Source organism: Gavia stellata, chromosome 1, assembly GCF_030936135.1.
Source record: "Gavia stellata isolate bGavSte3 chromosome 1, bGavSte3.hap2, whole genome shotgun sequence".
Lineage (NCBI taxonomy): Eukaryota > Metazoa > Chordata > Aves > Gaviiformes > Gaviidae > Gavia > Gavia stellata.
In genome coordinates, this window is record NC_082594.1 from 70,480,365 (window position 1) to 70,552,453 (window position 72,089).

Sequence of the window (72,089 nt, forward strand, 5' to 3'; positions counted from 1 at the left end):
TCCTTTTCCTTTGGGTCTAATAGGAAATTTTCTGTTTGGCAAGGAAGGCTCTACAGTAGTTAGCTACACTGTCCAGATACCTTCAATCTAACCGGCCTTCCTTTGATGTGTAAGTAACAGATGTTTAAGTGATAAGAAATTAGATAGATTGTGCTTACTGAGAAACAACTTAATTTCAATTCATTACTTGATGTTCTTATTCACTTGTTCTGAAAATGGCAGTAGTTAGTAGGGTTGTTGGTTTTTTTAATTGACATTTTTTACGTTTTAACAATCAACTTAAACTTAACCTATGCACACCTCTAATTTTGAAACACATCATTTGCAAGGTAATATGTCACTTTTTCGACATAAGTTGGAATTATTTCCAAAATGGCTTCACTTTAATTATGTGTGTGTACTACTTAGCTAGCTTGTTTTCTTGTAGGCTATGGGAAGAGGTAAGGAGAAAGCAGGAAACAACAGCTTTGCTTCTCCCCCTATCCCAGAAAGAAATCCATTGCCTCCCAGTTTTCTAAAAGAGAGGTATTTCAAATGAGCTAGAGGAAGGGCTTGGCAGGGGAGACATTTGATTTGGGTATTTCTAGTGGGAAGGAATAGGAATGATTAAGAAACTATCTTGGATAGCTCATTAGCTTTCAAATATTGCATGTGTTTGGTTGATAAAGGTAATAATGTTCACACAAGTACTGTAAGGCATTTGACTTCGTACCTCACAAAATTTTGATTAAGAAAGTAAACTGATAATAAACTCAACATGGCGTACGTTGAATAGCTTAAAAAGTACAATTCTTTCTTGTAATTGCAAACAGGGAATTCTCACAGAAATTATGTTTTCCTAGTCAGGTCCTCAGGGATCAGTTTTTAATGACATGCTGTGAAATATTTGTATCAGTGCAGAGGAAAAGACTTAGAATAGGTGTTTGGAAGGACTTTCTGAAATATAGTACAGTTAGCGATACAAAGAGGATACCTAGGAAAGCTGCAGTTTCTCAGTGAATGTTTTTATGAATTGATTAAATAATATGTTGGGGCTGTGTAAGTTCACTTGCATCTGATTCCTAGTGGGGATATGGTCTAGATGACCGTTTGAGACCCCTCCAGAACTGCATCTGCGTGATTCAAAGACAAAGTGATCACTGACAAAATTTGAGGGTGGTTAGGAAACTGGAGCAGTGATAAATAAAAAAGAGTGTGGGCACAATGCCAGCTGGATCAATCTCCTCATAACTCTGGTATAAGCAAGCAACACAGTATTGTAGCATAGCCATAGCAGGAGGGCAGTGGGGAGAGAAGAAGGAGAGAAGAGGGAGCATAAAACTTACGAGCCCATAGCCGTACATTAACACCGTACATCACAGAGCCTCTGTCACTAATTCTGATCTTCCCAGTCCAGAGAAAAGCCATCAGAATGGCTGCAGTCCTTTATAATTCACCCTTGCAATAACCAACCCCAACAAATTATGCCTGTATAGTTCATAAGTCAGGCAACGCTTGCAGGAAGAACATTATTTTTTATGTCTAATTGATATCACTGGAAAAAACAGATGAGCTCTTAGGTACACAAGCCCTAAATCTCCTGGTTTTTTCCCAACTGTATCAATCTGTCTTGTAAGAAATACTACTGGTCCTTATGAAGTCTGCTTTGTTTATACCCTCTGGCCATCATGACTATAACAACCCTACTGTAGTCAGAAATTGAAATAACAGGTGACTTGATCAAGTCTAGGAGAAGAAACACGGAGGAGAAAGGCATAGTCCCTTCATTCTGGCACACAGACTGTGACCCACTCCGGTGACTGGAAGGTCAGTTAGGACAAATTCAGAGTGGAAACTAGGTTTGCTTTCTATCAGTGACAGCAATTAAGTCCCAAACAAAGTATTAATACATTTGATAGATTCTCCATTGGAAAAAAATATTAAAACAAGTCTAGATATTTTTAGTAAAATATGTAGCTCCAGGAGGAGCTGAGATTTGGAGCTAAACCAAGGTGTTTAACAGGCTTTTGGTCTTTGTTAAATGGGAGATATAAAAAAATGGATGAACCCAGTTGTCCTCTTTGGTTTCATAGTCTATGAATCTACAGCTCTGTAATTTAATTCCAAGAGCTGAATTTAAAAATAGTGAGCAGAACAGCTCTAAACCCACTCTCATTTCTGGCTTATTGTTCTAAATTTGAGGCTGCTACATCTCTCAATTGTTGTTCTGTGTTCATCTTGTGAAAAGAAACAGGCTAAGGCTCCACAGGATGAGAGTCAGGCCAGGCCAACATAGCCAGGCTTTTAAGCAATCTCCTCAAGCACCACAAATCTGTGTCCAAACCTCACAGTTTATCATGTGTTAAGCCTATCCAGATGGTAGGTGATATTCTGGTATTAACAATCCACATCCATTTCCACTTCCACCTCTGTAGAAAATTGCCAGCAAGTCTCCCTGGTGGTCTTTTAAAAGTAAAGGAACCTGCGTATACATGAATGTACACCACATATATTACAATATCTTGTTCTGAACTAAAAAACGAGCTCTTAGTAATTTAGAATCTGAAATATGTAGCAGAACATGGCTTCAAACGGTATGAAATTGTGCTATTTGCAAGTACTTTCCCTAACTGCCTGTGACAGTCCCACGCTCTTGAGGACAGGACTTGGAAAAAGAGAAGGAGAGTCTGATCTGCAAGTGGTTTATCTGCCTGCCTGAGAGAGCTGGAGCAATGGGGCTTTGGGTGAACAAAGATGGGACTCTTCTCTGGTTGGACTTGATGGTCTTACAGGTCTTTTCCAACCTTAGTGATTCTGTGATTCTGTGATTCTCTCAGCACAGCATAACAGGCGCCGCTACAGCTCCAGTCCGGAGTGCTATCAGCTGCATGCCCAGAACTAACGCATCAGATTTATGGACTGGGAAACTTGGAGATTTCTAGTAAACATACCAGGCAGCAGAAATAAGTGTGGAGTTATGAAGCAGACTAAACTGGCATGGATATGTAGTCACAGTTAGTTGTCCAGTGGTTATAGCAAAATGTGTATCTAGAGAAATTCCAGCCTTGCAGGAACCAGGAAAAAATTTCTTTCTCTTATTTTTCTCCTTGGGAAAACTGTGCATTTCCACCTTTAAAGATTACTTGCAGATCATTAGGGCTGCCTTTCACTTTCTCCAGCGGTTACCTGGCTTTCAATAGGTCCCAGCAGAAAGCATCTCAGCTCTCTGCTTTCCTGCTGCATTGTTCCCCCACAAACACCTTCCCCTGCCCTGTCCTTCCCCTGTGAACACCTGCCTGCCTGTGGGGGTAAGGCCTGGGACCACAGCCTCTGTCCCAGGAGAGGAAGACCAAGATGTGAGGCAACAGACATTCAGGACGCACTGCACTGCTGTGCAGTTTAGACGGGGTGGAAATAATAGGGTCTCAGAGCAGGAGCTAGCAGAGCTGTGGGAAACTGAGCAGGTGTCAGGAACACACAAGTCTCCAGGCTTTTGCTTCATCCTTCTTTGGCACTCTGTGGATGCACATCACTGACAGTAAGGCAAAAACTGAAACCCAACCTCCTTGTTTAACCCCTGGACGTGTTACCAAAGTCTTGCCAAGCTATTTCCTTTTCAAAACCTCTTTTTTTCTGTTTTAATCACCTATTTCCACCCAGCAGTTTCCTCTTCTTTATTACAGTGGGTAAACCAGCTGGCCCTTTAAAGTCCTCCAGATGTCCTACCCAACCACATGTCATCTAGAACCCCGAAAACCTCTGGTTTGTTTCAAGTCACCTCTTCCTCAGGCCTATCTCCTCTTCTACAACACAAGCAGGCCACCCTTGCTGGCATCAGTCTGAACATCCAGCAGGAGGGGACATCCAAGATGGGCTGATAGGTAGCTTGAGGCACCTCACTTAGACATCTAACTTGAGAAGGATAGGATAATTAAGTATCTGAGTTAGGAGCATTCCCGTCCTTTTTATTTAGCCAGAGAGAGAAGCAGATCCCTGCAGAGAGTGATCCAGGGCACCTAGCTCACTTCCTTGCAGAACCTATTTCTCTTCACTGAAATACGGAAACTGAGGGAAGTTTGCAGTTCTAAAAGTGTGTATTAAGTCCCTGCAGCTAAGCAGTATGAATATCCCGCCTGCCTCCTTCCACAGTTCATACATCCCATACAAGTTCAGGCACCCATAAACATTGGCGGATATAACAAGGGATTTTCTTGCATAGCTACTGCCTTCACTGGTGCCTTTTTCTCTCTGAGCTGAAAGCGTGCCGCGGCATTCAGAGCTCATTACAGGGTGCAATGTGTTGTTACCCCATCCTAGCAACCCAGAGGTACAGATTTTTGTAACACTCTCTTTTTTTATACACGCTTATCCTCTGGGGACAATTTTCACTGCATCTGCTACCGGCAGCATCTTGGTGGTTCTGCTCCCCTTACGAGGTGCAGACAGTGCAGAAACGGGGTGAGTGGTCAGCAGCTTAAGTGGCATGGAAAGTTTTTCAGCTGCCCGTTGCTGGAGGCTCAGCAGCCCTCGCAGGGTTAACCCAGAAGTGGGCTCCTGCCCTGTCTTGACACAATTCGGAAGTTTGCCAAAGAGCATTAATTAAATTTCATGCTTTTCATCAGACTTATTAAAGGTACTCATCCTTACCAGCTCCCATACTGACATGGCTATTATTATTATTATTATTATTATTATTATTATTACTACTACTTTACAATTAGTGTGTTGTTCCCTAACCACCGTTAAATATGACTGGAGAGTGTTTCTGAGTAATACTTTAAGACCAGTCTAAACTATACAAAGCACTGAGAATTGTAGAAGAGACATTTATTTTAGGTGCCAAAGTACTTTTTCTAGTTAAAATTTTTACGCAAATGCTTCCTCCGAGCTCTGTCCTAATTTTTTCTAGACTCAAGGAATGCCTTGATCTGAGATGTGTCTGAATTTTGGAAAGGTGAGGTATATTTGGTGGGGGGAAGAAAAGGGAATGATTACTACAGGAAGTGTGGTAAAATATGTCTGAAGTGCTTACAGGAAAGCAAACTGTTGAAAATACACAAATTTACCCAATTCTTGCCTTAGATTTATATGATTTTTTTTACAGTTGTTATTTAAACCCTATGCTATTCATTCAGTGCAGCAATGTGAACCAGTTAGGATCTGCTGCCATGTGTTGTTTAGCCTGATGATGTATCTCGGAGACTATGACTGTAAATAGGATCATGCACTTGTTCAGCACTTTGCAGTGCAACCTGTGATAGCATCCTCATGGTGGATGATATAAGTTGCTGAGAGAGATCACACAACTGGTCAAAGCAGTATGCTGAGATCAAGTAAATGCTATTCAAATCCCTACCTCCCATCACAGGGAACTGTATTGGAGAGAATATACTAAACTGTCTGGTATTTATAGACTATAGTAATATGCAGTGTTCATTAAAGACTGCCTGCTTTAGGACTTTTACCTTGTGCTACATTCAAGCTCAGTGTGGAGAACTGTCCTACTTTTCTTTTGTTGGGTTGTGCAAAAATCAGCTTGCGTTTTGTTTTGCCTTGGGAAAGAGGCTCAATTTGTATTTGCTTAGCCCTAAGACTTGTGCAGGGAAAGCAAGTTTGTCATGTATCTGTCATGACATTATCTAGATAATTCCTTTTGATAAGCAGTATCATTTTTCTGGAGCAGTATTGAAGAGGACTTTACCCTGGAGTGAATTGAGAGCAGCCGATACGGTTGGATAAATACTTAAGCTCTGCCTGGTATCAGGTATATGCCTTCCATATGAGAGACGGTCTATGTTCTTCGATCGTAAAAAATGTCTCGGGTTACCCTAAAAATGATTCTCCAGACCTAATATTTTAAAGTTAACTCTATTCCAAATCTGGCCATTAATACACTCAGAAAAAGAAGGCATTCCTGTTAAGACACAGTATTGTACAGAAGGAGCTTAGAAACAAGCTCGTTTCTTTCACAACAGTTACACCACTACTTCCAAGCTGGTTGGTTGGATTGATGTTTGGCCCCCAGCATTGCAAATGAAAAAGCATCGGTGGACTGCAAAGGCCAAACAAAGACCCCACACTGGTGGGGAACTGGCAGGAAAAAACTCATTGGTTGCAACCCACAGCTTCTTTCCTAATGAAATATTCTGCCATTGTCAAACAACAAATCCTACAAAAGGAGTATTTTTTCTGAATGCTTTCATCATCATAAATTTTTTTCTGTAATAATGCCCAGCAGCAACAACTGTAGAATACATCTAGAATACAGGGCATCTAACCCCGGGATTTCTCTGTGCCAGTATTTGTATTATCATTGCTGCTACTTGCTTGAGCACTGGTAGGAGATTAACTTCCAAAAATGCGAGTATGGACAAAGCGACAGAAAGTACTTGTTGTTGAACCTGTCTGCACACCTCAGGGTGCCCCAAGAAGGCTAAGGTGAGAGCCTTTCTATTCTCCTTTCTGCTCTTGAACGATTGCTCCCTGCCATAGCTTTTGCTCTTCCCTGCATGCACACTCACAACCTGATACATCTGCAGAACGGGTGGTACACGAGGGTGGAGGAGCGCACCATTGATACGCTCAGTGAGTTGGGGGGCTCGTGACATACCAAGGTTAGGGAGCAACAACAGCCCACACATTTATCCGTCACCTCTGACCCATGCACAAAGGCCACGGCTTTAAGAGCAGTTGTCAAAGGAAAGTGAGCAACTGGGGAAGCAGTCTTCCCAGCTCCCAGAGTTTTATTCTGCATCTTGTGTTTTTCTTAAACTGCAACCCCTGGAGGCAAACTACACAACCTGAAGATTTCACATGTCATCAAAAGTACATGCATACGCATTCACGCACACACACATTCTCAGGTGTTATGTTAGTGGAGCAGAGCTTGAGAATATGGCAAAAAAACACCCAACCCTGAGGACAAAGGAAAAGAAAACAGTATTTTTTAATTATTTAAACATTGTGAGCCAGCCTCATAATTTCTCAGCATTTAGAGCTGGCAATAATTTATATTGCGAGGTCCATGCCTTAACACAGGTGGGACTTGTTTGCTTGAGAATCTGAAGGCAATGTCTTTTATGGTTACAAAGCGGACGGCCAAGTTGTGCTTTTGTTCCTGCTCCCATTTCTTTCCATCTCTCCGATTCTTTTTTTCCTGGTCATTTTCTTTCCTCAGTGCTCCCCCCAGTCATCCACCCTCCATCTCACAAAGAAGAGGGAGGCTTGTGAATTTGTTATACTTGGTGTTGATGCACAGGCAAACTCTGGAGGGATCAGGCGAGCTCGTTTTCATCTTTTGTAAACAGCATCTCCCTCTCTGTGCTGCAGCCTGTGGTGACACTGACCTCTGGTGATCACATAAGTAATACTCACACTGAAGTGACACAGCTGCAATTTTGAACTAGGGTGGGTTTTTTTACCCGAACAGTGACTCCCCTTTAATGAGACTATATTTTCCAGTCTGTTTTGCACCATAAAGGATGGACACGGGTACATCTCCCAAAGCTTGCTCCTGCTCTGGTTTTACACGTGGGAGTTACCACAGCCCTTCTGTTACTCTAATAAGTTTTGTCCAACATTCCTCAAAATACATATTGCGCATGATAGACAAGTTTATCGTCTGCCACTCTATTTCTTGAAAAATGACTTACGTATTATGTTTCACGGGGACCTTAATTACTAAAACGAATTCGGAATAGGGCTGTGGCCCGTGCAGAAGTGAAACTGTGCAGCTTCTCGCAACACTCTGCCATCCCCGGGATTTCTCCCTGCGCTTGTCAAACGTGGCATTAACTCCACTGAAGTGAACGGAAACCAGATCTCCACCCAGGCTAGTTTTTGTCCATCTAGCCAAGAAAAGCAAATAAATCCAGGGCTAAGGCTTCACGTTTTCAATTGCTCATTTTAAATGTGCTCTATTACGATACTGGAATGATCTTAGCACACTGATGTTACAGAATCAACTATGTGCTGCAGACCTTGGCAGAAGTGAGCATTGAGTTAATGAAAAGAATTTTGGCTTGACGTTTGCTGTATTTTGTAACCTTAACTCTACTTCAATTTATTCTTTGGAAATTTTAGAGCTCGATCCCACACAGATGGAGTGAGAGAAAATGTTGTGTTGCTTATTAATCATTAGCAAATCTCCAAGACGTGGCAATAGGGTAATGACACAGGTATTGGAAAGCACACTTTGAATGAACTTTAATTAAAAATGTAAGGACTGATGATACCCTCAGTATATAAGCAATGCTTTTTGAACATCATCTGGTACTGCTGTAGCCCCCAGTAGGTATGAACAGTCCTTGATCTCCTTAGGATAGCTTAAAATGCAAGGAAAAGAGGGAAGGATTAATTAAAAGCAGGCTGTTTAAGTAAATAGAAAATTGTTTTCCACAAAAAAACACATGGCAAGGTGTCAGGTTAGATGAAAGATATAGACAGCTGGATAATAATCCCCTTGACTGTGTGTTTAACTTTTCTTCTATTGATAGGTTTGCCTGAGTAGTATTAAAACATTTCATGAATCTGTTTAAAACACTACTTTACTGTAGCAGAATGAAAATGAATGCTTAGTAGTCTGCCATATGCTTTTAACAAACAGATTTCATTTACTCCTTGAGCCAAGCAAAATTAGAAGGACCTAAGGGTCTCTGATCATTTGCCCAAAATTAATGATCAGTTATTGAATAATTAACTGTAATTGATATCACATTTCTAAACAAATCAATGGACCCATTTAAGTGTTTGTGTAATGATAGTAATACAATCCTTCCTCATACGAACTACAAGTGAATAGACCAAAGCGAAAAAGCACATTCTCCACCCGAAGTAATTATGAGATCTACTTAAAAATCATTTGCCTCAGCAGAAATATAAAGTATTTTTCTGCATAATTTACCTCCAAAATTGTGCATTTGGCTTCCACTTTAAGAAATGAAACCTGTGTGAGTAGAGGTAGTGCTCCAGTATCCTTGAAATGTGAGAGCAGGGGTGTAGATGATGTTTATAAGAGCGTGGCGAAGCACCCACAGCCACGGTGTCCAAAGGACCTGCAGAGGAGGGCATCAATCGCCCCTCAGTCCGGCACTCGCAAGGGGCATCACGCGACTCATGCGAACTGGCTTGCGAGAGATGGGGCTAGGGAGGGAACGTAAAAAGCAGAGCTCGCTGTGGTTTGTTAATCTCTTCCTCCTGATTGTGCATTGCTTTCCTTCCCACCACCCAGCCCTGCTCTTGAAGGCAGCCAAACACAGTCCCCTAATTTAGGATTTAAGTCAAGAGGACTATCTTTTTTATAATACCATAATGTGTTTGTAGTGCGTGAACAAAATTGCTGCCACCAATGAGGATAGCTTTATAGATGACTCCATCCCTGTATTTTTGAAAATACTCTAGAGTGTCAAATATAACACTTAACGTTGATTATCTTAATAAACAGCAGTGGCATGCAAGCACTTCAGCTTGGGTGCGGAGGGGAGGGGAGTGTTGTTTATTTCAAGGCACAAGTACAAAAAACTATAAAACTATTCAGACCAGGAATTAATTTTAAAATGTAATGTAGTTCACTCGGAACATCGTGGACTTACCCATTGCTAACTCTTCAGCTGGCAGGACAATGAATGCTTGAAGCAGAATTATTTATTAGTATTAGGGAGAGATGGCATTTTGAGCATTTAGTAAGAGGTCTGTGAACATAACAAATGCCACAATTGGAAACAGAAACATTTGCCTTATTATTTCAAAGAATGTTTGAACAATGGCAACAACAATAACTCAAAGCAGCGAAAATCGAAAATATGGGACTGAAAATCTTAGTGCTCAGCTATATTTAAAAAGAAAATAATTATATGGGTAAACTAATCCCAACATCTGGTTATTTTTGCTGTCACTCATTCACTCCCACCCTTTGGCAACAAACACATCGGATTTGCCTTCATGGTTCTATTAACTATTGCTTAAAGAGTTCCACTCCCACTCTTCTGGAACAGCAGTATCTGAATATTTCCTGAGAAAGCTGAGGTATGTTCTTCTCCTTAGCTGTCCAGTTTTAATAAGTCACCAAATTTTGCCTCAGTTTGGTCTTTGTGATTCTTCTAAGAGAACAGGCAGAGTCAGGAAGGGCTTAGAGAGGGCACAGATTTCTCTCCTGTCCCAGCACAGCATCTGCATTCTCTCTCAGTTTTGATGAAGGTTTATGTGCTGGAATATGTCTGTCCCCTCCTATTCTGCTGAATTTACCAGCTGACATGTAACAAGAGTGTATTTTAAAATGGTTGTGAGCCTCTTTTTCAGTGAAAAATCTGTAGGTCTTTCCCAGCCTTCCCAAATGTGAATATATCTGAGACATATGCCAGCATACTGGGATTTTTTTCTGTTGCAGAAATTAGACCAAAAGCAATATGCAGTTATGTCTGATTCCACTTCTGAGTGTGGAGTAAGCTGGGGGGGGGGAGGTGGCCGTTGTTAAAACTTGGGGAAGGGGCGGGCAGCTGGGATTTTGTTTTTGCAGGTAGCTGGGATTTTGTTTTTGCAGGTGACCCTGCTACAGAGCTCCATTTGTGAGTGTTCCATGTTAAGAAAATTCAGAATCAAAAGAGTTTGTATCTGAGTAATATATTCATTACAAAAAATTAGTATTTCATAGCAGAAATATAAACATATTTCTAAACAGATACAATACAGAATTAGGTGTATTTACATGTAGAATGAGTTTGTAGGATAAACATGCACTGACCCAGAGAAGGAGAGGACTTAACAGCTTAGCTTTAGCCAATCACATTTTCAGTGGATGCACAGGCATCACAGCGTATTGCAGCAAGCTCCCACCCCAACCTTACAAATGCTGTCATGCTTCGAGCCACTGTGTATGTTCCTATCCCACCTGAAATGTTAGCAGTTGAAAATGAGATGTGTGTTCAGCTGACACATTCACGATGTACAGAGCATTGAAAGAAATTAAAGATGCAAAAGAAATGTTAAAACAACCCACTTTTTTTCCCTTTCAGCTGTTTGAACAGCAAGCTTCTTATTTCTTTCCTGTGAATCTACACTGATAATAAAAGGGAATTTTTAAGGAGAAGTGGTGACGTTTCCTAGCTGAAAGTGTGTATAAAATACCTACTTATCTCAAAATGATAATGATGAGAACAGCTAAGAAGCAATTACTATTTGCTTGAATATGCTGCCAGTGATCTTGTTCCATGATTTTATTTATTATTTTAGTTTCGCAGTATTTGACAGAAATTGAATCATCTTTATTTTATATTATCTGTACGTCAAGCGTTTTGTGGTTGGCAGTCACAGTCACCTCCAAGGTCTGCTTGGAACTATACCAGACAACATTTTCAGTGCCTATTGCAAGAAGAAATATTATTTAGAACAGGTTTAATTGTAAAAGTGCTGGGTTTATAGCCATGTTTATGGATCACCTGATAAAGGTATTTATTTGTCAGCCTGTTGTCTTAAATAAATAAGGGTACTTTCACTTCAATAAATGGTGTATGTGTGTGACAAGTACCAGCCTAAATAAAGCATATGATGAACATTTATTTTCAAAGCCATAATCCAGTTCTTTAATTTGAATATAAACAAGTCTGAGTTAGAATTAAAGGGATACTCTGCACTGAGATTTGCCTCCTTACTTTGTTTTGCATTTTATTTTTCCCTATTCTTCCGTTCTTATCTTGTGTTCTTCGATTTTACAGCAATGAAGGCCAGCAAAAATGTTTCTCTGCCTCAGAATCTTTAACTGCATATATTTTATAAACATGTTGTATGTTATTGTAACTGAACAGCTGTTTTTGAAGTAATTCCCCTTGGAATATTTACAGTTCAACAGTAGTATCAGAGAGACCATAAAGTGAAGCTCACCATACACAAAAGTAAACCAGGCATAATTTCAAAGTTTAAGGCATTAGGAAAACATAAACAAGCAGGAAGACTAATGAAAAATAAACTAAGTTTCCTTTAGTTCTAATTCTGGAAGGTGCTATTAGTAACTTGTATAAAGGAAAGCCATAATTTCTAATATCATTTTTTTAAAATTGAGTGTTCCTTTTTTTTTGGTTAAAGATGTTATTCTATGGCTTCCTCTTGACAGTCAAGGTTTTCTTTAGCAAATCTGAAATAGATATCTTGCATTCTGCCCGAGTTCTGGCTTTGAAACATAAAGGTAACTTGGTTTTGATTGTCATCTGATACTATCCCTTTTGGGGAGGGGGGGTGGTAAGAGATGCTGAATTAAAGCAAATTTATTCCAGCATTTGTTGAATTTAAACTCCGAACATATGCTTACCTGAAATGACAATTCAAAAGAATTTGGGGAGGGCAAACAACTATTTTCTCTCCAGTTCAAGAATGATGGATGCTGTCACCCAGCTGACCAAGTTAACAACCAATTTCAAGTTTAACTACTAAAGGAAAGGGTAAAGGCTTTTTTTTTTCTTTTCACTCTACTGTTACTGCTGCAGTAGATTTATAGGAAATGCAACAGAGAATGAAATCAAAACACTGATTAAAAAATGCATAACATTAATGTCACAACAGTGTTTTTATCATCTAATGATAAATTCAGAACACCTCCCTTAGTTTACAAGAGCTAAAGGCAGCGCTAGACTTTTATACATTTAGGAAACACATTATTATAGTTTTCAAAATCATTACTTTTTGCAAGCAAAATTTATTTTGTTTACTCAAATCAGATAAATGTTACGGGTATTTTATTCATCATTTTTCTACTTATGTATATTGACATTTTTCACCAGATTCTTCCAGCGCTCCAAGTTGGGATGTCAAAAACTGTGCTTGCAGAAATGAAAGTATCCTCATTATGCAAATTTAGGTTCCACTGATAGGCATGTTCTGTTTTATAAATTACATCCTCTTGTCAGAAGTCAAATTGTATTTGAATAACTTCACGGAAATTGTCACCAAGATTTTAAATTGTGTGCCTTGTATGCCATTGTTGATTTAGTCAGTGAGTAAAAAATGGACATATGTTGATTTTTAAATATGTGCATGATCGTTTTGTCATAAATGTTATTTAAATGAAACCTAGATGCATATGTAATTTTTCATGTATATTTTTGTAAAGTTTTGCATTATATAAATAATCTTAATGTTTATATTTAATAAAATATGTTAAACAGTGTTAGATGCTGTATATTTTAGTCTTAACAAGTTTGTTTCCTATAAATATTCTTGAAAAAATTTCCTGTAGGGTAAAATAAATATACATGTTCAGATAAAAATATTAAAGCATAAAAGTTAAAATGAAAAGTGAACTTGAATTATGAAAATTGTTTTTATCTGCTATAAAAAGACTGCCTTTCTTATTTACATTTTTCATGAAATTTACAAAAAACAAACACAAGTATGTTTCACTCATATTGTTGAGAGTATTTAGTAATACTCAAATATAAGTTCATTTCTTATTGTAAGCTAAGAAATTTAATTAAAAATACATTTAAACTCATTACAAAGAATAAACTGAATTCAGAAAAGAATATATTTAAATAATTTAGAGAGCACTGAGATGCTCATTTTGATTTAGAAAATAATGTATTACTCTCTTATTAAAAAAAAATTATGAGAGATATGTTACCAGCAAAAATATGTCCTTTACAGAAGCTCGTAGTTCGGTTGATCTTAGTTTTCAGAATGACCATTATTGCAGCTGGTGTAATCTTTGATGTTAAGAAAAGTGGAAAAATCAAAGTGAAGTGGTAAATCTGTTCATTTTTCAAACATATTAATCTTGTCAAGATAATACATAAAATCAATCTTTGCATTTTTTTCAGAGCCTTTTATTCCCTTTTATCCAAAATATGAAAGCACTTAGGAGGATAAAGAAATGTGGATGACTTTGGAAAAATGATCTGAAAATGTATTTTGTCTGTTGGTATTAAACAGTGACACAAGTAATGTGAACTGTGCGTGGTCAAAACATGAATTACTTGTTCAACTATTGGTATTCATCATATTTGTTCTGCTTATAATATGAATATACAGCAAATTTCTGGTACAGCTTTCTTAACAATTCAACTGAATTTCAAACCCTGACAGTAACAAATACAAATTGCACCAGCCCAAAAAAATTGTTGGGGCTAATTTTAATATTAATGAATTCTTTACAACCTCAGTTCAGCAGTTTCGATTAAGCTTTAATTAGTAGCCAGAGGGGAATCCAAAACAAAAATAAGGAGTTGAATTGCTAATTAAGTTAGTTTGATGAGGTAGAGTTTTAGTAAAAGGCTGGTTGTTGTTGGCTGTGCAGGTTCTGACAGGCTAAAAATACGGAAGATTATCATTATTGTAACTAACATCCTACATTACCACCAGATTTCTGCAAGGAGCAGACAGTTCATTAGACTACAACACTTTTGTGTGTCAGTACGAGAATTAAAGTCTTGTTAATAAGATAGCAGTGCATGGGAACCATAGACCAAGACAAGGAAACGTGGTTTTAAATTTGACTGGTGATAAATTATCTAGTTATTTGATACTCCGGTATGCATCTGAATCTCATGTGCATTTATTTGTTAGGAACTGCTTGTCAGTCAATTCAGTTCCCAAACGGAATTTTGTTTATTAGGCTACCAGGCTTAGTGATTTTTCTTTTGACACGTCCATCACAGTCACATTTTTCTTAATTTACATGCTTTAGATGATATGATGTTCACCAAAAATTGTATTTAATAGTGCATGTGTAGATGCAAGTAGGTGTGGTGTTAGATGCTCTGCCTCCAAAACCTACATCTCAAAGAACGTAATTTAAGAAAAATTTATAAAAAGACTTAGCTGAAGAAGCAGCATGTAGTAAAATTATATAGCTATGGTTTTTTTTCTAATGATACCTTTGATAACAGGTTAGAATCTTAGCCAGCTTAAATCATTATCAAATGAATTTTTACATTGCCAAATTAACTATTGCATTCAATTAAATACATTTGACATTATAAGTGTGCTACCGTAGCTCCCAAAAGATTCCTCATTATAACCACTAAAGCTTTACAGTGATAGCAATTCGACCAAACTGCACATAAGAAATATGTTAGGTATCTCTGTAAGGATCATATGGAATGTCATTTGATTTCGCTGTACTTTGATGTTTTCTATAATTTATATTTTGTCCTTTTGCTTAAGGTTTCAAAGCCTACAAACCCAATAACGAAGGGATAAGGGAAGACAGAAAAATAAATGATATTGTTTCTGTGGCATTAAATGTAAGCCTGCTATCAGAGCTACATAGCACTAGCGAATTGTAATCAGGTACTTTGACTTAACACTGTTTTGTTTTATAATAAGAGTGGTTGCCATATGTTGGAAGTCCTATCTGTCTGTGTCTTAGGGGTTTCATACCTCTGTAACAAATCCAAAAACTCATTTTATAATACCTTAAATCTACCCATTGTAATGTAGCTCCACTAGTGTAAATCCACATCAAACTTTCCTCATGAATGTTGCTAGAAGATTACTTATATTATCACTGAAAGCAAGGGGAAGCATTGAATTAGGATGCAGAAGATAGAGGAAAAATAACTTTCACTAAATCTTCTTTTAATGCATAGTTTACAATTTTCTTTCACTCAGCGTGAAACTGATTAAAAGCACATGGATGCCCCTCATAAAGAATGCTTTGCCCAAATAGATGCATTGTTTAATATATTTACATCCCTGAATATTTGGAATTTGAACTGTAATATGGCAATGTAGCAGTTGTGGGAAAGGAGCATGTGGTATCCACTATACATCTATTTGAATATACAGTACATTCCTCTGCTGTCTCACTCTCTCCCAGTTGCATCCAGGGATTCCCACTGGAAGACCAGAGCCTGTTACAGTAAACAGATCGCATTGCTGATATAAGCTGTCAGGGGCACCGTTTCTACCAGGTGTCACACCAGCAAGAAAATAGGATCATATGCCCATCCCTAAGAGTAGATGTATAGTGCACACAAACTGTCCGCTCACCGTTTTATTTAATTGAAAAGGAAAGCACAATTTAAATCTTTTAAAGGAGCCATGACGGATCTGCTTTTTGTTGTTTGGATTACTTTCTTCAGTGCACATTTAACACAGGTCAAGGCCATTTTTTATTTCTTAGTTCACTATATTTCAAATACCAGACTGACATTTTCCCATATGGTTACTTACTGTGTCAAAATTAAAAGAAAGATATAATTAACAGATTAAATACAGCTCCCTGAATCAAACTGACGTTCAGTGAACAGACCAAGCAAAGATTTCTAGATTAGTGAAATAAAATGCAAGATCACTAAAAAACTTCAAAATTCCCCAAAAGCAGCTAGAAAGTATAACCGAATGTTACATTTTAAAGTTTTCTGTTCCCAATGTTAGTCTTCTTACACCAGTTTTAATCCTGGTCTCTTTGCTGACCTTAGTGCAGTTACTCCTGACTGACAATTGTGGAAATGACGGAAGAATCAGAGTTTTTACATGATGGAAAAGGTCTGCAAAAGTTGTATCACTGAAGGGCATTCAATTACTGCCCATTAATAAATATTGTTCCCTTTCAGATTTTGTTTTGATTTATTTCAGAATCAAATGCAGACTATTCTAGTGCACAACACTTGCAGTATGAGCATCTTTTAATACACTGAAAAATCAAAATCTTTACAGCCACAGTATGTTAACTAGATGGTCAGTTTCATTAATGGAGTTAATGTAAAGCTAGTCATCATTTCAGCCTTTAAATACTCAGGACAATAAAAATAGCAATACTATTCACAGAATAGATTATTTGTTTTGATATGGAATGTTAAAATAAAATTTGTGGAACAGGTTAAGTCAAAATGAAATGAGTTTGTGCTTTGGGGGCTTCTTATAAGCATGTATGTGTATGTGTTTGCATGTGTATATGTATGTCTGTGCACAGATATATAAAAATATAAATATATATGTGTTTATAATGCCTCTGAAATAATCTCCTGTTTCCCCACTTGCCAAAACTATAATTTGTTCAGTAGAGTCCCAGTCCTAGCTTGGTAAGAGTTTGTGTGCCTGTGTGTGTGCCTCTGTGTGTGTGTCCATTCCCTGTGAGGGCACAGAGATGGGGGAGGGGGCTGCCTTTATATTATTTTGTTTAAAAAAATATCTTTTAATTGGTTTGTACGTGCAAGATGGTTTTATAATGGCAAATTTAGTTTAGGAATAATTGAATTGCACCTAGCAGAAATAAAATTAAGGCTGAATATAAAGAATAGTAATCAGAAAACTTGCAATATTCTGTTTGGCTGTAGCATATTCTCCTACAAAAATGAAGAGAAAATTAAAAATAAGGTTATGTGAGACTTTTCCAGAACACGTGAGAATCTTAAAGTGGACAATATTAAGATTGTTGTGTGATACACCAAGTATTGATCCCTTGTTTTGTGTAAATTGCCTACAAATATATCGCTCACAGAACTGTATGAAATACACCTGAAGCAATATTTTTAGATAGAAAAGATATCTGAAGCCTTTGGAGGAAGATATCTTCCAAAAACACTTCAATGGTTCTCATAGAAAATAAGCACTGTTAAGGAGGGCCAAAAGTGTTGATGAGAAATCCAAACTGCAGTTGTCATGAGTTAATAAGACAATCCTGGAAGGAGAAGGTCCTCAGCTTTTTTTGCACATGAAAACAAATAACTCTGTTTCAGTACAATGGGATATTTGTGTTTCGAGTAATCCAGTGATTTTGACTGCATTTGTGCATATGCTGAGGTATTTTACCATACGTACTACAGCACAACTGCTCAGCCCTGTGTCCAGTGGAGACTGAAAAATTAGAGTGAAAAACACAAATTAGAAGGCAATAAGCTTTTAAGAGTGCCATTGCTTAGTGGAAGATGCCTTAATATTGTCCACTTTAAGACTCTCACGTGTTCTGGAAAAGTCTCACATAACCTTGTTTTTAATTTTCTTTTCATTTTTGTAGGAGAATATGCTACAGCCAAGGCTGGGCTTTGAAGACAGTACAAAAATGTCTACCAGCCCTCAGCTGAGCAGAAACCTACAATGCTTTCATGAATTAACTGCACATATTTTTTTTTAGCATTAGTTTCTTTTAACTCAAAGTTTGAATGAATAGCAGGCATTTCTAACTAGCATAAATCTATTCCCGCATTGCACATAAAACAGAAATCAGCTTTCCTTTAACCTGGTTTAATCAGGGTTTTCAGATCTCCACTTCACAGTGCCCAGATCACTGCTGAACTTGCCATGAGATTTTGCCAAACATGTACAAAAGAATCAAATTTCTGCTCAGATTCGTGTTCCCGGTGATTTGGTGGGAGTTTGGGAATGTGTTGTAACAGTGTCCACCACAAAATCAATGTCTCTTCCCATATCGTTAGGCAGATGGACAGGCTGGCAGAGAGGGCTAGCCTAGTTTGAGGGCAGGAACAAAAATAACACGATCATATTTCAACTCATTGTTCAAGTTTAATGAGTTCTGCCATAGCTCCAGCACTAGAAGGTTATTGTGAGGGAAAAACAAAGGGACCCTTCTTTTGTCTTTCTTCACAAACTATCAGGCCCCATTACTGAAAATTAAGGTTCAATAAAATTCTTATTCAGAGATAATTAGCCGACAGCTTTGTGGTGTGGCGGATAATATGACCAAAGTGCTGGTTCACAGCAGTGTGTGCTGAAGTGTGAAAGAGCCAGTTCTCCGTTGCTGCTTCTGAGGTCATACCCCCTCATCCTGCATACAATGTGGCAGTCAAAATGCAGCATTCTTACCTGCTGTGATAAAAAATACACCAAAGCAAATAAATTATTTCAAGCCCCCTCCCCCTTGCAGCTTTTTTTTTTAAAACAAAGCTAGATCATTAGTAATAAACTATGACTTCATTAGAATGTTCCACATAACAGGATTACAGAGGAATGTGTCAATAATTGGCAAAGGTTTGTCTTTCATTAATTAACACCTTTGTACGAATACAAACTTGTTATCCTCACTTTTTATAGGTGAAATATTACCATTAAAATTAGACCTTTGGTTTTACAAAAAATTCTTGATGGTGTTAATTTGTACAACCGAACATTTTCCAAATATTATTTAGATTGGAAAAGAAACCAAATTTGAAAACAGGCCGCATTTCAGGAAGGCTGCTTTTCTCTGCACTAAGGGAAAGGAGAGTTTCAGAGTTCTACTCTTTTATATACACATCTATAAAAGTGTATGCATACATTCTCTATATATAGGAGAATATTTAAGGCAGTAACTAATTAAATTATTTGTTCGGGTTTTGTTGCTTAACAGAAATCCACATTAACTACTTTAGCTTTGCTTTTCCCATCTGTCACTGAGGAAACAGCTCATAAGCTTAGGGGCAGTCTGTAATACTGGACTGTTTATCCTGATGTACAAATGCCTATGTGGACAGACAGCAAAGAGCAAATAGCAAATTCCACCTAAAAAAAGAGTAGAGTATTTTTCTGAGTTAGAAACACAGTCATTTATATTTTTACCAGTTTCAGCTCATGGCTTATAAAAGTAACTTTTAGCATTCATAAAGATGGTGAGTGAGGTATTCATATGTGTAGTGGGATCCTGGCTTGAGCTAAGTTCTTAGATACATGATGTTGTTTCACTGACGACACATTCATTTTGATCACTAAATGATTTACAAGATGGATCCCATTAGCTGAAGACTCTGACCCAGGATGTGCAAGCACTTAAAATCTCACCATCCCTATTGAATGTGGTGGGGTGATCAAAACTTCTAAAATCATCTTTTCTTTTTGAGGGTCATAATATCTTCCATTTTGGAAGCTTTGGACCAGAGTCCTATGTGCTCTGACATGGGGTCTTCTCATAGAATCAGCCCAAAAAGGTATTAAATACTTATGTAAAACAAGACCTCAGTAAACCGGCATTTTCTAACTCCTTGCCCAGGCTTTGCTGGAAAGGTGGATAGGAACATATTTAATGTGAGTTGTTCTCCAGGAGTAACTGTATATTCCCATGTCCTGATGGGATTTTTGTTTTCCTAAACTCCTTATTATTTCACAATTCACTGCACAATAAGCATATTCTCAAAAAACAGTAACAAATGGGAAATGGGAGCACATTTCCTTTTTGTCTAGTTCAGTGAAAGGCAGTATGTGGTGTTACTTTAAAAGTCTGTATGGAAATATCCAAAACCAATATTGGATTTGTCATCCATATCACAGAGCCTTTCTATGAGCTTAAATTTGAAAAATGGCTTCAGATATTAGCGAATTCAACTCATTAAAAACAGGTCAATTTTTTTTCCCCAAAAAAATCCATTCTCTGATTGGTGGGGAAAAGTAGGTCTCCACTTCATCATTGTTTTTCAGCAGGTGGCTCTTTGAAATTGCATGGACTTCAAAATCTTTCAGACTCTTGGGATTTTTTTGAAAAATAACAGCTTGCTGCAGGAAAATCTCGGCAGCCTGCAAATACAAGGCTGAACTCTCACTGATTATAGTGGAACCAGGTTTATTAACATTACGTAAGGAAGTGCTTTCATCTGCATTTCAGTGTGTGGTGAACTTAGTATGTGATTAGAAAAGGAGGATTAATGCTGTGTCTACATTAGCAAATAATTCAGTATGATAAGTGTGAATCAGTAGATCAAAGCAGGCGATGCTGAAGCCCTACATCTTGCTTTGTGGTTAAAAGTTTTTGCTTCAGACCAGGTTTAGTATGATCTCCTGATCTGAATGTCCTCGTCGCACATATGGTTCAGACTCACCCACTCAATGTCCAAATGCTTGTGGCTGTATTAGGGAATGTACTGAATGAACATAGGGAATGATACTTTGCATATGTGTATGCTAAAATTTTTGTACATGGATAATTTAACAACTGAAGATGAAAAACATAATCTGAGAAGGATTGTGATTGATATAGAAAGAGGACTCCAAAGAAAATTAATCCGTCAGTTTTAAAATTCATTGTATACTCAATTACGTATAAAGACCTAAGTAATAAAGTTGTCTTGGGCTTGTACAGCACAGTGCTATTCAGTTGTGGGTATATATCTTTGGTCTTGCTGCCATATCCAGTATCTTTTAATTTAAGAATTTTTCCATCTTGGGTTAAGATGCACAGATGCACCTCTGAAGTGGAGATCATCGTTTAGTTTTCTCTGAAATCCAGTTTGTGGGCACCTGGTTTGCACGCACCAAGCCATACTGTGCAACAAAACAAAGCACAGTAACATGAGGAAACTGAGGGGCTATAAACCAAAATGTTAGTATGATGCAACCTGAAAGTGCCTCCTAGCTAGGTGAACACAGGGTATCATAATTCTTGGAATTTAAGTGACTCTGACCCCTGTGCAACCCCCTCAGTGGTGTAGTATTCAGCAATTAACTTTCTGGAAATGAAGTCCTGCAGCTCCCCCTGCTCCAGACCAAGGCATCAGGCTGAAAACCCTCCTCTAGTGCACTGTGGACACTTCAGTAATTCCAGCACTTGCAGTTCAGCTCCTTGAGAAACATCCTAGGGAAAATACATCGTAATACAGATTAAAGTCTGCAGGTGTGTTAATCCTACCGGGGATTATGTCTTGGATACAAGCAGGTCAATTAGAGATGTTGGCAATATTCTGCCGCTTTACAGTAGCATTTTAGGAGAGAATTCCAACGCAGTGAGGACCTTTCATCAGTCCCTGCGGCACGAAGCCATGCAGCCTCTGCACAGCGTGATGCTGGGGGCAGTCTCACTGAGTTATCGCAGCCCTGTGACAAGCTGATAAGCCCTGTCAAGGAGTTCATAAATCAGCAGTGATTATTAGCTCAGGCCTGGTGCCTCTCAAATGTAGATATACTGCTTCTAGACCTGAGCCAGTTCACCAGTAGTCATCTTGGCTGTCTTGGCCTCTGTGGTGAAGATGTATCTACAGCCTCCTGTCAGTGCTTGAACTGCATCTTCTCCAAATCCTTAGGCCAATGGTATTACCCTGTTCTCTGCTCTTATGTTGGAGGTCTCCTCCAAGCAATTCAAGCCAGAATATGTAGTTGCTCATTGTAACAGAGTGAAGCAGTTTTCTAACTACATGAGGATTGGCATTAGCTATGTTTGAATTGCAGTTCAGCTCCTACAGGATTTATTTTTTGTCGATTCCTTTCCAACAACACAACCCCCTATAATACTTAATTATGTCAATGCGGTGGCTTTTAAATTTTCCAAGATCTGGTAGGATCTGACATATTTTGATGTTTCCATAATCCCAAGGTCTCACATCTGTCACTTGGTATGGGCAACTAGTTTGTGTGATGAAAACAATTACAATAAAGCATGTGTAAATCAGAGGTGCGCACCTCCTTGCAGTCTTCTTCTGTTTGCTTTAACATTGATTACTTAAGAATGAAATTTAAAAGTCGAGTCTTACTGTGATAGAAGTATTACCTAAATAAAACTATATCATTCTGCATATCTTTTAAGGTTGAAGTGGGATTGGCAGGTATTTTGTCCAGCTGCTGCACTTAGTAATAAACTAGTCCACATTTTCTCAGTTGCTCATTCATTTGATGCCAGTCAATTTTCACAAGCGGAAAACAGAATGAAGAGAATAAAATCAGGGTTCAAACCAAACTCTGAATACAATCAACTTTGTTTTCAGTAAATTTGGATCAAGCCTCAGCTTTAAAATGAAATAAATTGCATTTAAAATGAATGCTGAAAAAGTCCTGTTGTTATAAATTAATTTTTTTAAAAAGGATGAAGAGGATTTTATATATATATTTTTAAACCTAGTGCCCTGTATACTTGAAATCTATCTGAAGGTCTGTCAGTGGAGGAGGGTTGATAAATTCCACACAGAAACCCCAAGGTCTCTTGCAGCTGTGTGAGTGAAAGCTTTTGCTATCACACCTCTCACAGGTGCACATTGGTTGTGGAACCTGGGGCTGCTTACCACAACCCTGTCCCAAAGTTATGCTGTGCAGGACCAGATGCACTCTGGATCCGTTTTTCGCCCCTCTGTTTCTTGCTTAACTGCAGAAAGCTAACTTAAAGCATACAGACTGGACTGGAGCCAAAGCAAAGTTAAGCTTCTAACTGATAATCACAACAGGGCACCAACATAATCCAGAGCTCAACCTATTACGTCAGCCAAGACTCCCCCAAAACTTTACAGGGTGTATTGGGTCTGGCTGAGATGGAGTTCATTTTCCCCATAGCAGCCCTCATAGTGCTGTGCTTTGTATTGGTAGCTAGAGAAGTGTTGATAACATGCCAGTGCTTTGGCTACCGCTGAGCAGTGCTCACACTGCATCAAGGCTGTCTCTCCAACATGCCCTCCCCACCAGTACGCTGGGGGTGGGCAAGATCTTGGGAGGGGACATAGCCAGGACAACTGACCCAAAATGACCAAGGGGGTATTCCATACCATATGATGTCTGCTCAGCAATAAAATCTAAGAGAAAGGAGGACAAAGAGGAGCATTTGTTATTATGACGTTTGTCTTCCAGAGCAACCACTATGGGTACTGAAGCCCTGCTTCCCGGGAAGTGGCTGGACAGTGCCTGCTGATGGCAGATAAATCTTTTGTTTTCCTTTGCTTCAGTGCGAGTCCTTTGTTTTTGCTTTATTAAACTGCCTTTATCTCGACCCACAAGTTTTTTGCCATCTTGTTTTCTTCCCCCCGTGTTGTCCTGATGAGGGGAGTGATAGAGTGGCTTGGTGGGCTCCTGGCATCCAGTCAAGGTCAACCCACCACACAGGGGAACCGGGGGCAGATGAGGCTGGAACTTCCTAAATATTTAATGTGCTGTAATGTAATGAAGTGTCGCTTCTTTAGCCACTGAAAACAGCTCTGAGGCAACTGTTCTGCTAGATACCTTCAGTTTAGGAAGGCCCATCCTTTATTTTCTGTCTTATGGCAAGAGTTTGGAGAAAATACTGCAAATAAGTCAGTGGCTGGTTGGACATTGAAGTCTGCACTTGAAGGAGCCAGGAATGATCATGGTGAGCCAGGGTGAGGCTCTGACTGTCACAAGGTGTCCTCCTCCCTGCTGTGCTGGTGTGACCTTGACACAGGGCAAGCTAAAGGCACAGAAACATGAACACCTCCCTTCACTGCCCCTCGGGGAGGGAAGGACAACTCACCTGTCCCACCATGCTGTCCCTGTATGCTGCACAGCTCCCTGCATTTTGGGGGGCTGGCAGAGAGGCAGCATTCAATGCTCTCTTCCACATTATCCAAGCTGCTACATTGTCCCTGTATGTTACGGAGCAGGTCTCCACCAGAGGAGCACCTGATATATGAAAGATACGTCCAACCACCCGACACTTCAAGAATGTCAGTATGCACTCAAACTACTTCTGGCAAGCTGCTGAGGGCAAACCTGGATTCCAAACCTGTGGAAGGCTCTGCCATTGCCACTGATCAGGTTTTCCCTCCTGATATGTGAAGATATAGTCCTAAAACTTATGTTTTCAAGTGGGAAATGCTCTTTTTCCACTCATGGGTCTACGGGATGAACTGGCAAGTCTTTCCTACAGCATCATTTCTTCCCAGTGCATGTGGAGTTTCCCTTATTTAGAAGCAGACCCTGATACAACAGGCACGAAACCATTGCAACTCCAAAGGGTACAGCTAAACTCTGATGTGAACAACACTTTAAGTAGTGCATAAAATCAATTCCTATTGATTAATATTAATTTAATAATCCAGCAATCAGTTGCTATTAAAGAAAGAAGAAAGCTAATGCCCTGTTTCTGAGTAAATTATACACTGTAAACAGATCCTGAGAGAGGCAAATATTGGCTGGCTTCACTTTTCTTCAGCAGAAGATTTGAATGGTAAGTGTGTCAACCTTATGGTATTAAAAGTTTTCAATATGAAGGTAGGTAATGAAAGAATAATGCCTATTCCCTGTGATTACAGCCCACCTGCCACCACAGTGTGTAGGTGGCAGGTATCCCTTGCTGGCATGTCCCTCGCTCTCGGGAGTTTGAGGCACCCAACTTCAGGGAGGGTAGGAGATAACACAGTCATTGCCAAACAGGTCTCTTCAGTAGCAGCTTGGGGAATTTGGTTACATGAAACTGTAACAAAATTACCCTGTGAAGTCCTGAAAAAAGGTAAGGAAGAAATAGCTAGAGAAATGCCTTGAGTTACTAAAAATTTTAATTTACTGTACATTAATTATTGGTTAATTAAGTTCAGTATCTCTGTCAAAGTTTTCTGGCATTCAGATCTTTGGTGGTTTTGATTACTTTCATTCACTGACAGGATAGGGGTGTTTTGGAAGATAAAGGGCAACACCACTCTCTGAACCATAGATTCTTTGTAGGTATAATGTAAAAAGTAACTCCCACTGGAATTTTCATTCATTTAGTGGAAACTTAAAGTTTGTTAGGAGATTTATTCTGTGATTAGTGATTCATTCTTTAAATTTTTGATGGAATATCTGTAAATAGTTTATATCTCTTTCTGTTTGTTTGGTTTTATATTTCTATTTAGTGAGCACAAAGAGTATGCCAAGGCCACAATAGCACCTAGTGCTAGAAAATCCACTGACTTTCTGATTGCCTGATCAGATCCTAAGGAATAACCCTTTCTCCTCAGAACCAGAGATGCAGAAAATGTAGGTAAAAGGTAGTGTTTATAGTTAGAAATAAAATCAGCTGAAGAAAAATGAATAACAGTTCACAGAACTATGATTATGTCTCATCTTGTCTGAGATGACAGACATCATGCAGCTCCTAAGGTGGCATCAGGTCTCACATCATGTATCCATTGATTTCATGAAGGCTGCCTACAGATCCCATCCTTCCTTTCACCACCCAACATGAGTTGTGTTCATGAAGAATGCTGGACCACTTTATGTGCTTGCTTCAGGTATTTTTCTGCAAGGGCACAGAGACCTATAGATGCAGCGTCAGGCAGATGGGGAAAGTTTTCCTTCAGTGCATGCTGAGTCTCAGGATGCACCTCAGAGATGTGCAGAGATCCCTGCGTCAGATCTGCTGGATCACCCCATGACTTGACCCAATATATGTAAGAGTTAGGAACGACTGGGGAATTTGGCTTCAGGCTTCATACCATTCCTGCACTGCAGTATAGATATAGCCTCTGCAACTGAACGTTTCTAGAACTGAAAGAAGACATACTTACACATGGGGAAGGGAAATACGTGGATCTTTCTTTGCAAGGAGAAGTCTGGTTTGTGTTCACTGTTTAACCTTGAAAAATAAATGTCAAAGGAAAACCTGTCTTGCAAACAGTCATTGTAATCATGTAGATAATTCATAGTTAAGGTTTACAGTTCATAGCTTAAGTTTTTAAATTATGTGAAAATCTGGGAAAAAAAGCCCACAGAGTAAGGAATTAATTGGACAGTAACAAAATGGAGATGACCTCTTATAATCCCACATTTTTATGTTGGGCTTTTTTTTCTCTTTTCTATATTTTTACAAGCTTCAAAAGCAGTCTTGGTATGCTATTTAGGTGTTAGTTTAGAAAATACATAGGAAGCAAATACAGGATAGAATTTTTCATTTTTTAAAATCTCTGTTTTAAAGAGATATACATAAAGACTGTAAAATATATACAGGCAGTATGGTATATAGAGGATATAGGCATCCTTTAAGTGAAATCAGCATTAATGTTCTGTACTAAAAATCTAGCTGTGATTGTCAGATAGGATTTTTTAGTGTTGCTCAGTAGGTTATCAACCATTAAGCAACCTAAAGCCACCTAACAGGTGTCTACACTAGGTCCCACTAGTCCTAATAAAATTAGTTAAGATGAGAACCCACATTAATTAAAAAGAAGAATAGCAAGTACTCTGATGCGTTCTGATTGCTTTCTTGTAGATACAAAAGTATAAATACCAGCACTCACTGTTGCAAGTTTTAAACTAACTCCATCATATTTCACAGTCACGAATATAACTGCTGGTAAGCCTCAGAATGAGGACAATTCTCTTATGGATTTACACAGCTGCTCTGACAGCCTGGTGTAAGTGGCCAGTGAATATTCCCTTTTTACTACCATGTAAAAATAAGTAAGGAAAAAAGTTCCTTAGGTGGGTTCAGTACCCTTGATGATCTTCATTCATCAATAGAAAAAGCTTAAAAATACAGCAGCTGAAAAGTCAACGGTATAAGGTTGACTTATTACACCCATTTAGGGATTAAGGTGTCTAATTAAAAAAAAACACAATCAGAATCTTAAATTAGTGAAATTAAGCAATTAGTTAGCATGTGATGCAGTGTAGAGTATCATTCCAGTTCAGAATATGCTATTTCTTGTGCAGCAGTTATTTGAAGTAAACATGACAGTGCCAAGTTTCAATGTACTAAGCCCTACACTGTGTTGTTTTCTGTTCCGTAACATTAGAGAAATGTTCACAAAACAGTACTCTGAAGTCTTTAACTTGCCTGCCTGCATTTAAAGTTTACCATGGGTCAATAGCTGGTCCAGATAACACGTTCTATAACAGACTCTTCAGAAAACATTTGGAGAGCTGAGTTCCTCTCTGTGTGCTGCTGCATGGGTCTGTAGCATTTTTAAGGCCTATTTTTGTATTGTTTATAGATCTATGGGAATACATGAAGAGTAATAATGATACCGCAAACTCTGAGCAATGTGGCTGTTCTCGGTTTGAAACTATGACACGCTGTAATATTAAAAAGAGGGTAGCTCCAGTCTTTCCAAACTTGTGAAAAATTGCACAAAAACAAAGACAGCTGGTAAGAAAGGTGGAACTACAAAAAACCCTACAACAGGTAGACTCTGAAATCTGAGCTCATGGGCTTCCTTCAAGGTACGAATAAAAAGTCCTACAGCCAGTTACAAAAACTCAGTTCTAATTTAGTGGCTACTGAAAACAAGCAAACTTTTCCGATCAAAATTTTTAACTATCTAAGAAGCTTCTCTGTGAGGTGTCTGCATGATATGGGCTTAGCATTTTTTTTTTCTAAGTCTTCTCTTCACTGGGCAAAACAGAGAATTTGCTGTTTCCACATAAAGGTCATTAGTAGCCTGAAGGTCTATGCAAATCTTTCACACCAAACACTACTAATATTAGAATGGAGTGAGTGATACAAGAATTAAAGAAATGAAGATTAGAAACTACTCTAAGTAAAAAGGGGTGGGGGCTAGCAACTTATCAATACAATGCTTTCTCTGTGGATGGTCATAACTTGTGTGCTTTTATAGCCAAGTTCACAGCTGTCCCTAAGACCTGCAAGATCCTTCAAGGTGATCATCAGAGAAGTTCAGTTTGGATTTTACAATGTTCCTTTCCTGGTATGCTCCTGTGTCATTCTTTTCTGAAGACATTGACCATATGATGATATTCAAATGGCCAAGCGTTTACAATTTCCAGATCTGCCAAATAGCGAATCAACCTTTATAATTAAAGGTGACAAGCTGACAAGAAAAATGAATGTAAAATTGTATACGTATATGAATTTTTATGTCAGATTGCCGTCTGTGCACTTGTTTTCTCTTTGTCAATAGCCGAAGGCTCATTTCTCTGTACTAGAAGCGCATTTTATATCGAGGCCTTCAGACAGCTCCCCTTCGCCCTAGTGAATTTGCTGATTAATTTTGGATGCTCCTCTTAATTAACACCCCAAAGGAAGTCTAGATTTTCTAGCCTATATTCCATGTAAAACAAGTGAATCTGAAGAACAATGACCTAAGGAGACAGGCGCGCTCTGTCCGAATGACATTACAAGAACATTGAATATCTCACAAGTCAGGACCTGGTCAGGCAATGCCTAGGGAAAATGTAGGCCTTTAATCAGGGCAGAAATGAGATTCATATTAGTCCAATTTCATTTTCTTTATTGCTGACAAAGAGAGGCTGGGATGGATGCCACCTGACAGTTGAAACATGGTACCCCTATGCAGGAGCGGGTGCCTCTGGCCTTGATTAATAATTGGTACCATTTGACTTGCGGGCAGATAAGTTGATGATGGATGAGAGAAAAAGAGTGAAGTGGTTTATTATAAAATTAGGATAAAATAACGAACTGGCTAATTGCACACAAGCCTCATAAAGTGTAGCTGTGGAGTCAGAAGTGCAATGCCAGGCAACAATAATTTCCACCTCAGTTTTCACAATGAGATCTTAAAGCAAAGAAAGATAGAGACAACTCTAACTTATGCAGCTGCTTAATGCAGAAAAAGCCTTGTCCATTCTTCTACTTCAAGCAAATAAAATACTGAGACTCGTATTTCAGGTTTTTTTATTACTGTCGCACAAGAAAAGGCAACAGTAGAACTAAACAGGCCACATTAAACCAACTGTTGCTTCTCTGTTAAAGCTAATAAACCCTTATAATTCTTGCATTTCTTTGCATACTTTAGCAGGGTAAAAGATCTAAAGTTATGAAACCGAGATGCATATGCGTTTAAATCAAGATTCAACATAAAAATTGACTTGTAACCCCTGTTGGAACCTGTAAAAGTGTACAGCCCTCTGTGCAAAAGGTATCGCTTTTCTAGTTCACTTTTTGATGCTTTGAACCTCCAAATCTGTGCTCTGATAGCTATTTTAAAAGCTGAATCTCTACTGCTTGCTATTTTATGCTGCATATGTTCAGCAGAGTACAATTACAGATTAAAAAAGCATATGTTGTAATATCTATTTGCTGCCTGGTAAAAACATTTATTTTGTTGTTATGAATCTGTGTCTTTTTTCTTTACAAGGCAAATGCTTCGTCACTTTCTCTTGGAAATGTTAAAAGTCTAACCTGTTAAAATTCCTTGAAATGATTTGCTACTAGCAGTGCCAACCAACATCCAACTGTTTTTTTCTACAAGTTCAACTATTAAACCAGCTGAAATTACTGAATTAAATAAAACTGCCAACAATGTTGTCTGAATGAGATGGGTTCAGTCAAAAACTGCAAATGAAGGCAGCATGGGGAGCTAAAATTTAATTTTCATGTGATCAATTCCTATTCTACTGCTAAGGTAAAAATGTGTTGATTACCCCTTATATTCTACAAATTTCTAGAAACTGAATCTTCCATGCAGATTAGGAAACAGGATTTTCAAATAATAATATTCAAACACTTCATTATGGTTCAAAAGCAACAGTCATTGCTTAACAGTATTAAACTTCTCCTATGTTCCTAAAGAGAAATAAAAATGGCATCCATTGTTATATCCCTTAGACAAATATTAGAATGTTTCATATATGATCCAGTCTTAACTGCATACCATGAGTAGTAATTTATTTTTGTGGGGAGATTTGAGAAAAGTTAACCTGAATTCACTTTTAAAGTGTGTTACTTAAAGTACATCAATTCCACAGGAAATTTTGTTTCAAAATTTTAAGGTGTCTTTAACATGACATAGCTTCATGAATTAGTGTAAACTGAATTAAGACTGTTTCTGAATAAGAGTATCCACAACTTACTGCAGCTTAACTTTAAATTCTTTTTAAACTCATGTCACTCTTTTATCTGGACTAACTTCTTCAAGAATCCCCTATTTAAAAACCTTTTCACATTGATTCGTTTATGGTTTATTTGGAGGAAAAAAAAAAAAACAGGTGAAAGATTATTTAAGAGAAAAATTACAGATGAACCATCCTTTTTTGTCTGATTCCAAACCTGTAAAATTTACCATCATCTCTGTCAAAATCTCAAGGCTACACCCTATCATGACAATGGGACCATAGGCTTGAGAAAAATACATATTGCTGTGAAATAGGAGATTAGACAGTAACAGTGTCTGTGCTGTCCTTGCAAATTGCATGAATGTTTTCTCACCATCGATACCTATGTTCTTTCAATATCTCAGAGGTTTTGGGTTTCAGCGTAAAAGGAAATAATTTTAATTAACTGCAGTGCCTTTAAGTCCAAGGAGTAAATAACGCTGCAAGGAACAACTGTGCTCTGAGCCCCACCAGCTCTATACTCAAGAGGAAACAGCATGTCTGGCTATGAAAAGGACACTTTTCTATCATCCACCTTGTAAGAAGTGTTCAGGGCATCATGTCCCTTGTCTGTATGAGGTTGGTGACAGGCATGAGCTAACTCCACATCTTTGCTACCTTCCCTCTGCTACATTTGCTACCCCTGGGAACCCTGTGCCTGACAGAGGCGAGGATGGCCATTTCTCCGTACTGCAAACATGACAGCACGGGGGTAGCATCAGTAATGTCTGGGAGTCTTGTGGCTGAAACGATAACATAACATCAAAGGTTAGGACAGCTGAACGCTTACTCCCAGATTATTCAAAGGCCTCTGAGACCAGCTTTAAGATAAGGAGGGAAATTGAAGTCTATTTACCATTTCCTTGAGACTTGGTTTCAGGGTTCACAAACTGAGGAATGTCTCTCACGGAATTAGTGCCTGCCCACCAGCTTTGCCACAGGTAGCTAGAAAAGCAAAAGGAGACCAAATCTCTCTGGGCTTGGAAGGAGGTGGAAACAATCAAAGAAATGTGGTTTCTCCACACTACTACTTTCAAGAGCTGTCTGTAAGGAATCTAAGTGGTGGCCCTCAAGCGGGATTTGGACTTCGGGTAATCTGAGTGAAGAACTAGAAATTAAGTTGTGGCTTAGATAGGTTTTATTCAAGCAGCTTTTGCACTTGTATTAGCTCTGTGTTTTTGTCCCTCCCCAGGCCCCCCTATCCTTCTTACATTAGTTTGCAGAAACGGTTCCCAGCCTTTGGTATCCTTTCTGAAGGGAAAACTCAAGGAAGCCTCTCCATTCCTTTGGGGCAAGGTACCTCTTTCTTTAAGACATCCCTTTGAGAAAGCTAGTGAAAGAAGGGTAAGATTTAGTGCTGGTCTCTCTCACTCAACATAGGTTAGGTGGTGTATCACAAAGAAAAAACTGAACTGTGACACACGCCTACCTCACAAAAATACCTATCGTGTAGGTTTGAACAGGTTTGAACAACTACTGCTGTTTTGTTCAAAACTGTAGCTAATCACAAACTGGGGAGGGTTACTGATCGAAATGCATAAGTGTTTACCTATTTTGCAATGCATGGCAGTTTTGGAGAACAGTTTAATTCCTTATGGCTTTTAGTACAACTCTAGTTTTCCTGCCTAGCTGTGCTTCATACATTTCATTTTTGCAGTCACTGGTTTAAACATGTCTGCCAATTGTGGTGCGCCTGCCAGCACCACTGTCTGCTCTTAGCAGGCAGAAGGGTGTACCATAAAATGCTGTGAATAAAGTTGAGGAAGGGGAAGGCTTTCTCTGCTCTTAGTTATCTTGCAAAGGAATGAATGATAATAGCTAGGGGGAATGTCTGTACCCACGCATTTTTAACAATGCAAACAAAGTGTCATCTCATTTCACCAAGTGTAATGACCACATAGTGATCTAGTCATGTTAAAAAAATGGATGAATTATTATTTCTGAATTATTATGGCTGCTGTTTATTGCTGTATTTATTTCCTCCACATACCTGTCTCCATGCCATCTCACATTTTCCTCTTTTTTTTCCTTAAACTTTTCTGTAAACTTTTTATTCATGGTTTTCATAATTTTTCTTCTGCATTTCCTGTTTGGGCATTTTCCTTTGGATTTCTTTTTTCCCTTCTTTGTTCCCTCCATCCAGTCATTTTTATTTTCTCTGGTTTAATTTTGGCTCACTTTTATGAATTATGACTCAGCTCTCTTTTCACTAGTCTCTCTTCTCTGTCTTTCATTCTGAGTGACCAGTGGGACTACATGAATCCCTTAATATATGTATCTTTCTGTGCTGATTCACATTGCACCACTTATATAGCCTTTCCTTTATCAAATCGCTCATCTCACACTTCAGTTTTCTTTATTCCTTCTCCATGGATATTATCTTTTTGCCTTATATTTCCAATGCAAGTTTCTGTTGAGGAATCCCATCTTTTTCCACTGCTGCAGTTTCTTCTCACAGGTTCTTGCTTTCTGCTATATGTTTTCCTGCCCTGCATTTTCCCCCTTTCTCTCTTTCTCTAGCCACCTTGTCCCCCATCAGTCTTGTTCCACTTCTCCAGCAGTACCCATGTTGCCTCAAGATTCCAGGCTGCTCAATTGCTCTCATATATTCCACGTCAGTCCTCTCCCCCAACTCTTTTTCTCTTCCTGCCACTCTTACCAATGACAATAAATTTGGTTTCTGAGACCTCCCTCCACAGTTCTCCAAGATCAGTAGAGGTAGGGTTGAACGTAAGATTACTGTTCAGAAGTAGTCTTATTTCATCCTCTCGGTCTTCCTGAAGCCCCAAAAGGACAAAATTTTGGAACTTGCTTTGTGAAACAGATGTTTTGGGGTCTCCAGAAAGCTGGATAAACATGTGGGAGCAGAAGAGCCTTCATAATTTTATCTGTCTCTGCTGGGGTGGACCAATTAGGTACAGCCACAGAAGTAGTCAAAATGTGAACAACAGAGGAAAGAAAGCTATTGTTTTGGAAGTATGCTTTTGTAGTTATTTTGTATGACAGAAGATGAGGTTGGGTTTCGATATCCAGCACTTCAGCACTGGTTTCTCTTTGGGCTCCATTAGTATTTAAGAGGCATGCACAACAGTAGCTAGAAACACATCTGAATATTTGTACTACTCTTTCAGTGTGGAGAATTTGTCTCCCTCTTTTTATGCTCCGTAGTCTTTACATGGGGCTTCATATAGGACAGTAATTCCAATGAAAGCAAATTAAATCCTATTAATGTTACCCATTCCTAAATAACTGAATTTGTCCCCCTGAGAAGGCTCCCAGCTGTTCTCCTTCATGATGCTCCTGTTCCCATCATGACACTGCAGCAGATCTGGGATGTGAGTGTCAAGTTGTCAGCATAGTAGGCCTTTAGATCAACATAAAATTAATCTTACTGAAAAATTCTTTGACTATGTCAGGCCTGGCACTGCATCTGGCTCTGTCTCTCTCAGAAGAGTATAACTTACTCTCTTAGCAGTAGCATCTGAACTGTGTTTTGTGTGAATGTGGGATAAAGAAACAAGAGGCCTGCATGTAATTTGGATTTTTCAAAGTATCTCATTTCAATCTAATGTACTGTTGTGTAATTAAGCCAGTAAATCTATATGACCAGCCCATTTCAGGACTTGGTCTGCTATCTTTAGTCAGTGACAAATTCTGGTTTCCATTGCTTGTTCAGAGATGATAACAGTGTGATTTACAGGTATAAGTAACAAATGAGATCAATTAAAAAGACTAAGAGTGGCACCTGTCTAAGAGTAGGGTTGCACTAAATGATTCCCACATCTTTGTTTCCTGTACAACCGACCCTGCATTTGTAGCCTCTCCTCGGGAAGGTTAACAATGGGAGAGTTGTTTCTAAATGCTCATGAACCAAGAAAGCAGGCCTTATCCTGCGGCCCAGGGATATGATCATTATCTCTGAGTGAAAACAACAGCCGTATTTTTCAGCTCCATGTGTACAAATGATCTCTGTGTTTCATATAGTTCTTGACTACAGCATCTTGGATTGCCCAATTTGTTACAAGTCTGTACTGTGAGCTGCCTTTGTATAGTTGAGCTGAACTCACAGTCAGGTACATGTCCCTCTTTCTTTGTGTACAATTCTCAACATTTTGTATTCTTAAAGAAATCTCTAAAATATTAGAAGTTATTGCAATCTTAAGAAATTTTCAAATAATCTGAATTTTTTTTTAATAGTGGCAGAGAAAGTACACAATTTTAAAATTAATGGAACCAGTTTTGTGGTATTTCCATTCCTTCTATCTCTATTATTGTCTAATGAAACTTAACGATCATTTTATGACAGGTCATATTAATGCAGAAACTCCTTAAAGACTGTGCTTAACATGAATGATGAAATCTCTATTTTTATTATTCCAGTTAAAAGCTTAAAGGTACATCTGCAGTTTATTAGAGTATGTACTTCTCTGGACACTGGAACCTTAATCTAGTTGACTAGTAACTATTTGTTATGCAACACCCTGCCAAGGGAAAATCATTGTTGGAAGCCAAGAAAACAGGCTTTTTATGACAGTCCAGGAAGAGATATCAGGGCATCCAAAAGGTCCAAGAGCTGAAAGGGATGCGGGCTACTCAGTTTCCTTGCACCCTATTGCTTTTTTCAACAGCAATCCCCTTCATTTCTTGGCCTTGGAGTTCAAGGGAAAGGATTAATAGTGTTTCTCCTCTCAATACATATATTCAAGGTCTCGGGGGCTAGTGCTTCTTTGTACAGTCTTCCGCCCAAGTCAGAAGTATTCAGTTCAGACTCTTTCTCCTCTACCTTCCAGATATGTCTGGCTCCTCTGAGTCATGGTCAGAAGGGTTTGTGCTGTTGGGTTACTATTTAGATTTAAAGTGGTGAGTACTATCTGTGCCCCTAGAGCTCTTCAATCTAGGTCACCAGTTAAATTTAGGCTGGATTGGTGAGTACTGAAGCATATTTAAGCTAACACTGTTTAGATTACTATCTTAAATGAAATGCACTCTGAGTTAATACTGGTGGATTAATATTCCTGTCATATCCCTCCTGAGAACCATCCTCCAAAAAAAAAAACAAAACATGTCACCCACTTTGAACAGCTTGAATTAAATCCAAGCACTAAGTGATGTGAATTACCTTTATATTCCTATAGCTGTTCCCCATAAGTAATGGTGATCACATACATTGGCAAAGCAGCCCAGGGGAAATGGCTGTACTGATGCCCATAGTGTGCCTGTACAGGGAATAGAGAAGCTTTTTAGTAAAGGTCTGTCAGTCTATTCATGCTGATGAGTTTTTATAATCATTTGCTCACTATATTTTGCACCAGTTTCTGTATGCCATTTGCACTGCAGTTGTAATCCCATGCTTAGTCGCACTCTGCAGACTCACGTGCAAACCCATGTGCAGTATTACTATGAAACAGGCCTGATTCATGAAAAACATTACAAATGCATGATGAGAAGCAAAATGGGAAAAAGCATTTAGATGTAATATGGTCAAATATTAGTGTCTTCTGTTCTTCTTCAAAGGGTTCAATATATAGTCACTGTTTTTCTGAGAGTGCTGGAAATATCCTCTCCTGGAGGATAAAATTCTGGAGAGGAGTGCAAAGCATTATCCATTGCCATACCGTCTTCCAAATTTCCAGAAAGATACCTAACATGTCCCTGAGTTTTTAATGATACAGACACCTCCTGGGAACTAGGTCTGAAGGTTAATAGCTCATTTGCCATCCTGTGCTGAGGAAACATTTTATATCACTCAGTTAGGACTGGATATTAACAAGAAACCTAGATGTGAAATTCCCCAAACCCCATTAATAATACTTTGTGGTGTCCCAGCACCTAGGTTTCAAACTTTTTGTAAGTATCACCAATTTAAAATGCTTTTTATGCTCAGTTCTATGGAATTCCTACATTTATGTATTCTCTTTTTATTTAATGAACTGACAGCAGATATTCCTTGTCCTAAAGAATTACAGACATTTCAATTAAAGGGTTCAATTAAAATTTTCCAAAATAAATTGAATTGCTGAGTATGGCCATGCTCAATGATTACACGTAGCTGGCCTCTCACAGAACTCCTGTAAGTTACTTTATAAGGTATTCTTTAGCAGTCATTCAGTGAATGTTATTATTATCATTTGCTGAATTATTTGAAGCTATCTTCAGACAGACTTAACTTACTCTATTTATTTCTTAAATAGAAGCTGTTTATTGCACTTTGTTTTTTCTATAGCTTACCCAATTTTCCATGTTGCATCAACATCCTTCCAAAAGATGCTTATTCTCCTCACCCTATTACAACAGCTTTTCTAAAGCAAATCTCCAATTATAGAGGAGATGTCTTGGCAGTACATGCTATAAATGCATGAACCTTTTAAACAGGTTGAGTGGTGTAATAAACTGAGTTATGACAAATTTCAAAAGGGGGCTGGTAATATAAAAAACGCCCCAAAACCAGCTGTTGTTAATGCAATAGGGCTGGCTGGGTAGGGGGTTATTTGGAAAGGCGGATTTATTGTGGGAGAAGGGCCTCAGCAGGGAGAAGGTTGGTCTCTCCGCGGCTTAGCACTGTGTGGTGGTCCAGGAGTGGGGCCGCACCGCTGGGCAGAACTTGCCCTCCCAACCCATCCTGCGGTTTAGTCCAGCACCGGGGGGCTGAGCAAACACACAACTCAGAGGCTAGTCCTGTCCCAGGGAGGCCACTGCCTAAGCGAAGCAAAATTGCTATTGCTTGAAGCATGAAAGAACAGTCCTTTCTGAGAGGAAACCTCAAGTGTTCATTTTCTTGTTTTCCACAGGGCTCACAATTAAGATTTCATACAAGTTAATGCTGATTATGAAGGGACAGAAAACACCTCTGAGGCAAGTGATCACTGAACTTCGGCCACTTACTGCATGAGTTAAAGCAACAGGGGCTGGCCCACCACTTCCCTTTGTGGCTCTGTGTGAATTCAGTTGATTAATGTTGTCTATTGAGGCACTGCATTTAAAAGGATTGTTTACCATAGCCTTGTAATCAACCTGCCCTAGCAGCACCCTATTACCCATGATAACAGAGCTGCTGCAATTTGGGTCTGAAAGAAAACCGCCTCAGATGGGTTCTCGGATGCTTTAGTGCTAGTATGCTGCCCTGTTATCTTCATTTGTAATTTGTTTTCAAGCACAGTGATTTACATTTCAGTTGGATTACACCTTTTAATGTATCACAAACGTAAAGTGGCTGCAGTGAAAACTCACATCTCCACTAGATTTCAAATGATGCATTTGAGGCTTCAGTGGAGAGGATTACAATTACAATTAAAATCAAAAGCTTGCTCATTCTTTTTATGATGCACACTAACCCTTTGTATACTAAGAAGGCTATCATGGTGCTATACAATCATGATTTTTTTTAGGGATATGAAATAGCTGCATGCGTTCTGCCTTACCGTCTACTACATGCAAATGCTGTTCTTCTGAAAAGGAGCACATCCTGCACAGTGAGTTCAGAGGACAGCTTACGTTGATAAAAAATATAGAAGAACGCAAAAAAAAGAAATCGGGAGAAAAAAAACCACTGTTGTTTTTTTTTTAATGTGAAACATATTTTAGTACCAGACTTCATTTTCCTAAAGTTGTTGTTGCCAAGATATGTAGTTATGAAGACTTCCATTGAAAGCATAATGGTACTGAATGAAGTGCAAAATATTAATCAGTGTGGTATTTTTCTTTCAATGAACATTACATGAGCAAAAGAAGATTTATTGGTTTTGTTCTGCTTTTTTTTTTAATCCTGTAATTTTACAAATCAACATTTATTTATTTTCTTCAGCAATTCAGAATAATTTCCATCTAAAAGACTTATTCTGTCACTTTAGAAGGATTTGCAAATAACAGACACTTATGTTCCTACTTGGGTCTTACTGTGTTATTCTTGGTCTAGAAAATGATTGAAAATTCTTATGGGGCAGACTTATGGCAAACCTGAAACTCACTCAAATCACACATGGCAAAAATATCTGGGGGAGAACCTTCATTGCAGTGTTCAAAAGCTTCTGCTCCAAGCCACAACCTCACCTGGGCTCAGGCAGCTTAACAGTTTCTCTGTACCCTGATCCTCTCCATTCTGCATTGCCAGGCTGGGGCCACCCCCTCATCCCAAGCACATCTCCTTACCTCCTTGAGGGGTAACCTCTGTCCCAAGGCAGAAGAGACTCAAGAGTCCCCAACAATGGGATGAGGACTGTTTATAGCAGATGCTCCTTACCTTCCACAGGGGACCTACCAACTACCAGCCATCAGGCAGTGGCATGGTGAGCGCCCACAGTACTGTCTCCAATGAGGGGGTGAGGAATTGGGGAAAAGAAGAAAAGTGTCATTGTTAAACAGTGCAATTTCAGCAAACCAAATTAGAAGGTTTTTATACTCCTTTTTTAAGATAACTGCAAGCCCTGGAAGACACCATTTAGTAGCCTACATAAGAACGCCTTTCCCAGGCTCTGATACGTGAATTTCCTGTCCCTTATGATTCAGTAGAAGTTATGGCAATACATACCATTTCTCAGCCGGAGATTTGAACGCATTGTAGGAAAGATGGTAAGGCTCTCTCAATTACTTCTAAACAATCTGAAGGAAGAAGTTGAAAAGATTTGGGCTATTCCATCAAAAATTCCTTAGTTTATGAAAAAGTATTTTTTACCAAAGCTAGATAGGTAAATCAATAAATAATATTTCAGATCGAATCAAATGTCTCAGTCAAGTTGAAGTGGTTTTCATTTCAGTCTTTTGCAAAAAGATAGATTAAACCACCTTTCTAAAATGAAATATTCCTTATATCTTGAAAATCAAAACTTCTGGTTTAACATTCACAAAATAATAGATAAGATTCCCCCCACTGAACTGAAACCTTCTGAAGGCAAATGTCTAATGAAAGTCTTTGAGGTTTTCTCTATATTCAGTGAGAAGAGTGGGAAAGTCATGCCAGCTTAGGATTTCTCATACTTAAGCTGACCAACATTTGATGAAGAAAAGGTTCCTGCCTTAATGGTAGCCCAAAATGGAGTTTGCAAACACAGCTCACACACAGCAGTCACATAGATTTTGGCAAAACATATTATCTTGATGTTTCTCTCCACCTACTTGTGTCACTTTAGTCTTCTTCTGACTAAACTAAGTCTTATTTTCCTCCAGGCAAGCCTTTCTCCTGATATAAAATGAGGTATTCAACAGCACAGAAAGGGAAGGCTAAAAACAGATATAAAACATCATCACACAGATTACCTAAGGATCATACCACATGAATGAAGACATTTGGATATTTCTTTTCTTTTTCATGTAGGTACTTCTAATTCTCGTCACAAACAGCATAAAAGAACATTGAATATTATGATCAAAACCCAGAGAGTGATTTACAAATGTCATTGAGCTGTTCCAGGGGAACTGCAGTTCAAATGCCTCACGCCTTTATTCTACTCTGTGAGATGATTTTCTGGTTGTACTGCAATGAGGCATCAGAACCAATCACCAAAATGCATCATTGAACAGGTAGCTCAGCCTGACCCCTTGGTAGCAGTTCAGAGTGTTAGCCAACAAAACTGTAGTTTCAGAAGTAACCAAAAGTAGTTTCAAAGTTAGTCTGAGCTTTAAATTAATTTTTTTCTTTTTTAACTAAGCTTTTATCTTTTTTTCCATTTTCATATATTTGTACTTTGATAAGAGATCAGTTTTGCACTGATAGCTTTAATGATTCTCTTTCATTTTTAGTTTACAAAAACCCCATGATGTATCCATTCATAAATGGTCTCAACAAAATGAATCTAACAATCTGTGATAACCTATACTTGATGACCTAACCTTTCTCAAAAGAGCTTGGTGAAAGAAATCATGAGGAAGCAATCCCAGACAATTCAGTGGGAAGTGTGACTTTGATTTCCCTGAATGCTGTCTTCACATGCCAACCCCACATGTCTTGTGACATCTTGTCCAAGTTAAAAGCAAGGAGGTTCTGAAGAAGTAGCTCCTGTAAATACCATTGCAGGGCTCTCCTCCCCATCATTCATTCTTCTTCAGGTGAGGAATCTTTAGCCCTGCCCTCCTGCAATCTTGTAAAGATCTTTCTTAGATTTACCTGTGGAGAATGATCACCTGCATATGGGCCCTGTACTTCTGCTTCTTAGTCACCACCCATGTCCTGACAACCTGACTTGACTTGGGCCACAATAATTTTCCCTATGAAGATTCTTTCCATCAGGCTAGGGAAGTTCTTGGAGGAGCTGAGATGATAAGACAAAACAAAGTTATAGCCTTTATGTATTCATTTCTAAGTCTGATTCCACTCTTGACACTGAAACCCAAGGAAATCAGAGGTACTCACTACAATTTTGTGAATAATGAATGTTTTGGCTTACTGGTGGTAAACGCCTGAAAAAGCATTAAAAAGGTAGAAAAATTTCATGGCTTGGGTGATCTCAGGGGTTTTTTTTTTGGAAAACAAATAAAAGGTGCACTGAATATCACACTTTGAGCTGAAATAATAGTATTTTGCTTCATTTTTCAATATCTTGAAAACAACCACTTTCAATTAAAAAACGCATTTTATAAATATGAAAATAATTGCTTTATTTGGAGGATTTATCATTATTCTTTTAGCAATGATGAAGGTGAAATGAAGATATTTGGTACGTTTCACCCTATCTGACTCCGTATTTCATCAGTAGACAAAGGTTTCACACAAGATTTTTCACACAAAAATTTAATCCATTTCAAATAACTAGCAACCCCCTGACAGACTATTTTAAAATTGTCATCAGTCATTGTCCCTATGATTCAAAAGCTACTCTGTTTAGATTGCCCCATTTCTGGCAAAATATAGTACCCATGTTGCTCCAAATGAGAAAAGGTCATATTCCTAATGGAACTGAACATAAATCCAATATGATTTTCATGTTACACATTACATCATTAGCTACAGATTTATAGGGAGAGAGCTAATATATTGTAGATTGTGACATAGTTCTCTTTCTCAAATGCACCTAATTTTTGAAGTTAGGCAGCACTGAATTTCTTCTTATAAGAATATCTAAAGTATTTTTCTTTTATTGGCTCCTTCCTTTAAGCAAAGACTGTAGAGCTGATGAATATTTCATGGGTAGAAAAACACCTACGATACAGGGTTTTACCTACAAAATCTTTGGGGAAAGGGAAAAAATGGCAGGAAGGCACTCTAAGGACAGTTCTTTTAAGAAGTCTTTGGAAAAGGGTCTCCATTTCATTTTCCACATCAGTAACACCTCCTTCACCCCTTAATACTTTCTTCCTTTCATTTTATTCCATAATAGTCTTCAGTCATTTTTGTACTTTTCTTTGTATTAAAGAGTGTCTCCTGAGCTGGCTAAACCATTTTAAAGCTAAAAATTTAAATAGAAAATTCTGAACTAGGAAAAAAAAAAGACATCCAAATATAGTGGCTGTAAATTTGTACAAATTTGTTATACAGGAAGAAGAACTGGAAAAAGTAATCAAATGTACATTTTAAATGGATTTCTTCCTTCTGCTACTGTTCAATACCAATGGAGCTCACTCCTGGATTTCAAGAACACATTTACACTTAGAAATGGCTAGGGTGACAAAAATACTTTATTTCACTAAAGACTGTCCCCTTCCAGACAGTAGGTGGACTCTCATGACCATGACACGTAGAACTCTTGTCTAACTGATAACCTCTAATAGGCAACAACGACAAAAGATCAAGAAGGAAAGTATAGCCAATAAAACCTGTTCCAAGGAAAAGTAAGAATATAAATCTCTCTGCAAAGTCCACTAACAGCTTTTGTTCTTATATAGAATTTTCTTAGGTAGTATGATTATTAGAAAAAGCATAATACTGAAGAAATTGAGAAAGAGTGAGAAAAAAACCCAAATCTAATCCCCCGGTCTACAAGTGGTTTCATCTAGCCTTCCTTTGAAACCATTATTTGTCATTCTGATCTTAGGCTTGGATGGCACGTGGTGGGAAAGTAGCTGACTGGTTTGTCAGACACTAAGATGTGAAGACCAATATTCAAATTATAAATTTATACTTGCAACAAAAAAGATGGCAACACTACTAAGCTTTTTACTGAATGGAATAAAAGCCTAGAAAAGATCTATGAGGCTTAAGTTAATGTTTCTCACCCAATTTAAGCCTGTACATTAGATGTTTAAACACCTAAACATTGGATGGCTAGGCTAAGCCCCCTTTCTTCTGGGCTTCTTAAGGCAACCAGTGTATATTAGATTTTCTAGGCTGTCAGTCATTCTTGCTGCTCTCTTTACCTTTTCTCCTCTTTCTTAAGTGGAAATTACATACTGGAGTCCGTATTTCCAATATTTAATCTAGAATTGGGAAAAATCTCGCTGGATTCCTCTGCTTTCACTTCTTAGGATTGTGTTGGTCTTGTAAGACTTCATATTTAGCTGGTTCGCTACCTTGCCAACTATGTCTTCTTTCAATGCACTGGGTTTTGGTGGTGGGTTTTTTTTCATTTTCAAAGAAGACTCCCACATCCTGAAAGCGTGACCTACCTTCTTGTTTTCCCAAATGTGTGACCTTTCATTTAACTGAAAAGCACTAATACTGTGTAAGTGAGCCCATCTGTTTGTACAATACAGATCACTTGCTAGAAATTTTTCTTTGTTATTTAACATGCCACAGCTGCTCAGATTATCTGCAGACTTCACCAGCATGAGCTTTTTATTTATTTCCAGATAACTAGTAAAGATACTGAATAGGCCTGGGTCAAGGACAGTCCTGTTGCAGCTCCTTTCAGGATTTAAATTACCAGATGATTTATTCTCCATCTACAATTATTTTTTCTGATCTTTCACTTGGTAAGTGTTTAATGAATTTACTTTGTATAGTGCAGAAAAGTAAATATTTTACAGAGGTCTATTTTGACAATGCAATAATGTTGGTCAAACAAGATTGAAATCTCATCAGATAGTTGTATCAAAATTGTGCGACATGACCTTTTTTTTATATAGCCATGTTGACTTTCATTAGTTAGGCTGCTACCTTTTACCTCTTTCCTAACTGCATCTCTGTCTATCCTGTTCATGACTTAGCTTGTGATCAGTCAGCCTAAATGACATTTGTAGAGATTTAGATTGTTCTGCTTAATTTTTTAAGGCACTGACTGAACACCCCTGTTGTGCCACATCCCTCTGAATCTCCTCCACCATTCCAAACTGTTTTCAATACTGATATTTCAGAAAATATCTTGGCTAGCATTTTAGTATTTCTCAATACAATTTATATGGCTGTATAAATTTGGGTATGCCTTTGTCACCTGACAGTGATTTTGTTTCTGAAAACTCTTCTTTTCTGAAAATGCTTTTTTTAACATAGTTTCAAAAACTGTGTACTTACAGGAGTGCAGTTGCCATCTATATCTGCAGCAGAAATGTTTGAAACTTTAGAAATTACTTTGTCTTGTGCTTTCTTTTTCTTTTTCTTTTTCTTTTTCTTTTTCTTTTTCTTTTTCTTTTTCTTTTTCTTTTTCTTTTTCTTTTTCTTTTTCTTTTTCTTTTTCTTTTTCTTTTTCTTTTTCTTTTTCTTTTTCTTTTTCTTTTTCTTTTTTTTTCTTTTTTCCCTTTTTCTTTTTCTTTTTCTTTCCCTTTCCCTTTCCCTTTCCCTTTTTTCTAAATGCATATTAAGGACAAAACCTTAAATAAGTCACACATAAAGGTTAGGCTTTTAAGCTTTTAAAAACTGGGATATGGAAAAGGTTACCTTCTTAGTACAGTCTTTCATATTCCTATTTTTCTTTGTAAGTATATGTCTTACCTTTAAGTGTGGTAAAATATAAGGTATGACATAAAATATACAGTATGTTTGAGATAATGTTACTGCAGGAAATGTTATTTCCTGACTCTCAGGTGCTTGAAATTGTTACGTTCCCAACACATTTTCTTTGTGTATTCAATTGCACTCTCATTTGTTCATTTTTGTATCTGTGAACACCCAGTAATATTTGGTTGGACATAAACAACAGGGGGTATCCATTTAAGCGAAGAGTCAGGAAGTTACTTTGACTTCTGGAGGTACCAATTCCATTCCAGTGTTTATTTATATGTTTTACCAGCTAAGGAATGTCCTCTCTTCAGAGGCTCATCGTTTCATGCTAAATAAAGGTGACCCAGCGCTTTTTTGTGCTGCCATCTGTCTGCTGAATGTCACTCAGAATTATGATATAAAAATATTACTGCATTTTCAATTCCACTTGGTCTTCTGTGAGGCTTCAATCTTGCACAGCCTTTTGCTGGAGTTAAGTAGATAGAAATGACTGTACTGAGGGTATTTTAAGAGAATTTAAAAAAAAAGACTTGTATAAACCAGAGTGAGTTCAGTGGTGGGGCTGGAGTACTTTCACCATGAGGAATTATATAATAGTCCATGTTGGAAGGGACCTCAAAAGATCATGGTCCAACATTTTGTGGGAAAAAGGAGAGGCTGTGGGAGCTGGGCTTGGTTGGCCTGGAGAAGGGACAGTTTTGGGAGCACTTCATTACTATCTTCAGCTACCAAAACAGAGGAAAGGAATCCAGATTCTTCTTGTAGTTGCACAGAGAGAAGGAAGGGAGGCAAAGGACACATGCTGCAGGAAAGGAGTTCCCCACTGGGTATAAGGAAAAACCTTTTCCAAGGAGTGTGGTGAAAAAGACACAACTTTACAGGTACTCACAACTCAGCTGGACAAGGCCCTATCAACCTGCTCTACCTTTGAAATCAGCACTGTTTTGAGTAGGGTGGTGGACCAGATGACCCACAAGGGTCACTTCTAATCTGTGTTATTCTGTGGTTCCAGGGCTGTTTATAACCCAGTGGAGACCTGAATGGTTTGGAAGATCAGTCTGTTCTGCTGAAAGGAACTTGCCCTTGGGACAGCTCACCTGCAGGCCATAAGTTATATTCAGTTCAGGATTTGAGTGCAGGGTAGATAATGAGAAGACCTGACACTGGATCCTTTGCAAAAGCAGGAGGCTTACTCTTTCTGAAACAAGCCTCTTATGCCATTACCCTCAGTTTCTTCCTCCTGCTTATGACCCTTATCTTGCCTTTTGCTTTATATTATACTTCAGTTCTGCACATACTTTTATCTGGATTCCTTCTGTAGATGAATCACCTTTTCAATGTCTCTAGGACTACTCACATGAGTAAAATTTTTAGGACATGATTGAGTTTTTTTCAGGATTCCTGCTGGCCTAAATCCAAAATGTCTTTACATCAGCAATTACGTTTTCATTTGTATCTGTACCTTGCCAAGTAAATGGAACCCTCATCCTGACTGTGATATTTCACTGCATATGCAAAATAAATGATAAGCATTAATACTAATGATCCTTTTGTCTCATACACTTAGACTTTACATCCACTACACAGCCACCTCACTTAATTTTCAAGATGACAACAATGTTGGCACTTGATTTACTTTTAGCAGAATTTGATAATGCTCAATTAGCCTTCTGCTCTGATTAATTTTTGGTGCTCATCAGTATTGCCCTCTAATTTACCATGAGTGCTTAAGAGAAAGTAGTAAGGAGTAGGCATACCCTAAGAGCTTTTTTCATTCTACATCCCCCATATCATTTCAATCTAAAGGAAAAAGAATCTGTGGATCTCACTCTTTTCCTCCATGCACCTTTTGTAGGTATCACAAAATCTCCAGATGACCAAATTAAATGCACATGTATTAACAACTGCTTTGGAAGTCATTGTGGGAGATGGGATCAGTCAGCCTGATGAAGCTGCCTGGTTTGTGCTTAAAATTAGTCATTTGGTAAAATCAGTCCTTCTAAATTTAGCGCTCTATGTTCCTCCCACAGGCAACTGAGAGAGGTAAGTACTCACAAAGGCTTCTGAAGGAGCTCCTGACCAGCTCATTTATGTGCCTGGACTATACAGGCAGGGTTTGCCCCTAGAAGCCTTTAAAGGCTACCTCCTTCCATACAGAGAAGAGAAGTAATCGCAGGCCAAGGCAGAAATCACAATAAATTTTGGGCCACACTGTTTCTGGTCATCACCAGAGCTACTAATTTTCTAACCACTGCAAATGCCATCTTCCTCAGTAAAGTAGTTATTTAGAAAGCCAGAATAGCACTTTCTTGCTCTGAATGCTGTTTCCCTGCATATTTTACACTGCCATACAAACTACGATTTTTATTTAATTTTCCCTCCAAAATACATGGTAAGGTTCATCTGCCTAATTCTAAACCAAGTTCTGGGTGCAGGGTTTTTTGCTTTAGTTTTTTTATAAACTGCCAGTGATGTGAGAAATAGAATGGCTTAAATGTCAGACTTAAGACAGCCTGGTAGAAGTTAGACATAGTCTCTCTTGATCAGTAAACTCCCTTAATTAGGTTTAGTTTATCATCTCAGACATTATTAATATAAAGTAATTTTTAGTGTCACTTCTTTAAGAATATCATGTGTAAGTCCTAGAAAAAGAAAATAACAGATTTTACTAATTTAATGAACATTTTAATCTATTTTCTTTGCTGTAATTAAATATAAGGTATCAAGATGTTGCTTTTATTTACTCATTTTAGTAGTTTTAATGTTAGTTCTCTTCCTTTATACCATTAGCACACTTCTGAAATTTGTACTTAATAGAAACATAAACATTTTTATTTTGAACACTACCTTTTGAAATATTCATTATCAACCGTCTGGCTAATTCTAGTTCTTTTTATATTGATATAATCTGAAAACTTTTTTTCCTTATAATTAATGTATCTATTTATTATCAATAATTAAGACTGAATTTGCCTGTTACTATTCTTCTTAATGAAGACAAATTATTTTAATTAATTGTAATATTTTAAAAATTTATTTTACCTAATATCTACTGTATTTTAATAAACATTTTTCATCAAAAAAGCAGCTCAACCAGGTATTGATGCTGTCTGCCTGCACAGTCTATTCCATTAGAGTACACAGTCTGTGATTGTTCAAGCACCAAAATAGATAACTTCATATCAACAGAGGAAATCATGGTTATCTATACCATCAGTAATTGCTGCTTGCTGTTGCTTAACCAGGTTTCACCCCCTGTACGACTGTGGTTGCAATCTGCCTCCTGAAAAAGAAAGACACCTACTAAATCCATACTTTTTCTTGTGTATTTAAACATAGATCAAAATCAATGTCTGGAGACCTCTTGCAATCTGCCTGGGAACAAATTTCTACATCTCTTGAAGAACCATCACCAAAAGGCAGGAGAAGCTGTAGGCACTAGAAGTTGTATTCCTCCGAGTCCCAGTGGGTAAGAAGGCAAATTTATTTAACAATGAGATTAATTTATCGTCATTATTAATTTATCATTTATTAATTATCGCTGCAGCCCAGGCTGCCACCAGTCTTGACCTCTCCTTTAAGTTCCTCTGAGTTGCTAAGCAACAGGTCCGGTAACACATCTCCTCTGGTTGGGCTTTCTGTCACCTGGATTAGGAAGTTATCCTCAACGCGCTCTAAGAGTCTCCTAGACTGCTTGCAGCCTGCTGTGGCACTTTTCCAGCAGATGTCTGATATGAGACCTAGTGCAAAATCATGGTGTTACATACTGTAGCATGTCACATAAGAGTTAAAGAGGATTTTCACATTGTTCTCACCTAAACCCAAAAGTATGAACACCTCTTAACCATATATTCTCGGCTATTCCAGTTTAGTATCTGATATTCAAATTGCAGTAACACTAATTGTATTTAAACAGGATGGCAAAGATCAGGAGAGGAGAAGAGCGATCTGTTCAAGAGATCTTCAACTGCCTCTGTAAAAACAGTTTAAAATAATTACTTGTATAGTTAACAACCCTTCCAGAACTGAGGAAATATATCCTCTTTCAGTGACCTTGGCAATATTCACCATGAGTCCAGAAAGTCTTAATAAGTGTGTGACAACATCAGCTCCAGCGTGAATTAGGTCATTAGTCTCCTTAATTTGTATCATTACCAACTGTTTACAAAGCCTGTGTCTTTTAAGATGGTTGATTAAAAAATATTTTTAACAAACATTTAGCAGTTGAATCACAGCAAACCCAACTGCTGTTGTCTTATCTCACATTTTGTTATGAAAAATTATGTAATTCATCACTTCAATGAATTACACCTGAATTACAGTAGTGAATTACTCTACCTGAATGATATGCTTCACCTTCAGCATCCTTTTCTATAGGTCCATCAGCATCATCGTGTCTGAAAGCACACACGCAAAACATTTACCTCTCCGTGTATCCAAGTACAGGTCATGACTCTAGAAACATGAACGTCAACTCTTTCTGACTGGCCTGTCCACGTGTAAGCCCTTTCCTTTGGATTTAGAATAATGCCAAACCAGAGACAACGAGTGCTGGGATGTTTGACTCACTGAAATATAAACATCTCTGCTGGAAATAAGCTAATAGTAAAATAGCATAATCATTAGCTTATTAAGGTTACCCAAAACGTTGTCAGGGAATGTTCTTGTTCCTAAAGGAAATGCAGTGTTTGCATGTATATCCCTTGTCAAAAATGTATAGTCTCTTGAGAGGGAAGCTAGTCTCTGAATGAGTAATAATGACTCAAAAATAAACCTTTTCTGGGCCTTTAGGCATTTAAGTTAATAACTACTAGTATTCCAAGGTAAAATTTACCACTTTGAAAGTCAGTTTAAACAGAAGCTTCTGGTGTGGTCATGTAAATTTGTTTTTGGGTTTTTTTTTCCTTTTAAATTCTTCTTCCTTCTGGATTCTGGAGGAAAAACATTGCCTTCTAATAAGTGCTGCAGAGGTTAATAATATATTCAGCTTGAATAAAACAAAAAGCACAATAACATATGACACATACAAGGATATAGGAGCACATTAAATGAATGCAAAGGACTGGCAGCTGAAAGGCAACAGTTGCATAATATTACCAGAGTAATGAGAAGTGTGCTACATATTAATAAATATGTGACCTTTTAATCTTGATTATTTAAAAATTGTGTTATTTTAAAAATGAATAAACAAATGCTTTGTTTATCCTTACATAAAACCATAGTTTCACTTGATGGACTATGTAGAATGACTTCTGTATTGGTAAAGTGGAATGCTACCATACAGGTCATAGTAGCATTTACCACACCGATCTGTTTCTCTCATTATTTTAGAAAACTGCACATCAGGACAAACATCTTTTAAGCTAAAGCCTAAGCTGGAACAAGGGCATGCAAGTGTATTCATTTATATATAATGAAATTTTAAATTCCTAAAAGGCAAATATAATTAAAATTAAAGAAGAAATAAAAGAGAAAAGAAAAGCCGTACAAGTAAGATTGCATTTAAGATTGTTATATACTTTAATGAGACACAGTTTCTTATTTAAGGTTGTAAAGATTTGATTAATGTTTTATTATCCCTATCATTACTAACCATAACTGCAACTTCAGAGGATTCATATTTTAAAAAAAAAGAAGGCAGTATTTGAAATCGTGAAACAAAAAATGTGGTCTACAACCTCTCCATTTCACTTCTGTTCTATTATTAATTATATATTGGACACTCAAGCCTCTGGGCCAATTCAATACAAGTAATTTATATTACGAAATAAGTGCTGACGGTCAGTTAACCTAATATGACCTAAATGACTCAGCTTATTACGAGATCATACATCAACTTTCGGGCAAGAGCTGAACTGTCCCAGGAACTCACAGCTCAAACCCTTGAGTCCTGCCATGTGTCACAGAGATGAAACCCTGAGCTGCCTGGGAGTCCCATGCAGAAAGCAGTGGTGGTGTGAGCCAGCTGCATCAGACACACCGCAGAAGACACCGTCGAGGTGCTCGGTCCCTGCAGGGACTCATACTCTAGAAGCACAGGGAGAGCAGCGTTGCTTGGGCAGGGAGAGCTAACTGCCAAAGGCATTGGGCACTGTAGCCCGACAAGTTATGCGGAGAGCTTTCCCAGCAAATCTGGCAAATTCTGCTCATCGAGGAGACTGTAGAAATCCTAGCTGAATCCATCAGTAACATGCCATAGGTCTCCTTGCCCTCAGTCTCTCATTTGCCAAACTGAGAGATGAAACCATCTCCCCCTAGTTGCGCGTTTCTCTTGCAATAACTACCCTGTAAAGCATCAAAGTTGCTGATTTTCGTAAAGGATATAATTTACACAGCCACAGTGGCAAAGACAACAGGCAGAAGTGCAGTATATCATTAATCATTCCAGAGTCTGAAATAGCTATTACAACTAATGTAAACAAACTGATCTCTCTTCCCCCACAAATGTATAAGCTTGGTTAGTTGAATGGGAGAGGGAGAAATAGCCTCCTTTTCCTCACACGAACAATTTGGCAAAATGAGGTTTTTTCCTGCAGACCCACAGATACCTTAATTCAAAGTAAAACCATGATTGAAGAAAGGAGGTCTCAGGAAACACCATGCTGTGATAAAGAAAAAGACATATGGGATGTGTAACAGTTAGGGATAAACAGCCCACGTGTAAATCATGCCAACAATCTTCTTCCTTCCCCCCATATTTATTATTATTTCTATTGCTACAGTGCTGTTTGCATTGCAGCTACCGGCTCCAGCTAAAATCAAGTCTCTATTGTAACAGACACTCTGTGGACGCTGCTACTATCCTGTAACACTTTCAACTATATAGAGGAGATAAACAAAACATGTGGTAAATGACATATTACTGTTCCTGGTCCATAAATGAGTAGCCAAGGCTCTGAAAAATCAAGTGACTTGCTGAAGTGCACAAAGGAAGTCTGTGGTAGAGACAGCAAGTCACCAAAGCTGTCTCATGTGGCACTTCTGTGGTCTGAAGTCCAGGATAATTTTTGCCTGGTTTTGGCACTTTTACCATCCATTCTCAAGGACAAAAGCTTGCTTATAGGACAACCAAATACCATGCAGAGAATTGATATAGTGTAAATCCTGAGTATGATATTAAAAAATACCATTTCTTTTAAAAAATCCAATAAAAAAGCATCAGGGTTTAGAATTGAGCTATGTTCCTGGTAGCTTAGTAGGTACCACAGATTCTTGAAATTAGTGGAGGACTAGAAAAGAAAATACAAAAATCGGCAACAGTCTGAAGAAGGTATTTTAAACAATTCAGAGCGGTTTGTAGCAGATTACTGTGCTGATTTGTTCTCTATTGTTAGTGGCATAAGCATCAAACCTCTTAATTTCACTGCTAACAAAACTAGCAAAACTTACATACAAGACATGTACCGCACAAGGAGAAACTTGACTGAGCTATTTTCAGAAAGGACACCTTTCCTGACTGAAATAATCGCCTAGCTAATCTACCATCGTAAATCATAACATATTACTATTTCTTTGTCTTCACAAGAGGTCATCTTCAAGTAACTGTGGCACTACATCATATGGTGGAGTCTTTGGTTTTCTTTTGAACAAGTAGGCACATGTTAACATTTATCTTTTGTTTATATCTTAAGCTTAGTTTCTGTATTTGAATTCATTCTCTTCGGGATGTATTCAAATGATAGACAATGCATCATTCTTACACTGATCCATTCATGACTATTGTATTAAGAAAGCATTGTGTACCCTGAATAGGTTAATTGGTTGGTAGCTTAATCTAAGTGGGAGACCATTGAAGACAATAAGTATTTTTTTTAACCACTGGCATAATATTCTGAACTATTTCATTCATTTGTGTATGCGTTTCTCTTTCTCTTTTTCATTTCAGAATGCTATTGTATTTTGCTTTTATTTGCATGGGCTTCTGTAAGAATGTTGCTATTAACTTATTAGACTGGAAATAGGTTGGACTACTTGCTAAATGCTGCCTGTTTTCTTTCCACTGAATTCTCTGCATGCAATTTAGAATTCTGTTTCTAATAAGATTATCAAGGAAATAATGAAAACTGGTGGGATTGTTCTGCTAGCAAGTTTCCTTGGTGATTAATGAACTAAATAATAATGTTTCTCTCTATGGTCAAATTCTGCCTCCAGCTGCACTAGTAAGAAGCCAAAAGTAACTCCCCTGATGTCAGTTGAGCTATTCTAGATTCACTATGGTAGATTTAGTTACTGTGGTGTAAATGATCACAGAATTTGACCTCACATGTGTCAATAGTTTAAAGCTTGTTTGTGGTTTGTGGGTCCTTCTTTGAAAAAATGGTATACTGTGTAGCCTTAAAAATCACACAGCCAAGAACCTTCCTAAAAGGAGCAAGGAAGTCTCACTTTAACCATAAAGCACAAAAAGAGAAGAGCAAGCCAAGAGAGACAGACTGTGAGGCAGGCTTACACATGTGAAGAATGATGAGTGATAATGGTTTCAATCCACTACCCTCACTGTGACTGCAGGGTTCCTTTCAGACCAATGCATGTACACACTGGGTAACATTTTCCAACATAAAACCTTACAGTTTATACAGGGGGGAATGAAGCATCTACTGGGTATGGTGGGAAAAAATGGAAACTGTACATCATTCCTCTGTAAGACTCAATGAAACAGAGTATTTTTTGTTGTCACTGGATACAAAGAGCAGATCTAGAACAAGTTCTGGCTGTTTCAACGTGTTTCACTTGTTTCAAGATAGTAACTCTTCCCTACATAGATCAAACAATTAAGTTTAGATAATCACATGCCATCTGCCTGAAGCTCCATTTTCAGATTATCAAGTAAGCCTGCCTAAGCTCCCTCTTGATCCCCCAAGAAATCTTAATGAGGAATAAGCCATGATCCCTTTGCCCGTTCCCTAGGGCTTGCCAGCTGGGAGAGTGGGTTGGTTCTAAGATAGGTGGGTAAGAAAGTAGGTATCTTCTGGTGCCCCAAAAAGAAGGGTGAAAACAAGTAAACATACTGAAGTGCTATATGGTGTGGAATGGTCCTCAAAGACCCCAAAAAGCACCCTGTGCTATTCTTCAGGATTTTTTCCATACTGAAGGCAGTTATTTCAAAGATATTTCCACATAATTTTCTTTTAGAGATATATAGAAGCAAACAAAAAGCATCAGTCAAACTCAACAGTTTCTTTAACCTCCTTCATTCTTTCCATTGCAATTTTGCTTCAGAAATCTAGAGGGCTTTTTGTTTTTCTTTCTAAAGGACAGAAAGGGTAGAGGCTACCTCTTCTCTCTAACTCCAGAACAGTTTTGGACAACCAACCAAGGAAGATCAAATCATAAAAGTCTTTCTACAAGGTGATGGATTTTTTTTTCTACACCTATCTTTTATTGCCATGTGTGGGGACTGCGGATTGACAGTATGCTTTTCTTTCTCTTAAGTATACACTCTCAGTCAAGGACTTGATTAGCACATTTTTGCCAATAAAATGGGCTGTAATTAGCTTTTAATAATTGGTGTGGTTTTGCTATATCAGCATGTGATTTAGACACTTGAGGTATTTTAAAAGCTGTATTCAGGAGCTCAATACCACCTATTACATTTGGGGCAAATAAAGCTTTTAGAATAACGTTTGGAAAAGCAGCACCCTGTAAATATAAGGTGGTGTTGCACCATATGGAGACTGGCTCTATGACATATGGTTTGAATTAACAAGTTTAAAACTGTTAGGATCAGTTTTTCTTTCACTGAAGGCAAAAAAAACCCCCACAAGATACGTACAGTTAAATAAGCTTCAGCAGCGGATACAGACCCAGCTTGTGCCAACATGTGCTAATTCAGTTAAAATACTACTTAGGCTATACTAGTTGGTTTTGGGGTTTTTTTTTAAGCAAAGAGTATTGCCAGCTGTAAATGTGGTTTATTACTGTTAGTACAAGGACCATCGTCACCACCACCATCATTATGATTGTGGTCCTCATTAAAATAAATGATTTGCCCTGGTTTTGTATTAAAGCTATTTGAAAAGACGAGGCTGAATGACAGATGAAAACAAAGGATGGAAGCGGGTCTTCTGATCTCACCTAATTGAATCTTTGTTGGCTGAATTGATCTGAAAAAAGTTCAAAGATCTGGGATCCATATTACACAAACATTGTTTCATTTAATCAAAACACTCTTTGAAGTGCCATGCTTGCAGACCACCTGTAGCTTTGAAATCTGAAGTCATAGGAAAGCTTCCCTGATGGTCCCAGTTATGATATGCTAGAGAAAAATAACAGAAAAGGGAGAGGCCCGTGAAAATCTATTTTGTATCAAGACTTCTCTTGAGCACCTTTTTACCCATGTCTATGCCAAGTCACCTGGAGCAGCAAGCAAAGCACTCAGCATAAGGGAGTGCATATTTTTTTCATGTGCTTTCTGTCTTGTTTCACAACTTCAATTGTTGTTGCATTTAAAGACAGTTTCAAAGACAAAGTAGCCATGAGGTTATCCTTGATCTCAAATAAATGTGGCAATACTGTAAGAACTTCCTTTCTCAGGACGCATCTTGCATCTGAGAAAGTTCATCTCTGTACTGAAACAAGAAATAACCACAGCACATATTAAAATAGTGGCAACAGAATAAGGAAAAAAAAAAAAAGAAAGAATCAAAATGAAACATTCTGGGACAGAATCTCCTCCAGGCATGCAGGTTATTGGCACAAAGGAGCTACAACATAGCATGGATGGATGCTATCTCATTAGCTTCAAAAAGGTAAAATTTCAGAACTTTGTGTCCATCGGGTCAGACTGGATGAGCATTCTCCAATCCTATTTTTGTAGGAGTTTCTATCTGGAAAACAAACATAGTGAGGACATGACTGGCATGCTCTGCTTTTCAGTAGTCATCAAGCATTACGTCTTCTCTTTGGAATCGTAACCATCCAGTTTAATTTAGAGAAGCTCAGAAGTTTCTAAGGACTGGCAAAAACCAGCACAGGATCACTGAATTACAAGTGGTGCATTTATAGCCTGCTATCTATAACTCAACCTGTGTTGGAAAAATCTGAGAACCTGGGCAAATTTTTCTTCTCAATGATTCAAATCTCAGAGAGGAAAAAAGTAAACACACTGAAAATTATGTTAGAAGAGATTACATTTTCTCAGCTGCAGTTTACAACTGATTTGCTGGTATTGGAACTGTGGAAATACAATCCTGTAGACCTACCTGGAAAATTATAATCCATTTTGTATATTTTTCAGATAATTCCTGATCACATCCAGATTTCCTCCCCTTTATAATCAATTTCTCAATTCCACACAACCATTTTCAAAATCTCATGTTCCAGTTAGAAAAAAGAGATCTTCTGAATCTGGTTAGGTTATTTAGCTACATGCTGCCATTAAAATTAATCCTCTTCTGATTTAGAATAGCCTATCCTAGTGGCTGCATCCTAATAATGTACTGCAGCTCTTAACTGCTTAGAAGAAAAGGGACAACAGCTCAGTGTGTTGGTCTACCTGAGGGATTCACAGCACATGAATTCCTTGGATGTTCAGAGCAAAGATCTGTGCTCCTCCTCACTGTGTAAATTATTTATTTATTGTGACATAAATGGTCAGGTCTCTTTTTGTATGTAAGCTAGGTCTCTCTCTCTATGGAACTTTTCAAAACAGGGTGCTGAAGGCAGAACTCTTATTTTAGAGTAAAATGATCAAATAATAATTCTCTTATTAATAGAAGAGAATAAAAACATATTACTCTTTGGGTGCCACTCTAGTGATAACGCATGACACATGTCTGTGTGAATGCAAAATGTTGAGAAACATCAGGGAACATTCCATACCTATGCCAACCATAATGGGAACAGCATGTGGTCCACTGATAGTCTGTCACAACACAGTTAGCAATTTTCAAATAAACCATTGACACTTTATCTCATTCTACAAAATACAGTATTATACCACAGAAGAGACTAAGGTCTGTAAGGTAGAATATATGCATGTGCTGTCAGGTAATTACACACATACTGTATAAAGGCAATGTAAAAGAATAGAAATGTAAAAAATATTACTTATTATTTCATAATATCATTGGGATCTTTGTCTTTCATATTATTCTTCTAATTGTACTATAAAGCCCAGTACTTAAAATAAAGCAAACATAATGCTTCTATGTGCAAACACATATCGGAAACCTACAATATGGTGACTCATGCAAATAAGGATTTGTCCTGTGCATCTACCGAAGTTACATGTGTAAAAATTGGTGGGTTTGCCATTTCAGAAGAAATGTGGCCCTTCATCTCTTGTGCTAGCATGCACACAAGATGTGTCTGCACATGGCTTTTATATACTTGTGTCCTGCATGTCACAGTCAATGTGTGTATTTTGGAGCTGTTGAGCAATGCTAAAAAGTTCATCTACAACAGATTTATTAAGTATATAGGGATAATAACTACCTCTATGTGAGTATCTCTGTACAAATGTCTAGATAGACAGATAGATGGATAATTTTGGGCAAACTAAATCCTCTTTCCTTGCTGATAACACATCTGCCAGCAAGTGTGCTCTGTGACAGACATTTGCCCTTCTCTACATCAATACCTGATAGTTAGGCAGAAAAGAGGCAACATCATATTAGCATATCTATTTCCCTCTCTTTCCTCTACAGGTGTTAAATAATTAGTACTGGTTGAATTATTCATTGCAAATAATATTCATTGTGAATTTAGCCTTTTTTTTTTTTTTAATTTTGCTTACAAATCATTCAAGAGGCAATCCTGAATTCTGCAAATATATTCATTACTCGTAAGTGTTCAACAAATACTTGGACAAAGCTCTTTTGACCTAGAAAAACACTGGTTCATAAATCAATTTCTTCAGACAATTATAATGTATGACTGGCCATCAAAAGCAGATGCCATTGTTTCTCTGTTCTTGTTGGTAGACTTTAAATTTTTAAAAAGTGAAAAGTGCTAACTAGCAAATAATCCACACCTGGAGTAGGTTTTCTGGCTCATAACCATTTATGAGACTTTTGATATTAGGAAGTAGAAATTACAGAGAAGCAAGGAATTTGCAAATATGCTAGTGAATCTATTCTTCATTTTGCATTGCCACTATGTAATAGTTTAAGTCTAACCAAGCATATTTGGAGAGTAGGAGTTACGGTGTGACTGTCTCTGTATTTGTAGAAATTCAGTCCCAGTCTGGAATGCAGCTGTATCAGAAGCAGTAAATATAATGATAATCTAATAGAATAGCATAGGCAAAGCTTCATAGTAGACCTGATTACAGCTAACTGGGATAACAATGGCTACTTACAAATGCATGTTCTCTCCAGCATTCCGTACTGGAGTTTCCTATTCAACTTCAAAGTTGAGAATTAAGAGTTTCTTCATAAGCAGTATAAGTTTTCCACCAGTGTATGCATATACAGATACACATCACCTATCATTTTAAGCTAGAAAGAAAGCTCAGAAAATTTGAGCTGAGACAAACTAGCAAAATAAAATAAATGAAAATGTGGTTATAAGACAACTTTAGAATAGAGGTTACTGTTAGCCTGCTTACAAGTGAGGTATCCCTAAAGCCTTTATTAAAAAGAAGTTGTTCTCTGATCCAGAGTTCCTAAGCAGTTGTTCTCTGATCCAGAGTTCCTAAGCAGATAGAAATCAAGGGCTGTGTACCAAGGAAGGCCATGCACAATTTCTTCTAATCAAAAAAAATGGAAGTGGATCTTAAAATATCTGCCAGTCACTCAGCACTATATTCATCCAGCACAGGAGGACAAATTATAACAAAGTCTATTGCACTCCAGTTTCTTCTGTCCCTATGCATTTTTTTAAAGGCTTCACACTCTCCCTTACATATGAAAAGAGGAAAATTCTGCTGACTTTTTATCACTACAGATGAGGAGAAATTCTGCTCAGTTATGGACATCCTGCAGGTTAACCCCTGCCGAGTCTATTTGCTGAGTCTTGAGAAGGTTACTGGAGCAGAAATATCAGCTACCCTTCCGCACAGAGTGACTACATAGCTTGAAAAAGTTAACATTTCAAGATTACACAATATTGAGTTCTATGTGCAACCTTCCAACTATGTAAATTCCTTGCATTTTATAAAATGGAATATAATCAAGTGGTCTAATGTCAGCCAGCATCCAAAGGTAATTGCTTTTCTGGAAGAAAAAAATAATTTTGCAATATTCAGCACAACGTTCTTTATCATTTTCAGCTAGACCAGTTTTACTTTGAGGCCCTGTGTATTTTAATCTGTATTAGAAACATTGCTAAATTATTTTTTCTTTAAAGTAACCTTAACTTTTAGTGAGAGCTTTGGTCTTTCTGCTGATGAAGAGCAATAGGGCAACAGAAACACCACAGATCCTTTGAGCCCACAGGTGTTGTTATTTACCATATTGAGATATATGTTATTATCCTGAAACACAAACATGGAATTAGCCTCACATCTCTTTTCAGCTGCAATGAATATTGATACAAAAATCGCCACGAGTGATTAAATGGGTTCTGATAAACAAAAGTGTCTGAACATCAAAGTACAAATGTGACACTTCAGCCAACTGCCTCATGACAAAGCCAGGTTCAACATGACAAGACCTGATGATCCACATAATTTCACTGAATAGGACACCAGCAAGAATGCAACTGGTAAGAAGACAGCACTTGAAAATTCTCCCTGTGAGGCTCCTTTAGATAGGGGAGGAAGCTTCCCTTACTACACACAGGAAAAAATAAAATGAGGCAATTTATTCACACCCAGAGTCTCCTTGTGGCCACTTGTCTGTCTTAGCACAAATCCTTCACTGTCACTTCAGCTACTACCTACTTGTTGCTATTGCGCTGAAATGGCTTCATCCTTGATGTGTGTACAAATGAGCTTGCATTATGGCTGATTTTTTAAGGAAACATGTGAATAGTTAGGCTGCAGTATTGCACTGTATTTAATTTGATCTAACTTTGAGTATTGCCAGAATGGTCTGTCCTGCTCCTCTAACCACCTTCTCTTCAGACCAGGCATTTCCTCTATTTTCCATACAGTGATAATGAAAATGGGCTGCATCAGCCAGTCTTATTTTGGCGTTAGTTTTCTCCAGATTCAGGGAATGAGAATCTAAAACAAGGGAGGCTGTGAAGATTGGGGATGCCATTTTCAGCAGCATCTGCACTAGCTAAGAGAGACTGTGAAACTGCACCTCTGGATTTTGGGTGCTTATTGATGTCGGAGTAGACTGCAAGACATATCAAGAGAAATACCCTTATTCACTCCAGAGACTTGTTTCCAAGGGGTCAAATTTCATAACTTCCATCTCCCTCCTAATGCAGGAATATAATTGTGCATAGCGTGACTGTGTTTTGGACAGAAATTAAGGAACCAGACGTAGGTAACTGCAGGCACGTTGAGGCCTTCAGACAAGAGTTGGTAGAAGCAGGTTTAGACCAGAAGCACACACTGGCAGCAGCGTGACATTGGTTAATCAAGTTGTCACTTTGTGGCACTGCCATCGGCTGACACACTGTGCTGTCAGGCCTCAGGAACTGAACCCGAAATCCTGTGCCTCTAGTTCAAGCCATCTTGATGGCATTTCTCCTAAAGCAAGGAGCAGCAGTGATGTCTCCAGCCGTGCTTAAGCTGTGTTAAACTTAAGCTTAAGGACTGCCCAGCTCGTAATTGGAGCTCATTCCTATTTATTCAGCATAGTTTTTTCTTTCCACTTCTTTGATCTCACCAGGTCCCATCAAATGTTCAACCTCAGATGGCACATTTTGCCACCAGTCTCTGAAACCTGGAATCCTTTTTTTTTTAACCCTCCAAAAATTTCTGCCTTAAAAGATTGTTTTACTTTTGACTAGTTAATTACTGGGAAGCTGGAGACAAGGCTTATGTTTATTGCACTGAGACAGATTTTTTAATACAATTTCTGTTGAGCTGAGGCCAGAATTTCTTTTTTTATCCTCCTCTTGTGATGGTTTTACACTATGAACTGTGTGTAGTCTTGTTCTTATTTACACAGGCTCAGCAATGTTACATTTTTCTGACCACACAATATACTGTTGTACTCCGTTGCTGTCCTCTGTGAGGGGACTTGAAGGCTGATACTCCTGCAATGGTATCATTTATACTAGCCAGAGCTCTGAGTTTAACTTATCCCAAGGCATGCCATCCACAAAGCAGCGACAAAATTCTATGGCACAACAGAACAATTTACCTTCCCTATAAATTTCATGTGCATTTCTAATCTTGTATATGTATTTTTTTTCCCTTGGAAAACAGCAATAGTAAAATACCCTCTTCATGTGAGGGTTTTCGTATTGTGTATTTCTCTGTGTCCCTGGGCAATTTATCAAGTTATTTTCTTTTTCCATATTGTCCTAATAAGCAAACTCCTGTCCTTTATAAGCAAAATAAATGGAAAAAAATACATTTGCTTCCACCATTACCTTTAAATATTCACCCTTGGATATAACAATTGTATACCAAGCCTGGTAGCTGAGGCTTAATCTAAAGTGCTTTTTATTAGTACTTGTGATGGTGTCTTTGCTGCTATCCTGGAACACAGGCGTCCTAACAACTCTTAGACTTTCTGTACTTGCTTTGGAGTTATCATTCACAAGCACATATATGCATTGTCTGCACTACAACATTACTTTAACAAGTAGCCAGTTCATTGTAATGGAAGATCACCTAAATCCACTACATTCTATAGAGGGGTTAGAGTGAGCTGCCATGCTCTTGTCCATGTCAGCCTTAGATCTTTTGGCGAAAGCAAGTAAGAAGCAGATGGGAATTTCTGGGATCATGACCAGAGTGCTGGAGATTAATATTAGTCTTTTTTTTCATAAATATTACAGCTGATACTCCTAATGTTGACAAATCCAGATGGATTTGTAACCTAGTTGAGAACGCAGTTTTCATAATTTCTTGACTATGAAGAAAACCGATGGACAAAGTAAAATTCTTCATGTGTTCCAGTCCTCAGCCGGTAGCCTATTCTCTACATGGAAGAGCTTTTAGTTTTTTGAAGTGTGAAAGAGAATGTGACTGTAATTTGCCTTGTGCTTTAATAATATGTTTATACCATATAGTCAGTTAATAACTTCATGGCTGAATTACTGCTCAATTGTCCACTATGCTTTTCTTTAATTTTATTTGACTGCCCCTTACTCTTTCTACCTAGATGCAAAATTACAAGGAAATATCCATCTAGTTATACTACAGAATGGCCAGACCCAGGCCAATAACTTTACATCACTACCAAAAGCCTGCTGAAAATAGATCCAGCTATTTATTTTAGAGACCTTAAAAGGCTGATTATCCTATTTGGACTCAGTTCATTGAATTAATGAAATTCATATATAAATTGTGAGGGTGACACATCTTTAAAGCTTCCCAAATGTCTAAAGTACTCAATCATTTGTATACCTGAGAAACAATGAAAAAAATTAATTAATAGAAGTGGGAACTAATGGATATTTTATTTGGGAAGACACAGATATTATGGGTCTTCTATGACAGGAAATAAATGTTTACAAATGTTTACAAAATATTTACAAAAATAATCTTAGCTTGAATTACTCTTCTACTCATCTGAATCATTTGAAACATCTCCAGGATCTTGGCTGCTGCCACTGAAAATACAAACACAGTAGATTTTTAAATATACAGTGTGGTCTACTTACTGATTTTTATTTGTGATTTCAAGTCCTTTGAAATAAACATGGAAATTATTCTTCAGTAGAAAGCGACGACTGAGTATTTTGTATTTCACACAGAACCGCTGGAGACTCCATACATAGACTGCAGCAGTGCACAGTTACACAATGAGCTTACCAGATTCTTACACACATGGTATGTGTGCTTTATTGTAATAAAAATGTAATTACATTAAATGTAATTTAATGTAATGAAAATACAGATGTTGAGAGCCATGGCAGCAATGCATCATGTATTATTACATAGTATGCATTATCATATGTACAGGTAAATTTAATAAATATCACAGGCATATAAAAGCGCAAATGCTAGCAAAACCAGCTGCCAATACACAGATCCTGAAAATGTCACTGAGACACTTATTGTAATTATTTGTAAAAATGTTGAAATAAATATTTGATTATATGAAAAAGGGAAAATGAAGTAAAATTACCAAGTGAAAGAAAAAAAAAAGGCTGATTCCTTTACACAGATAGGAGCTGAAAAACTTCTCTTACAATAAGAAGCCAAACAGTTCAACCTACTCAATTTATCAAAAAGGCAGATAAGAAAGAATTTGAGCACTGTGTATAGAAAGGCAGAAACGATGTTGGGGCAGGTGACGGGCTTTTCAATCTAACTAATAGAGATATTAAAAGATATATTAGCAGACAGATGATATTAGTTTCAGCCTTGAAATAAGGCTCAGTATCCTAGTGGAGAAGGTAATGAAACACTGGAATGACTTAGAAGGTGTAAGTAGAGTCACTGTTGCCTGGAATCATTCAGATTAGATCCTTCAAACTGCTGGTGTTGAATAATATTTCCACAGGAAAATCTGCCTGGGTTTTCTGGTGGCATGGCTGTGTTTTTACCCTCTCACCTTTGGTATCTGCCAACAGATACCTGTGAAACTCTTTCTTCATTCCCTTCTTTTACAGAAGATCAGGAAGCTTTGCATTGTCATCAGGACATTTTCAACATTACATTAGGACATAAACTACAATGAAATCTCATGCTGGTAGGCACAGTCACCTCCAAAAACCCAGAAGGGCTAATCAATTGACCAGTTATATTCCCATGCTTAGGTGATTGCTAGACTTGGTGTAAGGAAAGAATTTCTCTACAAAAGTGTATTAGCTGAGTTTTTAGGGTGTTTTCTTACTCTCTGCAGCACAGGAGATGGAATTCCCAGGGAATTGTCTTCAGATTGTTATGGGGTTTAGGATTTTAAATATATGTGTCTACATGTAAGCTAGCAGTTTCCGCTATAGTTAATAAAGAACCAACCCAGACCAGTTCAGGAAGGCCAGGATGTAGCTGAGCTGACCAAGTGTGGATAGATGCATCCTTTAGAGTGAACTGAATAGCTCCCTGGACCTTCAACTGTACAGACTAAATCAACATTATTGTGGAAACTTTTGTACTTAGCTCACAAGGAGACAGAAGCATTTAGTTGTCTAGAGTCTGGAGTTTATCCCCACCTTTGGAAGGAATGCACGAGCATAATGCATTTAATCATCTGACATTGCAGGGCTCTGGGCATTGGGAGCACCCTGGTATCACCTGTTCTCTTCTGGAGACACGAAATGGTTCAGGATTTCAGTGAAACCCAAGCTGTTGGACTCAGTGAAGGGACAGCTACAACTCTGTGAAATTTAATGGTGTGTAATACATGAGAGAAGACCAAATGATCTCTTCCAGCTTATTATTATTATCATTATTATATTAGTGTTATTATGGTGGTTCAACCCCGAAATGCAGGTTGGTGACACTCTTTGTCAGAGGATATTGCTGCCTTAAAAAGAAAGTAGAATCAAAATTCACAAAGTGTTTCTTTTTACATTTGTTTATTTACAGATGCTGGCATTATGGTCCTTCCCAGGACATGGCGAGACATGCTGTTTTGTTCTTCTAGAAACAAAAACTCCTCTTCAGTATAAGTTTCTCTACAGGATTTATCAGCTCTGAAGCTTAGAATCACTTTATTCTTTGAACAAGTTAAAGGTGCACCTAAAAGGTGCTTGTTGGTACCACATCATCTTACACACATGGCGTGTCTCACCAAAAGCTTTTGAACATGCACATGCACACTCATCTTGCCAGAATTGCACCCAGAGACTTGAGAGTTTCCCACTAAATACTGTGCTTTTTTCACCTGATCTACCTGCCAACTAGATGTACAACTAATTCAAAAGAAAGGGAGACCATGGTGCTGGATCTCTGGATGGCTAATCAAGTGAAATTTTATTTGATATAAAATCAGTGTGAGGTCATCTCAGGCACAAGGTATGTAACAGAATGCCAGGCAAGGACTGCTGACACTCTTGGCCAGTAATTTCAATTACGTGTAAAATTTGACCGATGCACAGTTAGGAGTAGTCTTTTTTTTTTTTTTTTCCATAAAGATACTTTCTTTGCTAAATATCCTTAGGAGAAGAGGGGAAGCAAAGAAATTATTGAGGTCAAATGACTTTTTAGTACTAAAAGTGCAATGAAGTCTGGAGGACAAGTGAGAGGTTTGCTGTGACTTCAATCTCAAACATTCAGATGTTAGTTCAGGCCTCTTGATCTCAATGAACTGAGGAGGGAATTTAAATATGAAAGTTTTATTACAGAGTTCTTGCAATACTCTCTCTGTTCTGGCTGAAACAAAGCTTAAAAAAAAGATTCAACTGAACATTGTTTTAAAAATTTAATCTGACAAATCTTTTGAGGTTTGGATTTGGTTTTAGGTTTAGATTTTGGTTTTAGGTAAAAGTTTGTGTGAGTAATAACAGAAAATCGTTTCAGGTAGGTCTGTGCCTTCCCTGCTGTCTTTCTGTTGATGTGCTCCTGAATTGCTGATTTTTTTAGTAAGTTTACTCTTGGTGGTTGCTGAGCGAAAGACATACACTAACAAGGAAGATGGTGACACTACCTATATAGAAAGAGCTATCAAACGCACATGTTGAACAAACGGGAAAATTATCTGTGTCATTTGCAGTCATCATAGGACTACTTGTCACAAAAGCAAGTAGAGCAGTTTCAATCAGAAGTGTGGTTTCAGAGTTACCACTGTCCCTTTTATTTCTGTAGGGGGTTCATTCAAAAAGCCACACTCTGCAGGACCAAGTAGAAAAAGCTTCGATTAGGGCTGTACAGTATGTGACTAAAGGATTTGTTAACCTTAGCGCTTCAAAGCACACTTGAAAATAAGATTCAAATAGGCTCTTTCTTTTGTGGTTCTGTAGTGATAAACGAGTTCTCCATGCACCAGTGCTCATGATTACTACTTCTCCAACGTTGTGACTCTGGATGAACACTAGATCAGTCTAAGTAATGTCCAGCACATTTCATCCATACTAAATAATGTATGTCATGGCAGGCCTCCATTTTGCTTAGGAAAGAGCTGCAAGTCTAGTCATAGCTCTTCTGGGGTTATATCATCAATCTTCAGGTGCTCCACAGAATTTGCAAGCTTTTTCCAGTGAAGAAAGGAAGGGAAGGTGAAGCCCAATGGGTAATTGGATTGGGTTTTTTTGTTGGGTTTTTTGGTGTTTTTTTTTTTTTTAAAAGATGTGGATTTAAAGTTAAAAAATAGTTTGCTTTAAGGTTCACTCATAAGTTGTGTTTTAAAACTCTTATGCTTGAATCTCTGCAAGAAGCTTACTTTCTAATGATCAGTTTATGAATTAGTGGAATAATTCATGACATGCCCTTAGGATCAATACCTTTAAATATGCCTGTGGGTAACATCACTCACATGATTCATCCCAATATAGCAAGTATAACTATTCAAATACTTGAAGTTATTCACAGGTGTAACTGCTTACCAGACCCTTTACTGTTCATATGAAAGTGAAATACCCATTTTGCCACTGGACCCCACTGAATACATTACATGTAGGGTTCTTCTGATTCTGACATCAGTGCATCATTAGCAGTGTTAGGTGTAGTTATTCCTCAGTCTCCCTCTTCCTCTGTGTCTCTCTCTCTGTATAAGGCCTCCAAAATTTTATTCTTCCTCAAGAGTGAACACATTCCACAAAGGGTACCGGGACATCTCTCTCCTTCAAGGTTTACATAAGCTATCACTTTCATGTCTTGTCTATAACAGATAGCTCTTGGTCCTGATGCCTTATTGCTTGATTCAGGACTTTGTAATCTGATAGCTTCTTTTTCCTCTTCAAGAACTGATTTGTCCTCCAATTTAAGTCTAATAATTTAGAGCCTAAAAATTTAAAGCCTTGCTGCTTCTGCTTGGTAGTGCTGCTGTTTTATCTATACTCCTTGGATACCTTACTCTAGTCAGTCTGTCAGTCTCTCTGGCTGTCTACTTATCCTATTCTGTTATCTTCCGCAGACAAAGCCTTGTTCATGGCTATGCACATTTTAAGCCCCAGCACAGCTCGTCAGTAGTCTTCCCAGGAAAAGAAACTAGCTTTGTAGCAAGCATATTGGCAACACCTAGGAAACATTTGCATCATTTTTATATAAATATTACATATACCTTGTGTACAACTGAATAATAAGAATTTACTTCCGTTTATGTAAATGAAATCAGTCTTTCAACATTTATAGTAATATTCAAAGGAAGCTGTAAAATAGAAAACAAGTAATGATGGTGTTAGGATAATAATGGTTGGGCAATGAACAAGACTATCTAGACTAGAATAGTTTATTTAGATTTCCAAAAGCTACAGCCTATAAGAAAGAGGATCAGAATTTCCAGAGAAGTAATTTAGGTGAATTAGGCTCGAGCACACTGATTTTTTACCTGGTCTTAGTGAATACACATGAGAAAGAGAGTAGATACAGCCAGAGAAGAAGATAGATGTGATCAGAGCACATTTCTTCTCCCTCTCAGGAGACAGGGATTGGGAAGAGAGTTTGAAAACCTTTACAAAGGTTTTACTAAGGCCCATAGCTCTGGACCATTTGTGATTTTATCCTTATGGGTTTGGAAACCTGAAATAAATACACTGTGCTGGGTTTTGCGTGTGTGTGTGTGTATTTTTAAGACACTATTTCAGCACTGCTGCAAACTTACATTGTCTCAGAGGAAGCTTTGACAGGTACCAAAAATAGGAGTGTCCTGGTGTGACTAATGCTGCTAGTAAACAGAAGCCTGGAAAGGAAAATAGAGACCCTGCTTGGGGGCAGAACCAGAGCCTTCTGGCAGCTGTCTCAGGCATTAAACTATTCTGTTCAGCAAACTGGAGAACTATTGGTATTCCCTGTTTCCCTCAGACCTTCACTTTGGTTGCCTAGGATAGCATTGTATGGCAATGTAATATATAAACTTTCTCAGCTTCTACTAGATGGTGCAACAGTTTGTCCCTCACACTAAATTGGTTATGCAAACATGCTCGCCAACTCCTCAGCAGGCAGAAGAATCCATGTTTTGATTCAGTTTTGGTTTCAGTGATCTGTGCTCTCACCTGGTGCCTCTAATTGACAGCTTCTTTGCAGAAGATGGAGACAGCAATACGATTCTAGGCTTTAGCTTTAAATTATATTTTTAAAACCTCACAAAGTTACAGAGGAGTGATTCACTCTGAAGGGAACTCTGATAAACCCTCTCAGCAGAAATGAAGGAAAGCATCGTAATAGAAATAGCACCAGTTATAATGGTGATGCAAATAGGAGGATCACTTACAGAGGACTGGCATGCCGCCACCACTGGGGCAGAGCACAGCAGACTTGCTCCATCCGCTGCACAACCTGTATTTAAAACATAGGCAAGTGAGATACAGTGGTTTTAACCAGACATGTGAGAGTGTTATGCCATCAGGAGGTGCAGTGTAACCTTGTAGCTTGGATTTCAACACAGGTGTTAGTGTTGGCAGGACAAGGCTTAGGTCTCCATTTTGTCACTCGGAAATCCCTGGCAGGACAACTTTGCTGTAGGAGCTGTAAAGCTCTGGAGCCAAGCAGTGGGCGCAGGTCTAGGTCAAGCTAGATGAATCCTACATATAGAGCAGCACTGTCTTCTCTTTTTCTGGTGTACAGCTGGCTGAAGGAACCCACAAGGGTCGCTCACGTGGAGATACCCTGGGGCGCTCGTGGGGAATTGGAGGAATGATGAAAAACGTACAGAAATAGAATAGAAGATGGGGGCCGAGCCTTAAATCAGCAGCAGCTAAGCATGTGTCTGTTCTCCAGTGTTTCATCCAAGGCTAAAACCACCTGGTTTTATTCTCCCTTCAGTACAACATTGCAGAGCAAAAGGATTGAGAATTTCGCTGTTTGTGTCAGGAAAGTTTGGGTAAAAATTAGCTCAGAAGCCTCTGTTTCAAGCTTGAATATACATTCCTTTAAAACCACAAGGAATTTTAAAGAAGGGTCCTCCTTTCCTAATAAATAGATTTGGTTTAGTTTGCTCTCTTCCATTGGACTTTTTTGGATTAAATCGTTAAAGAACAGAGGCCCCATCTCACCTAGGTAAACATTAAAGACCACATATAGTTTCCATAAAATAAGGATTGCTGAAGCCTCCTATTCACAAAGTTTTCCCTCCTTGCCCTGCCTTGCTCCTTGCTCCCATTGATAACAGATTTTCTGCACTCTATGTATGATTTTTATGAAGCATTTTGGGATACTTCAAAATTAAATTCTTAAAAATAATATAAATTATTATTATTATTGTAAAAACATGTTGGCCCTCTGTGCCATGTAACATTCTCAGGAGCAGCATTCTTTCAGACTGGGATTTGAAAAATGACACGGAATTTAGCTTGAATCAAACGGCATTATGTATTTAGTCATTTCTCAAAGCCACGTGGTAGAAGTTGGAAAAACATCAGTTAATCTTATTCATGTGGGGGTTCCTGGTTATACAGCAATACTCTTTCCCATTTCTTAGTTCCCCCTCCCTCTCAAAGGCCTGTAATGCTTCAGCCTCCTATTGAGCTTGAACTAAGACCTTTTTTGCTGCTACAATGTGTGAACTGGCCAACAGAGGCTGCTTAAAGTTAGTGTAGGATATTCCAGGCACTGCAAGGAGCACCCAGGAAAAGTGAATAGCAGCCACAGCACGAAACATCTGCCTCACCGGGTCTGAACTTAGCTCTCCTCTGAGACAATGAATTAGCAATACTTTGGCCTGTTAATTCAGCTGTTAAGTGATTTTGGTTGGGCTTTGGAAGAGTATTTTTCTGCTTAAAAGCAACAACAACACTCTTTCAGGTTGCTGAGATAGTTTGGGTCAAAATTTCAGGTATACATGGTGCACATGAAAGGTGACGATTTGCCACCTTGCAAAAGGAAACTCTCTGTGGAAGAACTATCTAATGTCAGTGTAGGCTGTCCATTATTAGGATAGCCTGAGATGCACAACAGCTGCCTAGTGCAGGTCCCACAGGGGCCCATGGGACTTCTTTTTACTTTGACAAGAAGACAAGAGCAGAGAATCATAGAATCATAGAATCATAGAATCATAGAATTGTAGAATCATTTCAGTTGGAAAAGGCCTTTAAGATCACTGAGTCCAACCATGAGCCTCGCACTGCCAAGTCCACCACTAAACCATGTCCATAAGTGCCTCGTCCACACATCTTTTAAATACCTCCAGAGATGGTGACTCAACCATTTCCCTGGGCAGCCTGGTCCAATGTCTGACAACCGTTTCGATGAAGAAGTTTTTCCTAATATCCCATCTAAACCTCCCCTGGCACAACTTGAGGCCATTTCTTCTTGTCCTATTGCTTGTTACTTGGGAGAAGAGACCAACACCCACCTGGCTACAACGTCCTTTAAGGTAGTTGTAGAGAACAATAAGGTCTCCCCTCAGCCTCCTCTTCTCCAGGCTGAACAACCCCAGTTCCCTCAGCCGCTCCTTGTAAGGCTTGTGCTCCAGACCCCTCAACAGTTTCTTTCCCCTTCTTTGGACACACTCCAGCACCTCAATGTCCTTCTTGCAGTGAGGGGCCCAAAACAGAACACAGCATTCGAGGTACGGCCCCACCAGTGCCAAGTACAGAGGCATGATCACCTCCCTGCTCCTGCTGGCCACACTATTTCTGATACAGGCCAGGCTTTCTTGGCCACCTGGACACACTGCTGGCTCATATTCAGCTGGCTGTCAAGCAACACTCCCAGGTCCTTTTCTGCAGGGCAGCTTTCCAGCCACTCATCCCCAAGCCTGTAGCGTTGCATGGGGTTGTTGTGAACCAAGTGCAGGACCCGGCACTTGGCCTTTTTGAACCTCATACAATTGGCCTTGGCCCATCGATCCAGCCTGTCCAGATCCCTCTGCAGAGCCTTCCTACCCTCCAGCAGATCAACACACCCACCCAACTTGGTGTCATCTGCAAACTTACTGAGAGTGCACTCAATTCCCACATCCAGGTCATTGATAAAGATACTAAACAGAATTGGCCCCAATGTGGAGCCCTGGGGAACACCACTTATGATGGACTGCCAGCTGCATTTAACTCCATTCATGAAAATTCTTTGGGCCCAGCCATCCAGCCAGATTTTTACCCAGCAAACAGTGTGCCTGTCCAAGCCATGAGCCACCATTTTCTCCAGGACAATGCTGTGGGAAACAGTGTCAAATGCTTTACTAAAGTGTAGGTAGACTACATCCACAGCCTTTCCCTTATCCACTAAGTGGGTCACCTTGTGATACAAGGAAATCAAGTTAGTCAAGCAGGATCTGCCTTTCATAAACCCATGCTGACTGGGCCGGATCACCTGGTTGTCCCATACGTGCCGCATGATGGCACTCAAGATGATCCACTCCATAATCTTCCCCAGCACCGAGGTCAGACTGACAGGCCTGTAGTTCCCCAGATCCTCCTTCCATCCCTTCTCGTAGATGGGCATCACATTTGCTAACTTCCAGTTCACTGGGACCTCCCCGGTTAGACAGGACTGCCGATAAATGATTGAAAGTGGCTTAGTGAGCACTTCCACCAACTCCCTCAGTACCCTTGGGTGGATCCCATCTGGCCCCATAGACTTGTGGGTGTCTAAGTGGTGTAGAAGGTTGCTAACCATTTCACCTTGGATTGTGGGGGCTTCATTCCACTCTCCATCCCTGTCTTCCAGCTCAGAGGGCTGGGCACCCAGAGAACAACTGGTCTTACTATTAATGACTGAGGCAAAAAAGGCATTAAGTACCTCAGCCTTTTCCTCATCCTTTGTCACTATGTTTCCCCCTGCGTCCAATAAAGGATGGAGATTCTCCTTAGCCCTCCTTTTGTTGTTAATAGATTTATAGAAATATTTTTAATTGCCTTTTATGGCAGTCGCCAGGTTAAGTTCTAGTTGGGCTTTGGCCCTTCTGATTTTCTCCCTGCATAACCTCACAACATACTTGTAGCCCTCCTGAGTTTCCTGCCCCTTCTTCCAAAGGTCATAAACTCTCTTCAAGAAGGAAATCCTAAAGGCGCAGGAGCAGGCAGTCCCTGTGTGCCGTAATAAGAGCCAGCGGGGAAGACGACCGGCCTGGCTGAACGGGGAGCTCTTGCTGGGATTCAGGAAAAAAAGGAGAATTTATCACCTTTGGAAGAAGGGGCAGGCAACTGAAGAAGAGTACAAGGATCTCATTAGGTCATGCGGAGAGGGAATTAGAAAGGCAAAAGCCCAGCTAGAGCTCAATCTGGCCACGGTCATAAGGGATAACAAAAAATGTTTTCTCAAATACATTAACAAGAAAAACAGAGCCAAGGAGAATCTCCATCCCTTACTGGGTGCGGGGGGGAATATTGCCACCAAGGATGAGGAAAAGGCTGAGGTACTTAATGCCTTCTTTGCCTCAGTCTTTAATAGCCAGACCAGGTATCCTCAGGGTATTCAGCTCCCTGAGTTGGAAGACAAGGATAGAGAGCAAAATAAACTCCCCATAATCCAGGAGTTAACAACCTGCTATGCCACCTGGACACTCACAAGTATATGGGTCCTGCTGACACCCACTCAAGGGTACTGAGGGAGCTGGCGGAGGAGCTTTCCAAGCCACTGTCCATCATTTATCAACAGTCCTGGTTAACAGGGGAGGTCCTGGACAACTGCAGGCTTGCCAACGTGACACCCATCTACAAGAAGGGCCGGAAGAAGGATCAGGGGAACTACAGGCCATTCAGCCTGACCTCAGTGCTGGGGAAGATTATGGAGAGGTTCATCCTGAGGGCGCTCACAGGGCACATGCAGGACAACCAAGGGATCAGGCCCAGCCAGCACGGGTTCATCAAAGGCGTCTCCTGCTTGACCAACCTGATCTCCTTCTATGACCAGGTGACC